Below are 72,089 nucleotides of genomic sequence, written 5' to 3' on the forward strand. Positions count from 1 at the left end.
ATGAAGTTTAGACATATAAGTGGGAGGCTTAACTGCTAGTCTTAGCTCTACGAATGAGTCAAGTGGTTTTAAGTATGTCATGGGAACATTGGGTAATCTATTAACAATAAAAACAAAAACAATATGCTCAAATGCTTTAAAAGAAAGACATGTTAAATTCAAGATATTATCATCATTTTTACTATAAGAAAATAAAACCCATTGCTATAGTCCTAAGATTTTTCCTCTAGTGCTCAATTTTTCCAATGTTCAGTGAATGTTTTGGTCCATTTCCTTGAAAGTGTGTGGGAGAGGCAGAGGAGAAACAGAAAGAAGTAAGTCCATGGGTCATCGAAGAACCGCCCCGATAAAAAGGAGGAAAATGAAAGATCATGTGTCTACTTCATTTATCTTATCCTTTATATTCAAAAACCTAAATTTTGCAGTCATACTACGTATATTATTCATAAATGTTATTTATTTTAGAAGTTGTCTACTGGTATCTGGGGAGCAAGAAAGACACAAATGAAAAACTATGATGGATCCTTTAATGTTGAAAATCTTGATATTAAAAAAATATATTCAGTATTTTTTAAATATAGATTCTTGTGGCTTCTGTAATTCCATTTTGTTTTGTTTTGCCTCTTGGAATATGCCAGGATACTGAAGGTTAGGAATCATATTGAGGAATTTAAGATTTTAGGAAGCATCATATACTAAGACTGTCATTTAGATAATCATAGCTTCTGTCTTTGAGGTAGAGATTTTCAGAGGGAGATGAGAAAAAAGTTCTCCCTGATAACTATTTCACATATTTTCTAGAAGCTGGGTTCAAATTCTTTGGTTATAAAAGTGAAGTATAATTATCAATTGGCCACAGGGGCCATCATGAGGATGGTGTGCTAATAAACTTTCTCAACTTTAATTTTTTGGCTTCATACTTACAAATGGTTCATTAGTGATGTGTAAACAAATTTAAATCAATCTTTCTTCAGAGTCTAGGATTCTCGGCTCTACTCTATTCGATTTAGTTAATCCAACGTTTCTTCCTGGATCACATTACTGCTTTCTAGGGTGGGGCTGGGTGTGTGGGAGGCGGAGTAATGAGGAAAATTAAGACTTTGTAGATCCTGTGGCTTGATAAACTTTGATATTCTACCAGGCTGGTCTGCTTCTGCCAGCACCCCTATGGAGGAGGACAGGCTACTGGCAAATGAGCTGATGTGAAACCTAGAAGCCTAAACAGTGTAATTTTAAATATTTCCTGATTAAACAAAATAAAAGGTCAGAATCTCAAAAATAGCAGGACTTGACATTAATCTACTGGTAAATAGGTACGGTACCAGGATTTAAATGAGGCTTGGATGGTATTCTTTTTTCCTGAAAGAAAACCATAAACCAGACATATACAGCAAGATTTTTTTCACTTCGAAAAAGTGTACATAGCATTGGTTTTTCTCACCATTTGAATTTTATACACCAAAGAGTTTCCTTTATAATTTGTAATAAAATATTAGCTGGAAACCAAATGGTCAAGTGGTTGTTTTATACCTTAATACCTCCCTCCCTCCCTCCCTCCTTCTCTCTCTCTCTCTCTCTCTCTCTCTCTTTCAGTTAGGAAGAATCAAAACACATTTTAAGGTCTTTTTTCCTGCAGGAAGAACAAAATATTTTTTCTAAAGTGATTTTATAAAAACTTTCTTTCAAGCTACTCCATAAATACTTGGAAAGCTCCCTCAAATAAAGTGATCTTATATTTAATGTGTTAGGGAAAAGGCAGTTAATGTAGTAGATAGAATGGAAAGAAGAAGGACCACCGTTCTTTTGGAAAAGCAGAGTGTGTGAAATAAGAGCTGAAGCAACTTCAGTTATGTGTGGATGCAGTTCTAGTAGTTAATCATTGCCTTTTTTTTCTGTTGAGACAAGTAGAAGTTTTTCCAAAACTGGTTCCTTTCCAGGATGGAAAGTCGAGTGGAGAAGCCATGCAAATATCTTCTAAGCACAGATTGCCAAGAAAGTCATTGACTGGCAGGATCAGGGAGAGTGGAGGGGCTAGGGAATGGAGTAGAAGGGCAAATTGTCAAGTTTGAAATGTGGCGTCCATTCAGTTTGTTTATTGTAGGTTTCTGGCTTGAACCCATTTCTAGTTCTCGGACGTGTTCTTAAAACTTTGCCAATTGTTGGTGTCAGGGTTCATACTCATATAAATAAGTAGTCCAAACATTAAGATATAATTTATCAGTGTTCTTTACATAGACTGGCTCTGGAGGAAATTGAAGTAAGTGAGGTTAGTTTCTAGAATAATTTTTGTCACTTTACTACTCTTTCCTCACCCACACCTGTCCTTCTTCTGTAGACAGAACTCTTTTCTTTCTTCCTTCCCTTTCTTTTAAGTTTATCTATTTATTTTTGAGAGGGAGAAAGAGAGAGAGAGACACACACACACACCGAGAGAGAGAGAGAGAGAGAGAGAGAGAGAGAGAGAGAGAACATGAGCTGTGAAGGGGCAGAGAGAGAGGGAGAGAGAATCCCAAGCAGTCTCTATGTTGTCAGCACAGAGCCCAATGCGGGGCTCGAACTCACTAATTGTGAGATTATGACCTGAGCCGAAATCAAGAGTCAGATGCTTAACTGACTGAGCCACCTAGGTGCCCCTGCAACTCTTTTCATTCATGTCTTTGCTCCATCTAATAAAATGTGTATTCCATTTCCTGAGGGTTCTTATTTCTGCTGGAGCTAATCTGATAAACTAATGCCTGGTGAGTTGTTTAATAATAAATGATTGCTCCTATCTGGCCCAACTAAAATTATAATTTTGCCTATTAAGATCTTTCAAAGCCTCTCTTGTAAGAATGACCAATTTGGGGTATTTTTTATAATTAGTAGAGAAAAATTTGTTTGGTAGAGAAAAATTTTATACAAAGCAAACTTCAAGCGGCTAACTCACCTTTTGGGGCATATTTTTCTAACAAGACTGAATCAACTACTACATATATACATTATTAAAAGAGTGTTTGGTCCTGATTAACTTTTAATTTTTTCTGTCTGATATTCATGAATCCACGAAATGCTTCAGTGAACAGGAATACATAGTCATTCATTTAAATTTTACTATATCCTAGCATTCATTTTCTAGATAAGTCTACTTTCCTAGATGCTTTAAAAAAATTTTTTTTTAACGTTTATTTATTTTGAGACAGAGAGAGACAGAGCATGAACGGGGGAGGGTCAGAGAGAGAGGGAGACACAGAATCTGAAACAGGCTCCAGGCTCTGAGCAGTCAGCACAGAGCCCGACGCGGGGCTCGAACTCACGGACCGCGAGATCGTGACCTGAGCCGAAGTCGGACGCTTAACCGACTGAGCCACCCAGGCGCCCCTAGATGCTTCATATATTAGTTGAGATGTTTTTGGTTGTAACAGAACTCCAACTCAAATTAGCATAAATGATAAACCAGATTTATTGGCCCTCATATCTGAAAAGTCCAGACATGTTTTGATTAAGGCAGTCTCTCAGTTTTCTGCGACTCTCTTGGCTGTGTCCTTCTCTGTATTCTGGCTACATACTCAGATTGGCTTCCATCATAGCCATAAAATGGCTGCCAATAGCAACCAGGGCAACATGTTATTTGATTCATATCCAAGGTGAGAGAGACTATCACTATAATCATTTAACAAAAGTCTGGAGATTTACTCTGATTGAGCCAATCACTGTGCCCAGGAAGAAATCAAACGCTGGTCAATCGGGCCTTGCCTGCTGAAACAATCTTTGTTTTAATTCGGACAAACTAATATAGCTTGGGGCTGGGATGGTGTTAATCCATCCAAAGTTCATGGCTATAGCAAAATGAGGGCAGGCCATTTCGAAAGAAAAATCTGAGTGCAGTTAATAAGGTGGAATAAATTCTAAGTACGTAACTAAATGTTATTCACCAAGTTCCTTTTAAGTGAAGTATATTCTTTCAACCTTTGAAAAATGTACAGAAAAACAGAGGCAGAGACCTCATTGCCAAACAGAAAAATTGTATATGACTCATATCTAGTTTGGCAGTTTCTTTTTACTCTATAGTAAGCAAAACTATACTCGTTTCTTAGAACTGGATATACACAGTTAGCCATGTGAGAGATTCTAAGTACCAAATAATTAAATAGCATGTCCAGCCCCCAGCCGTGTAAGGAAGTTCTGAGATACCACAGACAACTGATTTAAGAGGAAAAGGACCAAGAAGATACCTAGCCAAAGTTACACATTCCATGTGGTTTGGTGTAAGGGTTATAGGGCTTAACTTGAGACTGAAGAGAGGTGTGTATAAATATCCAAATTAATTTTTTTTAACGTTTGTTTATTTTTGAGACACAGAGAGACAGAGCATGAACGGGGGAGGGGCAGAGAGAGAGGGAGACACAGAATCGGAAGCAGGCTCCAGGCTCCGAGCCATCAGCCCAGAACCCGACGCGGGGCTCGAACTCACGGACCGAGAGATCGTGACCTGAGTTGAAGTCGGAGGCTTAACCGACTGAGCCACCCAGGTGCCCCTAAATATCCAAATAAAAAAAAAACCCACAGAATTCTGAGGAAAGAACCAACTTGGTGCTTGAAGAGTTATCCAGGGTTGTTTCCTTTGTTTTCATCTCTATTCTTGGTTCTATTGCTACCATGTTTTTTAATAAGCAATAATTAAGAATTTTAATCTGATGTTCTTTTATAGCTCCTGCTTCAGTACAGTGGTTTTCTTTAGGCATTTTCAATGTTTCACTTTCAGCTCATTATGTTTAAATATTTAGGGACAACCCAAGTGGCAGAAAGCAGAGAATAACTAGTTTTTTGCTTGGTATTGACATACGGGACTGTAGCAGGCCTGCTCCAACCTCCGCTGCTCTCAGAGTCTCTATATGCAAAAATATCTCTTTACCTGCGTCTGATGCCTAGAATTCTTCTCTATAGAATCATGCCTTATTTGCTTTTAGACATTGTCCCAGAAGGTTGCTTTTTGGAATGCTTAAAATGGCTTGCGTATAAGAACGCGCTGCTAATATGCAGATCGAACCTTTGTGTGAAGTTGGAATGTGAGATAGTTGGCCCTTGCCTTTCTGGCCCTGGCTGTGCGGGTTTTTTCACCTACACGCTGCAGAATTCCAGTTTTGAAAGAGGAGAATAGATGTGAAGCTCTTCCTGCTGCCTCCAAAGGACAGGCATGGCTGAGACATTGTGGGTAAAATGGGGATATGAAGATCTAAGACTGGCCCTTGAGTAGAAGTCCAGCAGGTAAGGAACTGGGAAGAGTGTTACTACGAAATCTTTCATGTTTAGAGCTGAGCATGCAAATATTTTTTGTTCACCAACTTAAATTAAGGCAATATAAACTTAATACCATGAGTTTTCATGCCTATGCATTACAAAATCTGGGGGATTGTCTGTCCAGCATCCCTCATTCTCATGAGTGCTATAGGACCTTCTCTATAATCCCTCCCTTGTATCACTGCTCTGTCTAGAGACAGACATGCTATCTGAACTGGATCAACTGGAATCCTTACAGGGATTTTAGATATGGAAACTAAGAAATGGAAATCAATATCTTTTAGTACTCAAGGAATGTAGGTATAAAGGTGGAAGTGTGGAAGCAATTAGTAGCCATGTTTTCTATTCTGTGAGTAGGTGAAGTCAGGGTGCACTCACTAGTGTGATATGTGAGTCAAACAAAGTTATGAAAAATATGCAAGCTCCAATAGATGTTATGTAAGTCTAAAAGGAAACATAAAAAAAGAGTGCAAAATCTAATTAAGTGGTTAAAAAACAACTTAGCTAGAGTCTCAGGCGGCAGAATTCCATTTATTCAACTCAGGTGGAAATATTCAATAAAAGAATGTCTTGAACCCTATTGTCAGTGGCAGGATTGATGTCAGTCTGTATGTCTACCTGTCCCAGGTCTTTCATTCTAGCCCCAAGGCAAGCCCCAAGGTCATTAGCAATTTTAACACATGGAAATGGCAATACCAATTCTTCTTTGAATAATAAAATCGTCCTCTTGTGCAACTTTAAAATGAAAAATAGAGAATGTTCAGTACGTCAAGTTAACGCTTAGGTATTAGGATAAGAATGATATATTCATATTTGGTATGAAATATTTATAATGTTATATATATTTATTTATGATCTATTGACACTATGGCGGTTGATTTGTGTCAACTTGGCTAGGCTATGGTGACCAGTTGTTTGGTCAAATACAGTCCAGATGTTGCTGTGAAGGTAATTTTTAGATGTGATTGGTATTTACCAGTAGATTTACCTTCTGTAAAGTTCATGGGCCTTATCCAAGCAGGTGAAGACCTTAAGAAAAAAGATAGAGGTCCCTCAAAGACAAACGAGTTCTGCCACCATACCACCACTGGCCCAGAATGCCTTTGGACTCAGGGTTGTAGCATCAACTCTTGTTGAAATTGACAGCCTTCCAGCTTGCTCAGCAGATTTTGGACTCTCCAGTTCCCATGCTCTCTCCTTCTGTACACACCCTACCCCCCCCCCCCCAACACACACACATACAGACATTGGTTTATTTTTCTGGAGAATCCTGTCTAATACATATTTCTGACAATTGACTCCAAAATTTAGTGACTTAAGGCAACAAAGATATTTTGCTTTGCTGAATGCTTGTGCCTTAATGTCTCTTCAAGGCTGTAATCAAGGTATTTGTTGGAACTGTAGTCTCCTCTCAAGGCCCAACCTGCTTCTAAATTCATTCACCTGATTATTGGCAAGATCCAGTTCCACAAGGTTTGTTGAACTGAATGCCCCATTTCCTCACTGGCTGTTACCTGAGGGCTTCCCTGGGTTCCTTGCTACATGGGTCCTCCATAGGGGCAGCTCACGACATGGAAGCTGGCTACATTAGAGCAAACAATCAAGGGAGGAAGAGAGGTCACCAAAGACGAAAGTCATTTGCTGTTGTTGTTGTTGTTGTTGTTGTTATTTATAACCAGATCTTGGAAATAAGATAGTGTCATTTCTTTGGAAATTCACCGTAAGTCACTACATACACACCAACCCTCCAAGGGGAAGGTGTTATATAAGAGAGTGACTATGAAGAGGTTCAGAATCACCGGGGCTTTCTTGGAGGTTGTCTACTCTATTCCGCTTATTGGAAAATCTGACAGTTGAGAATTTTTATTTCAATTTAAAAGTATAGTTGAATAACTGATTGACCTGTAATTTAGCTGAAGATCAGGAGACAATTTTTTTCTAAGATCGTAAACACTGCTGAGATGCTTGAGAGAACTTCAGATTGACCATGTTTATGAATTTATTAGGTTTACTAGAGCTGTTTAAATATCTAAGAAAGTACCTGAGAAAATTTCACTTGTTGGGTCAGGTCAGATCAGGCGACAAATGTGTTAATTTTAAATGTTGTCTAAAATTTTAAAGGCAATTAGATTAACTAATTTGTAAGAGGCCTGGTTGTTTAGTGATTTCTGCATCATGAGTTACTCAGATAGCAAAGACCAACCTGAAAGTGATCGTTAAGTTTTACTAAATCTGTAAATAGAATTCTGTGATATATACAAAAGAACAAAGTTTAAGGGAAACTAAATTTTAGAATTCCTTTACTTTAATAAACTGAATATTAATTTTTAAAAGTCCCAGTAGCTGAGATTTGTCCTTTGTAGGCAAAATGAAAACAAAACAAAACACAGTGAAACAAACAAAACAAAACAAAAAAAGATCCTCATCCAAAAATAAAATCTTACATTGGCAAAAGCCAGTCTGTGGGAAGAGAAAGAGAAAATTCAAATAGTAGGAAGAAAAGGACAATACTGATACCTTGGAGATCTTCCCTTCTAGCTGTTTCTGCCACTAGCTGAATCCCTGTCCTTGAGTTCTGAAAGACTCCCTGGTGTGCTTAGAATTTTTTTCACTTGAAACTAAGAGCCTGAACTCAAAGATGTTGTTTCCTAGAATCTCTTCTGCAGAAATGTAATTTGGGAAATACAAACTAGAGATAGTACCTTCTCTAATCATAGTAACTCTATGAGGTCCAGAAAAGCCCTCCAGCAGGGGGACGATGAGATCCAGAGTTTCTCTCTTGGGCTGCCATTTTTTTTTTTCAGACCAATTTCCCATTTATTTTTCTCAATGTTTATCTTTGAGAGAGAGCAATGTTTATTTTGAGAGAGCGAGCGAGCCTGAGTCGGGGAGGGTCAGAGTGAGAGGGGGGCAGAGGATCTGAAGCAGGCTCTGCGCTGACAGCACAGAGCCCAATGTGAGACTTGAACTCACCAACCGTGAGATCCTGACCTGAGCTGAAGTCCGACACTTAACCCACTGTGTCACCCAGGCACCCCTCCCACTGATGAAAACAAAGTGAATTTAATATCTGACCCCTGCCTCCTGAGGATATGGAGAAAATAAATAATCAACTTCAACATGTATTGAAAAGAATATTCAAGGTTACTGATAGTCTAGTTTACATTTCAATGCCCCCCCAAGGGTAGTTTAAACTGCATTTATTTTGTAGCATTGGGATAATAATGGTTATCTGTCTTAGAAGATTGTTAACAAGATTTGAAGCAAAGTGCTTGACAAGGCATTTGGCACAGAGTAAGCCCTAGATAAATGTCATTGAGGATGCTGATCTGTTTTTAATCTTTGCATGTGGCACAGAGAAAACCTGACAGTTGTCCCAGGGCTCTCCGTCCTTTTCACTGATCATTTCCCAAGTAGCACTGCTGATTCTGATCCTATCGTGCTTCTGTCTGTGCTTACCTCTTTACCTCCCTCTGTTAATTGCACGTATTAAGGCCTCTCTCATCTCTCTTATGGGATTTTGCAATATTTTCCCACTTAGTTATCTGGGCTTTCAGGACAGCTTTTATCGGTTCCATTCTGAACACACCCCAAGATTATCTTCTCAAACACAACCCTTTTCATAACACCCACAAAAGGTTTCCTACCGCCAACACAAAGTGCAAACCTCTTAGGATGCCACACAGGATGCTTTACACCAGCTTCCAAGTCTAAATTTTATGCTAAACTTATAGAAACCCGATTCTCATTTGCTAAACTAATTATGCAGTTTGCCTCTACCTGGAACATCTTTCTCCCAAAGTCTTAAAAATCTTTCAGGCTGGGGGCACCTGGGTGGCTCAGGGGGTTAAGCTTCTGACTTCGGCTCAGATCATGAGATCACGGTTCATGAGTTCTAGCCCCACATCAGGCTTCATGATGACAGTGCGGAGCCTGCTTGGGATTCTCTCTCTCCCGCTCTCTCTGCCCCTCCCCCCCCCAAATAAATAAACTTAAAAAGAAATAAATTTCACATGACAATTGTACTTAAAAAAAAAATCTTTCAGGCTCTGCTCAATATCTCCCTGTTTGTGAAGCTTCTTCCCTGACTCACTCAAGCAAAGTTTCCATTACAATCTTCCCACCAACCATAAAGCCACTAAAATCTTTAAAACATGGACTTTGTCCTTTATACGTTTGTTTCCCAAACACAATTGAAGGCAGGCATGTGACTGACTTACTCATCCTTGGCTCCTTGATGTCTAGTACTGTTCTTGAAGCAAGGTGGTGATTCAATAAACGTATGTAAAACTGAAAGGTTGATCTGTTGCTATTCTTGGAATGGACAGTATTAAATGTAATTTAAAATTAAAGTAAATTAAATTAAAAAACTCAATAAATTTAACTTGCCTCACAAATTTCTCTTCTCTTGGGGAAAAGGACTACTTTAGACTATGGAACACTAAATTAAAGTAAGTTTGTCTCTTTAGATAGTGAGATGGGGAAGAACAGAAAAACTTTTCCCATTACTTGCTTTCTGCATGTAGGTTAAAACATCGTTAAAGTAGGATTTGTCACAGATAAACTGCAATACAACAGAGTTGTTGTATTGGGAATTTTAAGAACAACTAGCTATTTATTTACTTTTTGTGTCCATGTTAAGGGTGAGAACACCAAAACCGATGAATCAGAGAAGCTCGTGGTTGAGAAATAGTATGGGGATACTCAGTCTTTTCTCTCTACTATAAAATGCTTACGCAGCCAAGACGAGGTAAATGAAAAAAGAAACAAGCATTTGCCTTAGAAACCTTTAAAAATAAGCAGACATTTTTTTAGTTTATTTGTTTATTTTGAGAGAGAGAGAGAGAGAGAGAGCGAGCACAAGCAGGGGAAGGTCAGAAAGAGGGAGAGAGAATCCCAAGCAGGGTCTGCTGTCGGTGCAGAGCCATGAGATCATGACCTGAGCTGAAATCAAGAGTCAGATGCCCAACCGACTGAACCACCGAAGCACCCCCGAAAATAAGCAACCTTTTAAAAGAGAAAGTTTTAGGGGCGTCTGGGTGGCTCAGTCGGTTAAGCCTCCAACTTTGGCTCAGGTTGTGATCTCAAGATTCGTGAGTTCGAGCCCCACCTGGGGCTCTGTGCTGACAGCCCAGAGCCTGGAGCCTGCTTTGGATTCTGTGTCTCCCTCTCTCTCTCTGCCCTTCCCCTGCTTGCACTCTGTCTCTCCCTCTCCCTCTCTCAAAAATAAATAAACATTAAAATTTTTTTTATGAAAGAGAAAGTCTTATTGGAGATTGCCATTTCTATCCTTTCTGGCTTTCTACTCATCAAGTTCTGTGTGTGTGTGTGTGTGTGTGTGTGTGTGTAAAGAGCTCTCCAAAAAGTGTTATTCTGCTTAGTTATTTATTTATTTTTTAAAATTTTGAATGTTTTATAGCAATGACAGGAAACAGGATTGTTTGGAGTGCAGCATTCCTCATTACTCACTCACCGTAACTTGTAATAAGATGAAAAAAGAGGGGCGCCTGGGTGGCGCAGTCGGTTAAGCGTCCGACTTCAGCCAGGTCACGATCTCGCAGCCCGTGAGTTCGAGCCCCGCGTCGGGCTCTGGGCTGATGGCTCGGAGCCTGGAGCCTGTTTCCGATTCTGTGTCTCCCTCTCTCTCTGCCCCTCCCCCGTTCATGCTCTGTCTCTCTCTGTCCCCAAAATAAATAAAAACGTTGAAAAAAAAAATTTAAAAAAAAAAAAAGATGAAAAAAGAGAGTGGGCAGCAGAGATCAGTCACTGCCCTGTTGTATTGTGCGTGAAGAGATACTGACAGGCAGCAACCCAGCAAGCCTGGGGACTGACTGGGGATCTTTCAGGACAAAAAAGAATGTTTGGGATAAAGTCCTGTGATGGGTGGGTCCATTTTGGATTACAACTGATAACTCTGGCCATTAAAGGGTTCAAATCAACTAGCAAGTAACAGGCACTTCCTGGGACCAGTGAGGTTTTGTGAACTGTGAAAGGCCTGCTTTTCTGTCTTAGGTGCTACGATTATAATATGAAAAACGTATTCATTGCTCAATTGAATCTGAATCAACGCTGATTACAAACATCTGTATGCAGACAATTAAATTCAGAAATCTATTCCTTATGCTTTTATGCCAGGCTAAATCTGAAAAACGTATTCCTCTGAAGTTTATCTACATCTCTTCCTAGTATCTTAAGCTTAACACTCCCTTCACCCCCAATACCCACCCCCTCAGTTTTAATTTTCTGCCATTTGCGGGAATTCTAACCATCCCCCTTTGCACATTCTCCTGTTCCCTTCAACATGAGAAAGACTTAGAGATGAGGATAAAAGGGAAATCCAATAAGCAAAAGCCAGAGGTGGGATTTGGGAAGGCCTGTAACTTGATAAGGATTAGCCCCAGATAAGGCAGGCCTGGCAAATTGTGGTCTGATTGCGAAAGACCTGGCATGTCTGGCCGGAGCTCCTGGACTTCATGCCTCTGGAAACAGGAGGCAGGAAGTTTTGAGCAGGGGAGTGACCTGATTAGATTCCACCAACACAATAGTTAGGGTTAATTGACCAGGACAGACACAGGAAGCTTGAGAGTAATTATGAGGAAAATCAAACTACATTAGCACCTGTAAGATATTATGTGAATCTGATCTTAGGTAGTGGATGCGGGTCAGAGAAAAAGCAAAGAGATAGGAAAAACAAGAGGCCCCAGGCTAGAAAGATCCAACTTTCTGTCTCAGTTTTATAAGAGGTAGCATGTTCACCACCATGAAGTCCTAGGTGTCCACTTGTGGAATCCCATAAATTTATAACATCTCTTCCCATCTAAGATATGGGAAGAGGAAACAACAACAAAAAGATAAATTTTATCATATCACTTTAGCAGCCATCAGATAAGGATGATGAACTTAAGAAAAGTGATGCTGAAATCATCCTCCTTGCCCAAGAAACTTCCTCACCCCCCCCTCCATGGGCAGAAAGAATGGAGCCGGTCATTAAGTAACATTTTGTAAGTCTTTTACCACAAAATTGAATAAAATAAGCATTGGAATTATACAAAATTAGGTGGTCACTGTGACTCATTTAAAAAGGTCCTCGCCAGAGCCTAGAAGAAGGCAGCCAGATTGCAGCTACACAAGCAGCAAAGTAGGACCCCGCAGTTCTGGAAAGCCTCCTACCACGATGCATAGAATCAGACATCAAGGGAAGTTTGAAAGGAAGCAGAATAATGCACAAATACCATAGTGACCCTTTACAATTAAGGAAAGTGTTGCCACAAATGGTTTTTACTTTGTGTAAACTTAATGGCGAAGACCATTATGTAGTACTGTAGAATGGAAATGGAGTTAAAAGAGATTTAAAGCTCTTTTGGCCAACTTCTCACTTGTGCAGAAATGCTGGGTACAGCATCCCTAATAGGTGCTAGTATTAGCTTCAATCATCTCAACGATCAACAAAATTTGTGCCTCCAGGACCAGCATATTTCATTTGGAGTATCCTCGTTCTTTTTTTTTTTTTTAACTTTTTTTTTTTTTTACATTTATTTATTTTTGAGAGACAGAGAGAGACAGCGTGAGCAGAGAAGGAGCTGAGAGAGAGGGAGACACAGAATCCGAAGCAGGCTCCAGGCTGTCAGCACAGAGCCCTGATGTGGGGCTCAAACTCACGAGCCGCGAGATCATGACCTGAGCCGAAGTCGGACGCTTAACCGACTGAGCCACCCAGGCGCCCCAGGAGTGTCCTCATTCTGATGGTAGCTTACACCACATCCCTTGTGCCTCTACTTATTCACAGTTCTGTTCCCTGGAGAAAACTATGTCTATTCTTCCTGAAAACAACTCCAAGTATTTGAAGTTTTGTATATTTCTCCCATTGCGCTTAAGATAAAAATCCAAACTCCAGATTTCCAAAGTCTTCTTAAAATGTGCTACTCCGACCCAATATCCTAGAAGTCATATGATGAATACAAAGAACACTGGAATAGTAACTTCTGGGGTTTGGGGAACGTATATTTTTAAAGACAGTCTGGGATGCTTTAGCCACTTAACAGACATTTCACTCATCGAATCAACAATCTTTACTCGATGCACATCATGTTCCCTGCACGGTTTTATATGCTGGGATTAGATGGAGACCAGACACAGATAAAGTCCTTGTTTCTATAGAGGTTGGATTAGAGTAGAAAAACCATCACGCAGTGAAAAAATAAATGACCAAGATAAATTCACAGAGAATCAATGCTATGAAGGCAAAAACTAAAACAACTGTGATGCGATAGCCTCGGGAAGGAGGACTACATGGTTGGATTAGAATGGTCGTCATGGGGGACTGTACTGAGGAGGGAACGTTAGAGCCCAGCCAGTCTTGGAAATCTATGGGAAGAGGGCCCTTAAGGCTGCAGAGTGAGTGCAAGGCCCCAAGGGGAAAGTTTGACACAAAGGTCAGAGAAGCCATAAGTCTAGAGGGAAGTCAGAAACAAAGGAAGTGAGAACAGGTGAGATCCCAGAAAGAGGATTTTATCTTAAAGGCAAGGGGAAGTCCTGGGGTTTGTAAAGAGAAGTGTGGGATGATTTAGTTTACAGTTTCATCAGTCATGCACTTACTTGTTTTCTGTTGGGTCTACCATTATATGCAATGTTCTTTCTCTCTTTGGACTCCTCAGCTAATTACTATTACAATTTCTTCTCGGGGTGCCTGGGTGACTCAGTCAGTTGAGCATCTGACTCTTGATTTTGGCTCAGGTCATGACCCCAGGGTCTTGGGATTGAGCCCCACAACAGGCTCCATGCTGAGGGCAGCGTCTGCTTGAGATTCTCTCTCTCTCTCTCTCTCTCTCTCTCTCTCTCCCCCACTCATGTGCCCTCTCTCTCTAAAATAAAGACATAAATAAAAAATAATAAAAATATAGAAATTCTCCTTTTTTATCTATAGAAGAAATTCTCAATTGGCTTATTAGTTATATATTATTTATCTTTTTTCCCATATTTTATTTAAATTCCAGTTGATTAACATACAGTGTAATATTAGTTTCATGTGTAGAATTTAGTGAACATTATTTATCATGATGAATTTATTAATACCTAATATTAATTTGTGGTTTTTACCAAATCCTAGAAAATATAAATACCCGAAAACCCTAACTCTATTTACTCCCTCTTGATGTCTATGCTTTCATATATTTTAAATTCTGTAAGTCATTATTTTTGTTGCTTAGTGAAATAAATATTTTTTTTATCTATCACAACTTTTTTTTTCTATTACTTTTCATACTTTCCTGAATTTTTCTTCCTCTATCTGGGGATCCTTTCTGGTGGCTTAAAGCCTCCTTGCTTTTACTTCTTTGAATGGGGATATGCTGTGAAAAATTCTCTCAGGTTCGCCCCCCCCTCCCCCCCGGAATATTATTGTGCCTTCAATTTTGAAAGATTTTTTTAAATGTTTTATTTATTTTTTAAATTTTTTTTTTTTCAACGTTTATTTATTTTTGGGACAGAGAGAGACAGAGCATGAACGGGGGAGGGGCAGAGAGAGAGGGAGACACAGAATCGGAAACAGGCTCCAGGCTCTGAGCCATCAGCCCAGAGCCTGACGCGGGGCTCGAACCCACGGACCGCGAGATCGTGACCTGGCTGAAGTCGGACGCTTAACCGACTACGCCACCCAGGCGCCCCAAATGTTTTATTTATTTTTGACAGAGAGAGAGTGTGCATGCATGCTAGTAGGGGAGGGGCAGAGAGAGAGGGACAGAGAGAATCCCAAGCAGGCTCCACACTGTCAGCACAGAGCCCAATGCAGGGCTCAGATTCACAAACCGTGAGATCATGACTTGGGGTGAAATCAAGAGTTGGCCGCTTAACCAACTGAGCCACCCAAGGTGCCCCCAATTTTGAAATATTTTTTTTTTAAATTTGTTTAATGTGTATGTATTTTTGAGAGAGAGAGAGAGAGACAGAGAGAGCAGGGGAGGGGCAGAGAGAGAGAGGGAGACACAGAATCCGGAGCAGGCTCTAGGCTCTGAGCTGTAAGCACAGAGCCTGACACAGGGCTTGAACTCACCAACGGTGAGGTCATGACCTGAGCCGAAGTCTGACACTCAACCGAATGAGCCACCCAGGTGACCCAAAGGTTTTTTTATTGCATATAGAACTCTAGGATTTTTGTTTGCTTTAGGACTTCGAAATATCATTTCATTGTTTTCTGACTTACATAGTTTCTGTAAGAAGTCAGTTGCCAATTTTTTTTTCTCCTTTGAAAATAATGTGACTTTTTCACCCCTCTGGCTGGTTTTAAGATTTCCTCTGGTCATTGGTTTTCAGTGGTTTTTTACTATCATTTAGCAAAGTGTGCTTTTGTCTTGTCATTTGTATTGTTTCTCGAATCAGCAGCTTGAATTACTTCGGAAAAATTCTTGAAAATTAGTTTCAAATATTGCTCCTGCCTCAGTTTCTCTTTTCTTCTTTTCTAGCCCTCTTTTCTAGGACATCTGGGATGCGTGGCTTGAACCCACGAACCATGGGAGCTGAAATCAACTATTGGGTGCTTAACCCACCGAGCCGCCCAGGCTCCCCCTTATGTTAGATAATTTTAAGTCCACATTTCTTTCTTTCTTTTTTTTTTTTTTAATTTTTATTTATTTTTCAGAGAGAGAGAGAGAGAGACAGAGCATGAGCAGGGGAGGAACAGAGAGAGGGAGACACAGAATCTGAAACAGTCTCCAGGCTCCAAGCTGTCAGCACAGAGCTCCACACAGGGATTGAACTCACAAACTGAGAGATCATGACCTGAGCCGAAAGTCAGATACTTAACCGACTGAACCACCCAGGCATCACAAGTCCACACTTCTTTCACCCCTATGTCTGGATTTGCCATCCCTCTTTATCTTTGGTTTCAGCCTAGAGATTTTCTGCTGGCCTAATTTCTGATTCACAGATCAAATTCACAAATCTCTTCAGTTTTGTCTAATCTTTTATTTCATCTATTGTTTTCTCAATTTCAGTAATTGTATTTTCAGTTCTAAAAGTCTTCTTTTATTTGTTTCTGGTTTTTCAGCAAAATTCCCAATCTTGGTCATCTAATTTTTGAACGTATAAGTTAGAATTATTATTTTAAAAATTTTTTTTAATGTTTATTCATTTTTGAGAGACAGAGACAGAGCATGAGTGGGGGAGGGGCAGAGAGAGCGAGAGACACAGAATCCGAAGCAGGCTCCAGGCTCTGAGCTGTCAGCACAGAGCCCGATCCGGGGCTCAAACTCACGGACTGGGAGATCATGACCAGAGCTAAAGTCAGACGCTTAACCAACTGAGCTACCCAGGTGCCCCAAATTACATTTTAAAGTCCACTCCTGATAACACCAATATCTAGTCCCTTGAGGCTGTCTTTTTTCAAACAAAATACTTTTCTACTGTTTCCCTGTATCTCTGCTACTTTTTAATTGCTAGGAATCGTATATGAACAATTATAGAAGCTGTGGCTGATTACTTTTTGCCAGAGAAGGTTTTCATTAGCTAAAGGTAGATGAGTAGAATAGTAGTGTATCAGCTAAATCTGAAAGGCACTCAGATGGCTCGAGTCTGGATTTTCGTCTGTGTAGAGCCTGGTCTCTATTTCTGGTTTGCCCTTATTTGTAGAGTATGGCCTTAGGGGCCCCACATGAGGCTACTTTCTATGACATCCCCACCAAAATTGGGACTCTTACTGTTTTCTCTCCCACATGTGATGCTGATGAGAACTATGCTTGGTTTTTCAGTCTCTTAGCAGCCACTTTATATGAACTTGTCTGCCTCTCAAACCCAGCTGTTTGTGAGTTGTTGACTGGCTTGTGTTGAAACTGGCTTCCAGAGCTTTAGGCTTTCTTCTCTGTACTTCTTTCTTTATAATGTTTCCCTCCGGCTCCTTGGTCATCCTAAAGTCCAGTAGTTTTCTTCCAACCATGTAACATGTTAAACTTTACTTGTTTATTTTGAGAGAGAGAGAGAAAGAGAGAGAGAGAGCGTGCACACACACACAGGCACGCGCACAAGTGGGGAAGGGACAGAGAACGAGAGGGAGACGGAATCCCAGTCCCAAACTGACAGTGTGGAGCCCAGTGTGGGGCTCGAACTCACAGAGTGTGAGATCATGACCTGAGCCAATGTCTGATGCGTAACAGAGTGAGCCACCCAGTCATGCTGTGCCGTCTGACATTTTAATTCTGGTCTATTCTGCTCCTCTGCAACTTGGTAGCCATTAGCCATGTTCTACTGTTGTCAGCATCTCTGAGCATTTAAAACTCAGCCAGTGTCTCCAAGGATTAGTAGTAAAAACACCAAGCTCATTTCACTGAGTTTCTCTTCTCTCCAGCATCTTGATCCCTCAAAATTCTGATTGCCTGGGTAGCTTTCCTTTGCCATCAGTCAGATGTGTTTTATTATTATTATTATTATTATTATTCAATCAAGCTTTTTCAGTTTTCCTTTTCTTTATCTCTCCTTTCTTCCTTCTTTCTTTTCTTCTCCCTTCCCCCCCCCTTTTTCTTTCTCTTTCTTTGTCTCTCTCTCCCTCCCTCTCTTCCTTGCTTCCTTGCAGCCCATCAAGGCCGGAGGCTACTTGTAATTTTTACGTTATGGTGCATTCTGCATTTTAAATAGTCTTTTTTTCTTTTTTTTAAGATTTTCACATATATATTTTTTTTATAACATCTTTGTTTTCAAAGCCTTCTTACATCAGGTAGCATTTGCCACATAACAAAGAACGCCTATATTAGTGGATTAAAACTATTTATCTCTTAAATTCTGTGGGTTGGCAATTTGGTCTGGGCTCAGCTGAATGGTTCTGCTGCATGAGTTAGGCTTGTCTAATCTCGAACGGGGCTCACTCGTGTAGCTGCTGCTGCCTCCTGGAGTGGCTGGGAATCGGCCAGTTAGCATGTTTTGGTGTTCTTCCACGTGGTCTCTCATCCACCAGCAGGTTAGCATCAGCCTTGTTCGTGAAGAGGCAGGATTCCACGCGTGAAAGTAGAAGCAAGCAAAAACCTCATGTTGGACATCATACCGTATTGATTTTCCTGCATTGTTTTGACGATGGAAGTCACGAGGCCAGCCCATACTCAAGGGTGCAGAAACAGACCCCATTTGTTGTTGAAGGAAGCTGAAACAATTGCAGCCATTTCTTTTTTTCTTTCTTTTTTTTTTTTTTACAGTCCACATGCTTGATACATCATTAATTCTAATAATTTAAGTTCCTTGGAACTTTGTAGATTGATAGTCACATCCAAAGCAAATAATGATAGTTTTTTTTGTTCTTTTCAATTTTTATATTGCCTTTTCATTGTCTGATTGCACTGGATAGATCATTTGATTTCAAATAAAAGCTGAGACAGTGGACATTCTTGATTTGTTCCCAATTACAGAGGGAAATTTTTTTTTAACTTTATTTATTTAGAGAGAGACAGAGACAGAGCGAGTGGGAGGGGGCAGAGAGAGGGAGACACAGAATCTGAAGCAGGCTCTGCAACTGTCATTGCAGAGCCCCATGTGGGGCTCAAACCCACGAATGAGATCATGATGTGAGCTAAAACTGAGAGTCAAACACTCAACCCAGGTGCCCTATGATTAAACATTTCACTGTTAATACGCTGTACTTTTTTGGTGGATACTTTTTGTAAGGCTAAGAAATCACACTTTTATCATTTTTATACATTTTGTTGCAATTAAGAGGTTAAATTTCATCAAATTTTTGCATATATTAAGACAATTATAGGATTTTCTTTTAATTTGGTTAATATGATAATTCTCACTGAATAAATTTGGATGTTGGACCAGATTCAATTACCGTAATAACCCACCTTGTTTTCTGTTATTTTTTGACACGGAAGAATTTTTTTGTGTGTTAACTTTTAGGATTTTTAGACATATGTTCACTATAGGAAAAGTGCGATTGGCCTACAATTTTTTTTTTTATAATGTCTTTAGCAGGTTTTCAAATCAAGGTTGTAAGTTGGGAATTGGCTTCTTTTTCTGTACTCTGGGATAGTTGATGTAAAGTTTGAATTGTTTCTTCCTTAAATCTTTGGGAGAATTAACCAGTGTGAAGCCATCTGGGCCAAAAAAAAGTTTCTTCTTGGTCTGTTATACTCCATTTTTGGGGGGATCGGGGTACCAAATCTTTGGGGAAGTTTTGCCATTTTCACATGTTCTACACTGTCAATGCAAGTTTCAAAACCCAAGGTTTAAGTCTAAACAGTTAAAGGCTTTTTCAGTCTGGTTTGTGATTTTTTTTTTAGGTGGACAATTCCTTAAAAAAAATTAGTAGACTACTAATTTGCTCCGGTCAGTTTTGTTTGCCTGAAAACAATCTTTGTCATAATAGTCACAATGATCAAGCTTTGATATGTTTCTTTGCACTTCCTCCCCCCATTCTTCTCTTCCTCCAACATGATGGCAGCTATGTTGAGATAGGCAGGCTTGGATGGAACTCTACACTTGCGATTTGTGACAGACCTATACTTTATTATTATTTTTTACATTTTTATTCAAATTCCAGTTAGTTAACATACAGTGTAATATTGGTTTCAGGTGTACAATCTAGTGATGCAACAGTTCCATGTCACCAGGTGCTCATCACAAGTACCCTCCTTCGTCCCCATCATCCGTTTTTTTTTTTTTTTCAACGTTTATTTATTTGTGGGACAGAGAGAGACAGAGCATGAACGGGGGAGGGGCAGAGAGAGAGGGAGACACAGAATCGGAAACAGGCTCCAGGCTCTGAGCCATCAGCCCAGAGCCTGACGCGGGGCTCGAACTCCCGGACCGCGAGATCGTGACCTGGCTGAAGTCGGACGCCTAACCGACTGCGCCACCCAGGCGCCCCCCCATCATCCGTTTAATCCATCCCCCCGCCCACCTCCCCTGTGGTAACCACCAGTTTATTCTCCATAGTTAAGAATCTGTTTCTTGGTTTGTCTCTCTCTCCCTTTTTTGGTCTCCTTGAACATTTGTTTTGTTTCTTAAATTCCGCATATGAGTCAATCATATGGTATTCGACTTTCTCTGACGGACGTATTTCGCTTAGCATAGTATTCTCCTAGCTCCATCCACATGGTTACAAATGGCAACCAACCAATTCCAGCCTGAGCTTACCTCTGGGTTCTATACCTTGCTAAATGTAACAAAAAGTACAAAACCACACCACCATCATTCTGTCTTCCAACCTCTTCACCTAGAAATCAGCCTCAGTAGGCATAGAAGACAATATAGTGATCAAATGTTTTATCCTTGCTTAACGTGGTCCTTCATTTTTCTAGCCTCACCACCTGCTCCCCACCTAGTAAGCCAATGTACTTATGTTGGATTTGGTTGTTGTTTGGCAACATTATACTTCTGTGTCACCTGTATTAGCTAAGGTAATATTCAGTGCTGTAGGAAAGAAATCCCAAAATAGCAGGAGCTTAACAAAATAGAATTTACCCCTCTCAGACACAAGAATTCAATGCAGATGTAGAGTGGGCAGCATTCCAAGAGGGTGATTTAAGGATTCAGGCTCCTTCCTTCCTACAGTCCCCTCCCCCCAACCATTCAGAGTCCCAGAGTTTACGTGGATAGTGGACAAGGAGATCCTCACTTCCAAAGCAGAGATTTCACAGTGCCTACTTGTAGGATTGTTATCGCTGCTATTGACCAGTGATCCTGTTCTTTCCTTTTCCAAGTGAAAGAATTTATTGTAGATTTTCTCCCTTTGGTCATCATTATGCAGTGTGTGTGTGCACAGGTCAAATTATCTTTTGAGTTCATAGGTCACTAGATCATGAAAAGCCACATGTACTAGTGGAGAGGACTGTGCATCTACTGGGACCTAGATTTGAGTTCCATGTAGTAACTGCATGGGAATTTTGGATGTTTCCCTTGAGTGGGGGTGTGTGTATTCAGTGTGAGGGACAGTGTGTATATTCAGTATTTACAGAGATATTTGGTGTGGCAAAAACATAAAAGATGTGTTTGCCCATCAAAAATGCATGCTCCCTTTCTACTGTATAGAGTTGGTTTGGGGAGGCTTGTGTCCACAGGTTCTGTATTTCCCAGCATTGTTTGCGTTTGAAGAGGGTCATGGGACTAGTTTTCCCCAATGGGCTATGTGTAAAAATAATTTATGTTATTTGTAGGCTGACATGTTTAAGAAGCAGGTATACCTTATCCATTTTTCTTCTCCAGACTACTGGCTGAAAGTGAATGATCCCAAAGACCTAGACAGTGGAGCTACAAGGCAGAAGGATCCTGAATCACCTCATAGAAAGCTGCTCGCTGAATACGAGGATTGGATTCCTGTGTGAGCAAAGAAAAAAGTTCTATTACTTTAAGTCATGAATTTCGAGGTTTATCTGAATCCTCTATTACTCTTACTCAATGATTACAAGTATACATAGTTCTAAAAATTCCTTTATGAGCACAGGAGCAAAACATTTGAAAGCCACTGATCTATTCCAGTTTCTTCCCTCCCCTTCCCTTCCCTTCCCTTCCCTTCCCTTCCCTTCCCTTCCCTTCCTTTCCCCTCCCTTCCCTTTCCTTCCTCCTTCTTCCTTCCCTCCTTCCTTCCTTCCTTCCTTCCTTCCTTCCTTCCTTCCTTCCTTTTTCTTTTTTCTTTCTTTCTTTCTTTCTTTCTTTCTTTCTTTCTTTCTTTATCTATCATCTATCCATCTGTCCATCCATCCATCTTATCTATGTATCTATCTATCTATCTATCATCTTCACTTCATATATATGTGTAATTTATACACACAAACATATATATACATGAATTTAAATGCAGATAAATAAAAAAATTATATTTATACATTTAGATTGTAGATAATAGTGTCTGATTAACATGCGACTACTTTAGGGCAACCTAAATCCAGGAATTTACCACTTCATTACAATTTAAATTCAGCAGGTTGAATCCAAAAATCTGATAGGATTTAGTAAGACAGGAAACATGTTTTAGTATCAATGAATCCTTTTTAGCATGTATACAGTGATGGTGAGACAGTATTTCTTAAGTACATGTCTAAAGTCACAGCATAATGGGGCGCCTGGGTGGCTCAGTCGCTTACGTGTCTGCCTTGGCTTCAGGTCATGATCTCGCGATTAGTGGGTTTGAGCCCCGTGTCAGGCTCTGTGCTGACAGCTTGCTCAGAGCCTGGAGGCTGCTTTGGATTCTGTCTCCCTCTTTCTCTACCCACCCCTGCTTGAGCTCCGTCTCTCTCTCTCTCTCTCGAAAATGAATAAACGTTAAGAAAAAACAATGTTAAGTACCAGCATAAGACAAATAAGACTAATGATCTTGGGGCGCCTGGGTGGCTCAGTCAGCTAAGCATCCGACTTCAGCTCAGGTCACGATCTCGCAGTTCGTGGGTTCGAGCCCCGCGTTGGGCCTGTGCTGACAGCTCAAAGCCTGGAGCCTGTTTCAGATTCTGTGTCTCCCTCTCTCTCTGACCCTCCCCCGTTCATGCTCTCTCTCTGTCTCAAAATAAATAAACGTTAAAAAAAAAAAAAAAGACTAACGATCTTAATGATTAGTGATAGGAATTGGTAAAAATCCATTCATCTCTATGCTCAAGTGCATAGGCTGTTACGTATATGCAAGGTGTCTGCAGGGTCATTAGCTATTGTGCAACTAGACCCCAGACCATTGCACCATTTTATTTTTATGGAGTTAGAGTTATCTTTACTCCTGAATCTTAAAAATAAGCTTTAGTGTGTGCTAAGTAGCAGGCTCAAATCTATGATTACAGTAGGAAAATCTCAAATGTATGTTGTGACTGTCACTTGACTATTTTCAAATCCATTCCCTTCCATCTTACTGCTCAGCCCTGTATCACAAGGGGCAGACCCTGCGAGCTACCTTTTCCCAACTCCCTCCTGAACTGGGAGACACTGACAGAATACTGAAGGGAAGGCCAGTAGGAGATTTCAGAGTTATTTCCTCCTTGTGCCCTCTCTTAGTGACATTTCTGGCAGTGGCTGCCTTCCCCCAGCATTCCAACTCAGGTAGTGCTTTCCTGCTGTTGCTGGTTGCTTTATCATCCCATCCTTTTTCTTCGGCTCTTCAGTTCTTCTAATACCTTTGTAACTAGCTCCCCATATTCGATTCCTTTAGACTTGAATGCTGTTTCCCAGACGACACCTTAATCAATGTACGTATGCAGTAATGTTTGTATAGAACATAATATATTGAAACCTGGATATATAAATTTACCAACAAAATAACCGTTCAAGAATTATTTGTTGAATGAGTGAATTTATGGGTGAAAGTGTTACTTAAAAACTGGGAGAGCGGCGCCTGGGTGGCTCAGTTGGTTGAGCGTCCGACTTCAGCTTAGGTCATGATCTCACAGTTCGTGAGTTTGAGCCCCAGGTCAGGCTCTGTGCTGACAGCTCAGAGCCTGGAGCCTGCCTCGGCTTCTGTGTCTCCCTCTCTCTCTCCCCGTCTCCCTGCTCACACTCTGTCTTTCAAAAGTAAATAAACATTAAAAAAAAAAAAAAAGTACATGTATCTAAAAACCAAAAAAAAAAAAAAAAACTGGAAGAAAAAAGATATTTTAATGGCTCAAAGTTAAACTTAAAAACTCTGTTAAGGGGCATCTGTGTGGACCAGTCAGTTGAGCGTTTGACTCTTGATTTGGCACAGGTCATGGTCTCATGGTTCATGAGCTCGAGCCCTATGTCCAGCTCAGTGCTAACAGCATGGAGCCTGCTTGGGATATTCTCTGTCCCCCCCCCCCTGAAAAATAAATCAACTTTAAAAAAGCATTTAAAAAACCTACTGAAATTTAGTGTAACTATACATTGATGATGAAATTTTAGTACCAAGAATTAGAAGTGGTGCTAAAACATTTGAATGGACCCATCGGATTAAAATGGTAGTATAGTTAGAAATTCAAAAACAGGGGCGCCTGGGTGGCGCAGTCGGTTAAGCGTCCGACTTCAGCCAGGTCACGATCTCGCGGTCCGTGAGTTCGAGCCCCGCGTCGGGCTCTGGGCTGATGGCTCAGAGCCTGGAGCCTGTTTCCGATTCTGTGTCTCCCTCTCTCTGCCCCTCCCCCGTTCATGCTCTGTCTCTCTCTGTCCCAAAAATAAATAAACGTTGAAAAAAAAAATTTAAAAAAAAAAATTCAAAAACAAAGTCTAGAGGTAATGATGACAGTCAATATTAAAGCAAGTAGTTATTGAAACTTTTTGAACCTTACTGTGCTTCACAGTGAGATCATATGTTAAGTACAATTACATATGCATGAGGAAACTGCTGTATTTTCTATTCACTTTCTTCTCTTTCATCACATCCTCTCCAATGTGATACTCAGAGTTGTGAAAACACGGTTCTACATATGTTATAGGAACCATAATAGTCTTTGCAAATTTATCCAAGCGATTAAGATGTAACTAATCCTTGTTCATTCTCTTCCTCTGTAGTGACGATTGCTTTTGTTAGCTCAGCATGATCACCCCCTTTCTGGTAATGTCAGCAAATTGGAAATGATTCCTCTCCTTGTCTTCATCCATTGGGTTCAGGTCAACTTCCTGCCCACCTCTCCTGTCCCCCCACCACTCTTTCTCTACCACCTTTGGGAGAGGCATGTCATCTGGTTCTGGCCAAGCAGAATGATCATCTCTCTGCCCACGAGGGCTGTCTCAGTACTCGGTACATAACCTAAGCAAGGCCAATGAGCTCTGTTGTCGATTCTTTTGCCAGACTGGTAGCTGGTAAGAATCAGGCTACACATCGTGAAGCCATCCTATGGACATTGCTGCCTAGGAGGGAAGCTAACAAGAGGAAAGAGGGGCACCTGGGTGGCTCAGTCGGTTAAGTATCTGACTCTTGTTCCCTTCACGTGATCTCGCAATCATGAGATTGAGCCCTGTGGGGAGCCTGCTTAAGAGTCTCTCTCTCCTTCTGCCTGTCCCCCCTCCCTCTCTCTCTCTCTCTCTCAGTAAAGAAAAAAAAGAGGAAAAGAGATGAAGACTGATTGATGCCACCATTTGTGACCCTGGGGCCAGTTACCTCGTCCCATGCACCGGGCACTAGTAAATTTGCCTACTGAAATTCAAATATAAAAAAGAAGCTACCCTTCAAATGATATTTAGTATGCAAAACGACTTGAATTTTATTAAAAATTTACACTTTCAGACCTCTTCAATATCCTAAATTTATGAAGATGGGGGGGGGGGAAAGACAGAAATCATCACATAATCACTTGTATTGTAAGTGGTACAAGTATCAAATTATTTTGATATGGGAAAATTAAGTTTGTTGGACATTTCAATGCCGTTTTCAAGTCTTAATCTTTTTCCAGCATCCACATACTTTTAGTTTTGTTGTTCTGGGAGCCCTGCCCTATTTATTAAGGCAAATACATTTCGAAAAAAATGCATATTATTTACATTAGGATTTTCATTGAAAAAAATATAATTAAAGAAACTAACGCTTCCCCTCCCCCAAATTTAATATTTTTTTTCCCAATTAGTATACAGAGATATCATATAACATTATAGGTTTATTTAAAGCTATTTATAGCAGATACATTTTAATGTAAAATAAACTTTTAAAACAGATAACTCATTTTTTTCAGTTCTACTCAGTATTTGATTTCCAATGTCTGCAGAGTTCATTGATTTGAGAAAAAAATTTCCAATCCAAAGCACAAAGTATATTGAGGGCTGCCAGTACAGAAAATTATCCATAAATGAAAAGTTTTAGCTATAGCATTGAACATTACAGTAGGAAAATCTGTTAAGATAAGTGACGTTCCACATGCCTATATTATTATTCAATGACGGCTTCCTGCCACAATGTATGAAGAAGTTTTTGCATTATTACAACATTTCTCTATCAGACATTCACTGATGTTTATTTCTTGCTGTTTTTCAAATACATTATATGAACCTCTAGATAAGTTATTCATATTCAAATTACTCCTTAAAAATGAAGGCAATAGTTCTCTGTGGTAGAATTAAAACAGAACAAGATAGGAAAACACTCCAGTGTCTCTAGAAAATATTCATCAATCTCAAATGGATGGAATTTGCTCCAAGCAGGGAGCTTTGGACTTCACAGGCAGAGTGAATCACTCATACAATATTCTATGGGAAAAAAAAAAAAAAAAAAAAAGATTGATTTGGAAATCTTGTGCTCTATTATTAGCATTAATTATTACTTGCAAATAATGTTACCCAACGCAGCTGCACTTACTGATCTGATCTTAAACCACCTGACAGGGAAAATAGCAAAATATCACCAGCTATCTTTACCTCTTGTTAATAGGACTTTGAGCACACAAAAACATTTACAATTGAAGCTGTGACAAAATCAGTTTCTTCAACAGCTATGCATAGAACACGAAGTAACTTCTGGAGATTAGAAAAAAAGTCATTTTGAAAAGTAGGCACTTTTGAGATTGGTACAGATAAAGAAGTTATCTGAAAAATATTGTATTTGTATTTTTTTTCTTAATGAGGCTATCTTAAGTAAAATATTTAAAGAGCATTAACTATCCTTTTTGCTGTAACTGTACAAGTTTATTCCTGAGATTTCTGGAGAAAATTATATTTTTTTATTCGCTTTTACATTGTTTATATAATTTTTTTAAAGCTTATTTATTTTGGGGGGGAGGGGCAGGGAGAGAGAGAGAGAGAGAGAGAGAGAGAGAGAGAGAAAGACAGACGGACAGACAGACAGAATCGAAGCAGGCTCCATGAAGTGCAGAGCCTGATGTGGGACTCAAACTCACGAACCGAACCGTGAGGTCATAACCTGAGTTGAAATCAAGAGTCAGCTGCTTAACTGACTGAGCCACCCACATGCCCCCCAAATTAAATTTCTTAAAACTAGCAAATAGGAAAGAAATGGTTTTCCTAGATGGGAGGCCGAACTGTGGGTCAAGATCTCAGCCAGTTATTTTCTGTCACTTTCCCATACATCAGATTTTTCATTTGGGATATATTCACACAGTAATTTATTCCTTATCTGGCCCTCAAATATGCCACGTCTTTAAAGAGCTGAAATGTTCAGCCGAAATGTGGTATGTAAGTTATTGTTCCTAAAAATTTGCCATTGTAGGTAGCTTCTCTCTTTTGAAGTGAGAACATAAAAACAAAATGAGATTTTTACATCTGGTTTGATTTAAATAACAATTCAAGTATCTCCTTTGAACTGATATTCTGAAAAACATTAATATTTATGTACCACAAATTTAAATACATTTTCTGAAAGGTAGAATATTCCCTGAATATCCTTTGTTTTAATCATTACTCAGACTATAAAGATCAAAAGTTAGCTTTGGTTCACGTCGTATTTCTGATAGTTCCTGATTTTTTTAAAAATTTCTTTTAATTTATTTCTGAGACAGAGAGAGACAGAGCATGAGTGGGGGAGGGACAGAGAGAGAAGGAAACACAGAATCAGAAGCAGGCTCCAGGCTGTGAGCTGTCAGCACAGAGCCTGACGCGGGGCTCGAACTCACAAACCGCATGACCTGAGCCGAAGTCGGTTGCTCAACCGACTGAGCCACCCAGGCGCCCCAGTTCCTGAATTTTTTTATTCAAATACTCCACTAATCATTTAGAAATAAAATTAGTATCAAATACATGAAGGAAAGCTTCAGACAATGACATTTCCTTTAAAAAGCTATATTCAAATGAAGATATGTTCTAACAGAAGTCATTAGCTCTTATTTTCAGCTATGGCTGATCTAGAAGATGTTCACTGAGTTTTTGCGTGAAATGGAGTTGTTTCATAGTCTTGAAAATGGATTCCCTTAGAAGTTGTGATCTTCATAATAGCTCCATTTAAAGCATCATCTTCAATGAGCGTTATTAATCCATTCGCAATCATTGATGGGCTAAAAAGAAAGGAAACATTGTTTTTTTTTAAATTTCAGTATGAGGCATAACTATCACTACATTTTGAATTGTTTTTGGAGAATCTACTAGCTTTAACAAGTATTAGGGAAATGCACGTCATGAAGCTATTGCTACCTCCATTATTTTATTCAATTTGATATGAACTAAATTATATGACAAACTTAGTCATACATTTCCTTGCCTACCCTGTCATTTTGACAGGAAGAACTTAGGGGCTTATTGTTTACATTGAGACAATGATTATTTTCTCCCCTCGAGCTTACAGATCTTAGACTTAATCAGATGAAAAGGGTCTTAAAATCGAATCACGAAGAATTAGAGATAACGCTTCTTGAACATCTCTTATTTATCTGGTGCTATTTTAAGTACCTTCCATGTATCAATGTATTCATGGCCTTTCAAAAGTCCCCTGTTTGTTTTCGTGTTGTCTCGATTTTATAGGTGAGAAAATTGAGGTACCCAGAGGTTGAGAGATAACGTTTCTGGTCAGAGATAGAACCAGGGTTTGATATCGGGGGGGGGGGGGGGGGCGGATTCCTTCAACCTGATAGTTACGACTCCACGCTGTGAAACCCAACTGCTCAAACACAGACACTATTCACCAACCATGTGTGTTGATTCTTATGAAAATGGTTGGAGTTAAGGGGCCATGTGAGATGTCACAGGAGGCAAATGTGAATATTTCTTGGTATTTAGTCAGATAAAGGTATCATTACTTCCAAAAGCCTCACATTAAAAAAAAAAAAAAAATCTCATCATGGCTGAAGGCAATTACGATGCACTGACTGTATCTCAAAATTCATAATGTGTAAACGTATTCTGTTCAGGAGCGCAGAAAAAAAAAAAATTCTCTTTTGAGAGTTTGCTGAACCAACACGTCAAAGCTGGCGTTAGCTTCTCAAATTTAAAAGGTTATTTTTCCCCTCTTTATCACTTAAGACTAGATAGTACTTTAACCACAGTACAAAGGAAAATAAGTACTTACTCCAAAATTCCATAGAATTTCATCATATCCTTGATGTGATCTTTATATTCTATATATTGTCCCATGTTTTCTTCTTTTTCAATGGATTCGAGGATGGGTGTATTAACAAAGCCTGGGCAAATGGCATTCAGTCTAACACCGCTGTTCATGAGATTAGCTGCCATCTGTTGATGAGAAGTAGAAGGTTGCAGGTTTCAAGCTTTGTAAATGTATACCATGGGGTACACTGATAATTAAAACCATTTCAAAGAGTCTGAAGTGAAAAATGCTAGTCAGATATCCTTCTAGCTACAGGACAATGACAGTGGTAAGGTTGACTGGTAGCAGAAAGCAAAAGAATACATACCTAAAATGCTGAATGAATTCCTGAAAGCCTCAGTTAATTAATTCTTCAAAAATTAGTTTCACTGGGAAACTCCTGAAAATACTTGATTATTTAAGCTGATCTTATCTACTGAATTCTGCAGGAACCCAAATGTAAAAAGCTAATGCTCAGAATTAATATCTCAGGTTTGCTTTCAAAGATCAGGGTTGTAGAACAGAGAACATTTCCTTAAAAAATACTGTTAGTGGAAAGTTTGCGACTTTGATGGATTCTAAAGATACTCTTGATAATATGTACTATCTGGAAAGTAATTTAAGTATTTTCAGACTAGCATTCTTTGGCTTAATTTTTCACCTACTGATTTTATTTAAAGTATCTGTAGAACAAAATGCAGTCGATTATTTTTCCATTCCATTTGCTTTCTTGTAACCTCCAAAATCAAGTCATAGAGCTTTTGGGGTCATTTATGGACAGGCACAGAGCAGTGGGAAATGTGAGTTGCTATACACAAATGTTTCAGCTAAGATCAAAAAAGATGCACTTCGTTCTTTTTCAGCTCTTATAAACAAAGGTCCTTTTGTGATATATTTAGTCCATGTTTTTCTCACTTTTGTGCCTTTTGTTGGTGACTTGGCTATTTAAAATGACTCCCAAGCCTAGTGGTGAAGTGCCGTTTGGTGTTCCGAAGTGTGGGAAGGCTGTGATGTGCCTTATAGAGAAACTACATGTGTTAGATAAGCCTGATGCAGGCATGAGGCATAAATGCTGTTGGTCATGTTACTATAATACATATTGAACACAATACACATTAAATAAGATGTGTTTAAATACAAATATCTTTAAACTAGGCTATGGATGGTTGATCAAAAATGCTGCGACCAGAGGCTCGAAAGAATGTAACCCTGTATTTCTCCTAGGAGCAACAGTTCAGTATTCTCTAATTCAGTGTTTGCGAGTGAACTGACTGTACAGGTGTCCATTCTTGTCCATTCTTGTCATTGTAAAGAGGGAGTTTCTGGCATTTCAGATTTGCTTTGTTTTGTAATAGCTTTATGCATTCACTGAAAGTTGAATTACAGAGTAAGTCTTTGCAAAGTAAATAAAAATTTCCAATCAATTTGAATTAAGAGGAGGAGAGCTGCTTGTCTTCCCTTTTGATTGCACATCTACTGTTCATGCATCTATTTCCTCTCTCACCATCTCTTATCTCTGTCTGCCTCCTCTCTTTGTCTCACCTCCTCTGCCCAGTGCAGAGACTTTCCCAACTGTCCTATTCTCTTCTATACTTGTCCTAATACATTCTCTAAACAGTAGCCAGAATGGTCTTCAGAAAATGGAAACCTGATCTTGTCCCTCCTCTGCATAAAAGACCCCCTGGTAGCTGCATTTAGAGTAAATCTAAGCTCATTACTGTGGCGCACAAGCTGCTTTTCATCTGGCTCCTACTTCCGACTCTCCCCTTCCTCCTCAGGTTCCATTCAAATGGCCTTTTTTCAGTTATTATAAAAAGGCAAGCATTCTCACTTCATGCCATCAATGCATGTGGTCAGTTAGGCCTAAAATATTCTTCTAAGCTCTGTGCACCTCTTACCCTAGGCCCCCATGGAAACATCCCCCTTGACTACTCTCTCTGGTAAATGCCTATTCCCCCCGCCACTCCCCCCCCGCCGGGCTCTCCTTTTTGTCATATTTCCAGTGATAAGTAATATCTGGGGCACACTGCATATTCTACTCAAGGAGGGCTAAAGTTAATAATTTTTAAATTTGGAGCCAATTTTAAAAATAAAGAGTACCTTCCCAGTTTTTGCCCTTAGGAGATTTTTCAATACCACATCTGTGTTTAGGACCGACTTCATTTGAAAAGGATCTAGTCGTCATTTGCCCCTTGATGTGACTTGAGAACCGTTTTCTTTTTATAATAAAGATTAAAGGATAGTTTGTTTTTCTATTTTTAATCCAGATGTATTGAATTCTGATTTTATTCCCCTCTACTTTCTAGAACTCATGTTTCATGCAGGTACAGAAAGAGAAAAGGAGACACTGTAGTTGTTACATCCTCACCGCTGCGGAGCGTGTGAATCCAATTATGCCATGCTTTGAAGCACAATAAACAGGCTGTTGTGCAACAGGCATGAGTCCTGAAACAAACAAAAAATTTCAACAACTTAACTAAAAATTAAGCAGACAAAAACCAAGAAATAGCTGCCATGCACATGGATAATTTGGGTCTGTTCTATTTTAAGCGTATTCTACAAAATACACTAAAATCATTATTGGACAACTTTCCTTCCTTCCACGATCTCTATTACACTGTCCAGAATTTATGGTATATAAGTGACAGCCTAGGAATGAAGTCAAGAGTGATATGTAAGCCCTTCTGTCTCCCTGACCTTCTGTCAAGAGAAGTCAGTGTTATCTAAAACACAAACAGGAGCGCCTGGGTGGCTCAGTCAGTTAAGCGTCAGACTTTAGCTCAGGTCATGATCTCATGGTTTGAGTTTGAGCCCCACGCCAGGCTCTGTGCTGACAGCTTAGAGCCTGGAGCCTGCTTCGGATTGTGTACCTCCCTCTCTTTCTGGCCCTCCCCTGCTCACGTTCTCTCTCTCTCTCTCTCTGTCTCTCAAGAATAAGTAAATAAACAAACAAATCACAAACGGAATCATCTTTAAATTCCAGTAAGTTACCATCAATTTTCAGTTTTTAAGGCTGGATCTTAAAAAGTATATATTCTATATTTGTAAGACTTGCAAATGGCTGAGGAAGTTTAAATTTCTTAAGCGAGATATGGAGATTAGCTGTCCTTGCTATAAATTAGTATGTATTTCCCCATCACCACTTGTACTGAATGATGCCTTTAAGTGTTTAAGAAAATTCAAAGTAACTTCATTTGATTTATATCTGTAGTAGATGCCTAGATCTTCTTGCCCATGACTTAGGAAAAGAAAACCAGAAGAAAGAAAGAAAGAAAGAAAGAAAGAAAGAAAGAAAGAAAGAAAGAAAGAAAGAAAGAAAGAAAGAAAACCAGAAGAAAGAAAGAAAGAAAGAAAGAAAGAAAGAAAGAAAGAAAGAGCAAGCCACAACCAAAAATGTATGATTCCATTTTATTTCATTTCATAATTACGCACTCTAATAGAATTCAAGCAATTTTAGAATTGGCTTAATTTTCCACATATGCGCAGTAGTAACTATTCGAATGCATGATTAAATTCATGGCCTGCAGAAATAGTATTGTAGCACGCACAGCATCTTTTGTCCCCCTACCTCTGGGCACAACCCCCCAAAAGAAACAAAACAACAGGAAAAACCTTTTCCTGAACAATCAAATTCTATTTCTAGTTGTACTACTACCAAGTTTATTTCTCAGAATTGTCAATTTTCTAATCAATAGTGAAACTTTCAACTAGAGCCATTTGTCTATTTCAGTTTTTAACAAATTTCTTCCATTAACTCATTTTAACATTTTTAACATTGTGACTTCTCTGAGTCAAGGGACAGGATCTCTGATTATTATAATGTTATTAATATCAAATGTCATGCTAATAATACTAAATTATTCTGCTGAGACATGTTCATCTCCACCCAGCTAACTAGTCCCAGAGCACCGCCAATCAGTCGAGTGTGTTGTGCCAAAGTTCAGCACTAAATGCAGACCTTAACCACTCCCTGGGTGCCTGCCAGGTCTCAATTTATAAAGTATGTTTGCTCAAGAGCACTTTAAATCCCTGAGGATGGTAGATCACACGTAGTGCGTCCACCCAGTGACCTCAAAGTATTATAACATGTGGTTCTCTTCTTGTTTTTTGTTTTTAGGCTTAGTAAAATGTGTCAGTTAATTAAGTTCATTAAGGTCAGCCACCAAGAATTCATGATGCCTCCACCGTGTACACAGGACTGTGTATCACCATGTATCAGGACTCTGGGATAAAGGGAGTAAGCAGGTGCAGCCAGGCATTGCTGCGTCTTGTTCTTCTGAGTTAGTCGTGGCTTTGACCCTCCTTAAAGGTCTAAGAGATAAAGGCAGTTGGTGGTAGGACCATGTCCACGGACTGTAGGAAATGCAGAAGGAGCCGTAGGCAGAGAAAAGCTGGCGCAGCCACAGAGACAAAAAGCACAAGGGCGCTGTTCATAAATGTTGTCAAAGATGAACTTGAAATGGACTTTTGTAACTTCTGTGAAGGTACGGAACTTCTGAACCCAAGCTGGTTCAAAGTATCACAGAAGTGAAATAAATCAAGTACTGTTAAGTGGGTTCCATTTAAACAGGCAAGCACAAAACATATACTTCTCTTTAAAGGCACAACTGTAAATGCAACCAGAATGGGAAAAATTTGCTTCCATTTTTAAAGCGGCACTTGGTTTTATGAATCTTGTACCATTATGACATTTTCACTGCGATCCTGCAAAATGTTGACTTGTGCTTTGCTTTCGCTTTTTGATATCAGATCAAAGGCTGTATAAATCAATAGCAGACACTCAGAAATTGTGTCCTTTTTTTATAACTTTATGAAGGCATAAATGACACACAATAAACTACATAAAGTGCACAGTTCAATAAGTTCCAAGATATGTAAACACCCATGAAACCATGACCACAATCAAGATAATGAACACATCCATCAATTAAGTCTCCTCTTGTGCCTTTGTCACCCCTTCCTTCTGCTTCCTGCCCCCCTTTCCCTGCTCTAGGCAACCACTGATCTGCTTTGTGTCACTACAGTCCTCCTTTTCTAGAAGTTTATATAAACGTAATCACATATTGTAAACTCTTTCAGCCTGACTTCTTTCACCCAGGATAATCATGAGCTTTACCTACGTCATAGTGTGTATCAATAGCTAATTTCTTTTCTTTTCTTTTTTTTCTGAATACTACGCCACTGTAAGAATATACCCATCAATTGCACATACTTTCACCTGTTGATAGATACCTGGATCGTTTCCAGTTTGGGGGTATTACAAGTTAAGAGAATTCTATTTTTCAGTTACTTAGGCAAGCCACAGTTAATTTGGAGACTTTTTTTTTTTTAATCTTCCCAGCATATATAGATCTTAACTGTTACTTCTTATGTTTCGAACAGGAAGGGTGGGTTAGAGATCTGTATCATGATCCCCAAATGACATCCCCAAATCTCATTTTACAGACTTATTTTTCCACATTGTATCTTTTTCTGAAAATGTAGATTTTTGAACTAGAACGCCACAAATCTGGTACAATGTCCTAACTTGGTTGGGTTTTTGAACCCTGGTGAACCGTGGGCTGCTGCTAATCCTAATTCAAGAGGATTTACAGAAGTACATTCATTTGAGATCTATGTGCTTAGTCTGTTTCAAGTACAAGGCACAGGGAAGCATATTTAAAATATACTCTATTGAAATGAGTCCCTCCAGTGCTGAAAGGCCAGATCACTGCCAGTCATCCAACTTCAAGGAAATATTGCCCGTATGTAACTAGCTGGCCAGCGGCTGGAATTAATGTGGGTTTTTAACATCTTGCAAATTAATACCGATATGCACAGGGTATTCATGTTAAAGGATTTAAGAACAACAACAAAACAAAGGATTATGACAATGAGATAGCAGTCTCTAAAGAAATGACGTTTTGTTTAATGTTGTGAGAGAGAAAGCTATTATTTGTGCTTAAAAATGGATACCTTATACTGGGGCACCTAGGTGGCTCAGTCGGTTAAACGTCCAACTTGTGATTTTGGCTCAAGTCATGATCTCACAGTTCATGAGTTCGAGCCCTACACTGGGCTCTGCACTGACAGTGTGGAACCTGCTTGGGATTCTCTCTCTCCCTCTCTCTTTGCCCCTCCTTCTCTCACTCTCTCTCTCTTTCTCTCTCTCAGAATGAACTTTATTTAAAAAGAATAGTTTTTTTAATCCTTAGTCTAGACCCAGCATGATGCAAGTTGACTTATAGAATTGCAAAATGAGTCTCTCCAAAACATAATAGGTCTAATTACTTACAGGTTTATGTCCACCCTAAGTATAGATTCATTTGGGAAAAAGATTCAATAGGGACGCCTGGGTGGCTTAGTCGGTTAAGCGTCCGACTTCGGCTCAGGTCATGATCTCACAGTTCGTAAATTTCAGCCCCCGAATCCGGCTCTGTGCTGACAGCTCAGAGCCTGGAGCCTGCCTCAGATTCTGTGTCTCCCTCTCTCTCTGCCCCTCCCCTGCTCGCTCTCTCTCTCTCTCAGAAATAAACATTAAAAAAGTTAAAAAAAAATCAATGGAAGGAGAAATTCTACCCACAAAATAAATGCTTTCTATAAACACTCAGGATAATAACACCAAATAGCGAATGACTGGATGAGATAATTACAAAAAAAATTTTAAATACCTGAAAATTACATATGCAATTACAGAACATAGAAGGAAGTCACTTAGAAAAATACATTTTCCATTTCCACATCAGTTCTTCTATCTTTAATATTCTTTCTGCCCATATTTACAACAGATAGCTGTAACCTCTACATCTCATAGAAGGTAAAAAACTGCAAATCTGCTCAGACAAGGCAATTGTACTGAATCACCAAACATACTTCCTTTCAAAGGGACAGAAACCATGTCAAATAGATTACACAGAAGTGCTGAAGAAATTCCACTTAGGAAAACAAACTGAGAATCCAAGGACACCAATCCTCACATGCGAAACTGTAGCTCAGCAGCTCAGCCAAAAAAGCAGGAGTCTGAACCCCTCACGTTTTCTTTACGATCAAAAAAGAAAACATCTACCCATCTTTCTGTTTTCAACCATCGCTCTTCTAAGAGGAGGGAGAAGGAAGAAGTGATGAGAATCTGTTTATCTATGTTGGTGGAGACAGCTGACCCAAGTAGTCGGTGCACCTCCTCATTATATGCGATCTTCCACATAACAGAACACCTTATCTGATGCTGCTTTTTTCCATCAGTATCATGTGCGCCATTAACAAGTCACGTTTGCAAGTGTGACAGGACACCAAAAGTGGTGTAAGCATTCATAAAGCTACTGCACCTTCTGTAATGAAAATCTTTCCAGAAAGGTAATTTTGTTTGTTAAGAATCAACTTTATTAGTTCTGGGGTGCCTGGATGGCCCCGTTGGCTAAGTGTCCGATTCCTGGTTTCAGCTCTGGTCATGATCTTCTGGTTTGTGAGTTCAAGGCTGCGTCAAGCTCTGCACTGGCAGCAGGGAGCCTTCCTGGGATTCTCTCTCTCTGCCTCTCTCTCTGCCCCTCCCCTGCTCATTCTATATATGCCTGTCTCTCAAAATAAATACTTATTCAAAAAAAAAAAAAGAATACTGCAGAGGGTGGTACCACCTGATTCTTTTTACTGTTGGCTTGGAGATGAAAGAAGGTGATCAGTAGTCTAAGTCACCCAATATTTCTGGTCTGTTGCGACATTCCAGTCCAACTACCACTCTTCAGGCCATGGGAATCCCAGCGCCTTGCAATTTGATATCACGTTTCTGCTTAAAAAGTCTAAGTCATTCTATTGACTTCTGCCATGCTGATTAGAGATACCGATATGCAGCTCTTCAGGCAGAAATTTTGCCTCGTTACTTTCACATCCCTATTTGCCTTTCTGTACATGCCCAAGGTATGTATGATTAAGTTGAATTTGTTACTTAAAGTGGTAACTTTGGCACATCCACCTTAACACAAATGGCAAGCTAATTACACTCCTTTAGATGAAACGTATGCCTCAAATAAGTATGTTACTGGGCTGGTATTTAAGACATGCTCACGTATTTCCTTGAGACTCTAAATGTTTTCAGAAAATAAGTTTTCTTATTTATTGTTTTCAATCTTCGCAAAAAAAAAAAAAAAAGACCCTAATAGGATCTCTCACAAAATGCTACTGAGTGACTGTCAGAGGCACAGAGAATGCCCCCAGTGAAAGACCTCAGCAGCTGAGTATGCAGGCGGGTGGAAGCAGGATTAGCAAGGGGACTGCTTTTCCTCTGACAACTGCTTTGTCCTTCCCTCTGTTTGAAGCAACTAACTACGTAAGAAGCAAACTTGACTCTTACAGGATGTCCTAGGCTCAGAGCACAGCTGGTTAATTACCTGCATGACACCAGACGTCACCCTGTTCTTCTCAAAAAAAATTTTTAATAGTTAATGATGAATGTGGCAAAATGAGCTCAGCTCTCTATATTACGTTTATAGACAAAAACTCCTACGGAAGAGTCTATGTGGTTAACAGTGATCAGAACAGCTTCTGGAGCTTCCAGATGGAGCACACCCTTCCCTCAGTACGCTGAGGGATCACTCTCCGCTTTACTCCTGTTTGTTAAACTAATTAATTGCATTTGATACTTGGGCTGCGTCAGTGGTCATTACTCATTAACTTCTCTGCCCAAACCAGTGTTTCAACTTAAGGTTTTACTGACAGTGAAGGACTCCACCGAATCTATGTAAGAGACCGTGAGGAAAGACTGGTTGAGTTCAACAGGACCCAAAGCTATTCCCTTCATAGAGTGAGCAGTAAGGGGGAAAAGAGGAAAAATCTGTGAGGAGAGAAAGCTCGGAAAGCACTTTTGGAAAACACAGAGGAAGCAAGCGTTAGAAATGCTTTCTTCTACATTTTGTGTACTATACCTCAATAAAACTGGAAAAAAAATTACTTTGACTCTGGTAACTCCTCAAAGACTCTTTTGGTCATCTGGCCTCTCCCATCATGCTGTGACTTCAAGGGCAGACAAGTTTTTATCACATTTCTGAGGAAAGTGTGACACCTGAGAGGTTCTGTTTTTCTACCATTACAAAATCCTGAATGTTTATCGAACTCTTCTTATTATGGGAAGAATAGAAGCGCTTGGTGAGTGGACAAAATACAAGATCGTACATCTTAATACTGTTTGTCAGATGAAAGTACCTTAATGACAAAGCCCGGGTGGGAGGAGAGGTGGCAGGGCCTGTCCAGACTGGCCAGCGACAAATAGCAGAAAGGCAACAGGTATGGTGGTCAGGCATTATGAACCTTTCTTCACAAGGATGGAGACACCGAGTCATACAGAATGGACAAAGATAAACTACTTAACCATTATAAATAGAGTTACCCTGCTGGCTGGGAGGAATATTAGGCAGAGATGCAGTTAGGAAGGTTAGGATATTCTTTAAATTATAAGAGTGCCAGAAAGGCAATTTAAAACCCAAATGATCTTATCACTGATTTTGGTATCTAATCACTGTCTTATCTGCATAATTAGAGAAAGACCCACACACGGTTCCAAATGTTGACCCTGAAGTAGGGAAGGAGAGAAAGAATACCCTGGGGTGGGTAGTGTGATAGAGCAAGCTCTTAGACAAGAGAGCCAAGTGGACGTCTAATTATAATCCTTAAATTGTTCTTCTCAGTGACGTGTTTTGACTTGCGACTTTGGTAAGCTCCTCAAACGTTTTCAGGGCTTTACTATGTGTGTCAAATGGGCAAAAGCTTAAGATATCACTGGGGTTTAGTCTTGTCGTCTTTAGATTAGAGCAGTGCCCAGGCCTCAAGAAGTTTCCCTGGCTTAATCAAGTTATAGGAATTCTGTTTCTTTTACTTCACAGTGAGGCCAAAATGGCGGTGGATGGAGAGACAAATTAACAAACTCCCAGAGAGAAGAGATAGATAATCTAGTGGTTAAAAAAGAAGAGGTCTTGTAGCAGGTTGCTTGCATGTGAATTCCAGCTTCCCTGCTTCCTTGCCATATACACTTGTGCAAGATCCTTAAATTCTCCTACCTTGATTTCCTCATCTACTAAATGGGGATTACGGAATCTACTTCACGTCTGTTGTATTCAATGAGGTAATGCTCACGCAGTGTTTAAAACAGTATCACATACACAGCAAGTGCTCAATGAATGTGAAGTGTTAACACATTTAAATGTCTTTATTGGATAAAAGACAGTGCTACATTGCATTTTGCTATTCACACTTACTTTGATGCAAGCAAGCCTCCCCTTATGGTATAGAATGTCTCCCACAGAGTCCTAATTTGATCCAGCCCTGGAGCCTTGCAGGCTTCCCGGGAATGACATAAGTACCTCTAGTGGCAGAAGGGCGAGGGGCTCTCTGTACAGTGCTTGTGGCTCAACAAGCTTTTCTAGCCTGTTGGCTTTAAGACACAATCCATGGAATTATCTCTTGATCACCACCCCAGGTGGTGAAAAAAAAGCCCACTTTTTTTTTTTTTTTTAACATTTCTATTTTTATTTAAAAAAATTTTTTTAATGTTTATTTATTTTTGAGAGAGAGAGAGAGAGACGGAGAGAGAGAGCACACGTGCAAGTGGGGGAGGGAGCACAGAAAGAGGGAGACACAGAATCCAAAGCAGGCTCCAGGCTGTCAGCACAGAGTCCTACGTGGGGCTTGAACTCATGAACTGTGAGATCATGACCTGAGCCGAAGTCAGGCGCTAAACTGACTCAGCCACCCTGGGGCCCCTAAGTTTCGATTCTTTTGTAACTAAAAAAAAATTTTTTTTACATTTATTTTTGAGAATTTCACATTTATTTACATTTTATTTATTTATTATTTATTTTACATTATTTTATTTTTGAGACAAAGCGTGAGCGGGGGAGGGGCAGAGAGAGAAGGAGACACAGCAACTGAAGCAGGCTCCAGGCTCTGAGCAAGCGGTCAGCACGGAGACCCACACGGGGCTCGAACCCACAAACTGTGAGATCATGACCTGATCCGAAGTCGCTCAACCGCCTGAGCCACCAAGGTGCCCCCCTCTAAGTTTCTGTTTTTAATAAAATATTAAATACTTCTTGTTACTTCTCCAGTCATTTGTGTATTTTTTCCTTATAATTTCATTTTAAAATAGTGCGTATGTGGCCTTGACAATTTGACTCCAGAGTTTCGGCCTCCCAGAATCTAAAACGTGGCCTTCCCTTAGGCCATATATCTCTTGTAAGTGTGGTCCGTGCTGTCACCTTTTACTGTATCCTCAGAGTTGCAGTGTTATTTATAAGGAGATGTTGCATTAGGAAAAATAACCCGGTTACCCTGAAAAATTTATAGCATCAGTTCTGCAATAACTTTAGAGATGTCATTTTGTCTTTCGGCAACCCAGAAAATGAGATGCTAGTCTGCTTTGGAGAAGTTGTAAGGAAGGAGGTTTCTAGGTCTCCACTGGGGGCACGGTTGCTGCAGCTTAAGGGCCATCTGACAATGATTCTCAGAGGAAGGAGAAGGTAAAGACGGAGAGAATCAGACTCCGGTGTGATCACAGGCATCGCCAAAACGGATTCCTGAAATACAACCGGAACTGGCAGGTGGGGCAGAAGGGGGAGAGATGGGGAACCCCTACAATTACCACACTCACTGAAACCAACCAGATAATTTAAGACAGTCTCACTGCTCCTGGACCCGAATAATTGAGACTTGCTCTCAATAACGGCAAGACTTCTAAGACTTCGTCCTCTCATTTGAACTACTCAAGAACCATTGATGATTTTTTCCCCCTAGAATTTTAAAAGTAAAGTCATCTGGTTAAGTGGCTCAAAAAGCTGCTGCCAAATATTCTAGCTACTGTTGAGTAATATGGTATCAGATGGTATTAGAGCCTCCTGCTCTGAATAAAACGTAGCTTGGGATTGCACGTTGTGGCAAAGATGATTAGCAGTCTACTGAAATCCATTCTTAGGCGCATAGCTACACCACATGCTCAGACTCCCCTGGAGTTAGGTGAGCCAGGAGATCAAATCCTGTACCGGGCCATGAACAGAGGTGAGGTGTGCCGTTACTGGGCTGGGGTTTTAGAAAAGAAGCTTTGCCTCCTCGGTGTTCTCTTTTTTTCTGCTGCAGAGAAAGGAGTCCCCCCCCCACCCCCCCCACCCCCGCCAGCCTAACTGTGGAAGCTCCATGCCAAAGCGTTTCTGCCAGCCTGACTTTCCAAGTGATTGCATATAGAAGAGGTTCCTGGCAACAACGATCTTGCCCCGGGCTGATATATAAGTGAGGAATAAGATTATACTATATTTAAGCCATTACATGTTTGGGTCTATTTACTATAGCAGTTTAGCACTGATGGGTGGTGGAACAGTTCACCCCAAACGGGGCACTTTGGCATAAGGGTTATTTTGACCTAAGGGCACTTGAAAAAACAGCAGGTACAAGAAGGGTACTCTGACCTCTCCTCCTCCTCCTGAAAGCAGGTGCTACAATTCCCATGTAAAATAGGGCCTTCCTAGGCAAGAGCATGTGGCAAAGAAACATGCTTATCACCAGAGATGGGGAGTTGAGGCCAACGGAAATCTGTACAGAGCTTGTTAAAATAACTCTTATCTTCCTTTAGGCCCCCCATATATTTTAGTCACTTTCCCACAATTACCTTTCTTCGTTCAACCTTCAACCTTGTTTATGAACGCTTAGGCCTAGCTATCCTTGGTCTCGGTTTTCCCATAGGGGTTCTCATGGACATATAAAAATCCACAAGCTTTTTTCCTGCAAATCTGTCTTAGGTCAATTTAATTCTCAGGCCCAGCCAGAGATCCTGAGAAACTACAAGTAAAATCTGGCTTCCCCCACAACAGATCCCAACAACTGTATGTGCCGTGTTTTTAAGTTCTATTCTCTTTCTAAAGTCACAGGGGAGTAGAGATACCTTAATGGTGTTTTAGCACTTTTGACTCTGTCAAAGATGCTTTCATGTGCCTTACTGCTTAGTGCCACAGTAAGAGAACTTGAAAAGTCAGTTTAAAATCATAGACATAAGGCGCCTGGGTGGCTCAGTTGTTAAGCATCTGACTTCGGCTCACGTCATGATCTCACAGTTTGTGAGTTCGAGTCCCACGTTGGGTATAACATGAGCCTCGAGTCAGGTGAATCCCGCTTCTCACTCACTCTCTCTCTCTCACTCTCTCTCCCTCCCTCTAGTGGGATTTTCTTTCCCTCTCTTTATCTCTCTGTTCCTCACTCACTTGCACCCTCTAATTAATTAATTAAAAGAAATAAACATTTACTTCAAACTTCTGACATTATGCAATAGAAAATCCCATAGAGCCAGTAACAACAAAACTATTAAGCACATTTTCAATTCTAAACCTGAACTGATAATGAATATCCTCTGAAGATTCACTTTTGTGGTCCAAATTACCAATAGGAAATTATTATTAATGTAGTAACTGTCCTTACCTGCTAAAGATGACATATTGATAATGATGCCGCCTTCACCTCCATTTTGCTTACTCATGTAATCCAAGCCAAGATATGTTCCACTGATAACAGAAACCTAATCCAGAGGCATAAATGGGAAAAGCTATTCATTATACTTCATTGCACAGTCACAGAGCAAAGTTTTTATTGCTATTGCAGATACCCAGGGAGATTTCCGCAAATACTACCCCTGAAAGCTTTTTCAAGTGACTGCTTGCCTTTTTTAAAAGCTAGTCGTTGACTGCATTCTCCTTTGTTTGCCTACTGTTGTGGAGCCCGTGACATCTCTGCAAATCTTCACTAACTGCCCCGCCTGATGTTTTATGAATAAAGTTGTATACCCGTGGTGTTTTGTCACTTGACCTCAACTCGCAGCACCTTCCAGTACACAGTTTACAGCATTCTTTCGTGTATACCGTACTGTGTATAGTATTCTTTTTCTTTTCTAAATATTGGACACAATGTATTTACCCTTCTTAGCGTAAGGTTTTCAGATCCAGGTATTTTATGTTCAGCTGCTGTGTTTAATTCTTTTGGATTTGGGAATCTGTAATAGTGGAAACCCTCGATTTCCTACCCAGTTTTCATCTTTTTTTTCCTAATGAAAAGCCTATTTTGCATTTGTATCCACTTCTTCCCCCATGTAATGCAGAGGAAGGTGATCTCCCCAGGTTTAGGGTAGATACTGATTAATTCAGTCACAGAAAGCCCATTCTCTATGCCAGTGACTGGCTTAGGAGCCTGTAGGTGACCCACTTCTAGGTGGTGACATCTGAAGAGCAGTCAGCTAAAAGGGGGCGGGGGGTCCAGGTAGGTGATGGAGTGGTGGGAGAGGAGGTCACCGAAAAAATGTTTGCTTTTAAGAAAACCAGAAAGTAATGATTCCATTTTTCCTTTTTCATCATTTCATAAAGGTGTGATGGCTGGGTTAAATCATTATATTACCAGTGTCTTGAAGATGAAACCTCCATGAAGGAAGACAGACCAGAGAGATGAAAAGAAACTAGGTTCTGATAACACTGTGTTGCAGTATTAAGCAATCCTGAAGCCTGTGTGGTGTGAGATCATGTAACTCTTTTACCCAATTTCAGCACCCCAACTTTTCCGTTAGCTGGACATAGATGATCTTCTGTCATGTCTGTCACGTAAGTTCGCTCCTCACTCTCGCTCCGTCTTTCTGAGAGTTCACTCTGATTTGTTACCTATCTCCACGCGTAGGCAACTCTTCTGTTGCAGGAGTCTGACATTTAAGAATTCACCACTACCCAGAGTGACTTGTGATACAAAACTTATATTTGAAACCTTATTTTCCCTTTTAGATGTCAGAACTGCTCTCCTTTCCGACTTAGACTTTTAGAAGGTGGATATTTTCTTTTGACATCTTTATTCCTACTTTTTTCATTCTTTACGAGACTGTAAAGATAATGATGAAATAGGTAATGAGCCTGAAACTGAGGGCATACGTTGGTGTTTACCCTTTTTTTTCCCTTAAAGTCCTTTTAGAGTTTTCTTAACAAGCTTTCAATGTTGCCTCTCTACCTAACAGTAGTCCTAGAACAAAAAAGTAAATTGAAGATTCTATTCACTTAAGCCACATGTCAGTTTGATATTAAGTAGGCTTAGGGAGAATGAGTAAAAATCTCCCCATGATTCCCTTTAAAAAGGAAAAAAAAAACCCAAAACATTGATGGTTTATATAAGAAGGAAAAAATGTATATGGCTGAAATTACTGAAGTCAGTCAGATTCTGGTAGTTTCTGCCTAAGTCTCTAGCATGTCTGGACAGAATTTCTATTTATGCATATTGGCGCTATGCTTTTATTCTCAGGTATTTACAGCTTTGCTGACACCCTGCTTTTGTGTTTTCAACATCTACAAGATGCAGCCAGTTAGACAGTTTGGGAATATTTAAGCTTTAATTTTTTAAAGAAGGAAGATTTATTTCCAGGTCTTTGGTGGTGGAGGACAAAGGATTATTTTCCCATCCAGTATCAGGTTAAAAATTGAGTAACTTTTCAAATGAAAGTGTTCTCAGAATAAATCTACAAAACAGGGTCTGATATGCTCTGGCTGGGGCATATAGGATATTTGACCTCTTTTCCTATAACAATCTCTGCCTTATACAGACAATATATTAAATGAAATATTAGGAAACCACAGAATAAAATGGTTTTTTTTTTTGTTAAATTCTAAATATCTTTCTTGTCCCTTGGCAATGTTTATATACCACATAGATCTGGTCATTATAATACCAAGCATCTAGGGGAAAATAAGAAAATGAAAACTACAGACATGCTCTAGCTACAAACACAAAGTAGCTGGAGTCTATAGTATGATTTCAGTCCATTATATAAAGGTACAATTTAAAAAAAAATTTTTTTTTAACGTTTATTCATTTTTGAGAGACAGAGAAAGACGGCACAAGCAGGGGAGGGGCAGAGAGAGGGAGACACAGAATCTGAAGTGAGTTCCAGGCTCTGAGCTGTCAGCACAGAGCCCGATGGGGGCTCAAACCCACAAAATGTGATATCGTGACCTGAGCTGATGTTGGACGCTTAACCAACTGAGCCACCCAGGCGCCCCAAGGTACCCTCAATTTTGTACTTGACCTTCAAAACATTTTGTACTTGACTCTCAAAAAAAAAAAAAAAGGAAAGAAAGAAAGTATATCCTGTGTCTAATTTCACATAATATGAATAAAAATTCAATTAGTGACCAAATGACCTAATTAACACATGCTTACTCCATACTTTTGGTTACAAGCAATTTTTATATGTAAAACCAAAATTATAATTGCACTGTATTCCAGATCTTAAATTAGTTTTTTCCATAGATTAAAGCACTCTATAAGTTAAAACCACTCGTAATTTCCCCTGTAACAAAGATAAATGGATAAATGGTAGTAGCTTACTTGTTTAACTCTTCTTATCAGACATTATGTCTTCTTAGTTTATAGATACATAATGTATTATATATAACATACAACGTTATGTATTACATATATATTTCTATAACATACATATAATACACGTATGCCTGTGTATTCGCTACTGAAATTTCCTAATCTATCATTTCCCTTCTCTTCCTCCGATCTGGGGTTCCTTTTAGTTTACGGTTCTTGTGCTACATTCTACCTCTAATTTAAAAAATTCTGTCATCTAAATCATGAAACATTGCCTTTCAGGTTTCTTGTCTTTTCACCAGCCCAATTCTCAAGAAATACTAGATGACCATTTTTTTTCCTGAAATCCTTTTTTATCTTTTGTTTCTCTGTGTCCAGTCTTTTCCCATTTTTACTCATTTATGCAGTAAATATTATATTTCCCCTTGTAGAACTACTTAAAATTTAGCAAGTTTTGCCTAACCATTAGTGCTCAACTAGACCTTTAGATATTATTGAGTGGCAATAACAGAAAGAAGTTACTAATTTAATTCGTAATTAACATCCTTGGGAACCAAGAAAAGGGAGTACATTTGACAACATTTCTATCTACCTCCTCAACTTTTCCTTAGAGGTAGAGAAGGGCAGAGAAATCAACCTCATATAGAAATCAGACTGTGCCGATGAAAACAATGTAAGTTTTTACAATCTGGAAGAGAAATAAAATTTAGTGAGTGAATACTATGTTCAGGCACTGTGCTGGATACTTCGTGCAAGTTCTGGTTTATTTAAGTGTAACCATCCTTCGTGGCAAGGAAATTATCCCCATCCTCTTACAACCGTGAAACCCAAGACCACAGAAATGAAATAAAAGCTCACACATTCTAAATTCAGGGCTGGAATCTACTTTTGACTGAATCCAGTCTTGACTGACCTTTCCAGTGCAAATCTTTAGTCAACCCGTGTACGTCTGACAAAAATAATCAATAGCAATAAGCTATCTATTTTGTTTAGTTTTTATTTGAGTACACTAAGGGATTCAATACACATTAGTCACGTGTCCAAATTAGGTTATGAAATCCCACCTGAACGGGAAGAAGTTAGTCAGGCATATTAAAGGGTCAAAGAGTAAAAGGATTACATCACAGAATGGCCTTACCAGTTCTCAAAGTCAAGGCTACCTCCACCCAATTGCCAGAGTAATCTTTGATAGTTATGAAAAGATTCATTCTTTCCTGAACATTCTTAGCTCTGAGCAGTTCGAAATAAAGATAGCACAGTTGGCTCCAGACGAAGGAGGAGGCACAGACTAGCCTTGTGGGAACAAAAGACTGGGAAGAGATTTAATGTACCTCTTGTGTGGGGAGAGTGGTGAGATCTGTGGAGTTAAGGATAAGGAAGGGGTAAGTCTGGTAAGGAGTGAAAAGTGGAAGGACAGATGATACAGCCTGGCAACGTGATATATCAGGAAATAATCCCAACAGTGTATTAAAACACAAAAATGAATACCCCTGTATGCAAAATATCATCGAATGACAGTTTATTTATCCAATAAGCATTCACTGAACACCTACTCGGTACACAAAACACAAATTTTGTGCCCTGAAAGAGCTCAGAGTATACTGGCATATAGTGCATGGGTATAAAAAATAATTCTAATGAAAATTTTAAATTTGTAAGCCTTTCTAAGAATGGTATAATAATGTTGTACAAGATTCCAGAAGAGGGAGTGATATGTGGTAAGGTTCTTTAACTAAGGGGTTCTTCTCTTGACAGGGACAGGAGCACAGAAAAATGCAAAAGCACACACAGGATCTTGTAAAAGGAGGCAAATTACATTCAGAGTCTAAAAAAAAATATATGTTATGTAAACCAAACACAAATATTTGCATTATACTAACAGAGATAATCAAGTTGGAAGGATAATGATTGGTCAGATTCTAATCTACTCTTGAAATGGGTGTTGAAGGTAGGAAGGGAAGTAACATGTTTTCGAGTTATATATAGGTAACAAAGGTTATATCTTGCTCTCTCGATGTAAAATTAAACAAATATTAGTTCCTGGAGTTAAACTAAGGAGTGGCCTATGTCAGCAGAGGCCAAAGAAAAATAAATGCCAGATAATTTCAATGAGCAAGGATCCAGGAGAGTGAGTTGTAGACAAAGGAGCCAAATAAAATTCTCCTGGTCTTCCAGAATTTTCTATTTGCAGATAATGTAAGAACTTTCTAGCATGCAGCAAGTGTTTATTCACCCAGGCTACATTAAAGCAAACATTCCCTCTCAGTCAGATGAAGATAGACAATTTGAATCCTATTATTTAAGATAATCTCTTCACTATTTTCATGTTCTTTATATTGGCTCTAATCATTGCACACTGCTTTCTGACAGCTGATTTCTCAGAGAGAGACACAGTAGCTGTCCATTATGAATACAACAAATATGGAATTTTATACCCTAGTGAACTTTATCTATAAAATATCTGTAGACAGCACTGATGAAATTATTAAAAATATCAGTAGTGATGCTTCAGGGAGAAAATGGCTGTGGGATTTGTGCTTTTTCACTAGCAGAACTCAGTTCAAAGAAATTCTTGCCACGTTATGTGGTTTTGGAAAGTGCCATCAAGTTTATAAAAATGTATTCTTAAGTATTCCTGCAGTTCTCAAATGGTTGTACATTCATTTTTTTTAAAAATCTGGCAACCAAAGTATATAATGAAGTATGGTTCATAGTAACTCAGGGGCAACCACCAAAGATTAATAAAATATTCTTAACAGCAAAAAAAAAAAAATTCAGAGGTACCCAGTGGAATTTAAGAAAGGAATGGAGGGGCGCCTGGGTGGCACAGTCGGTTAAGCGTCCGACTTCAGCCAGGTCACGATCTCGCGGTCCATGAGTTCGAGCCCTGCATCAGGCTCTGGGCTGATGGCTCAGAGCCTGGAGCCTGCTTCCGATTCTATGTCTCCCTCTCTCTCTGCCCCTCCCCCGTTCATGCTCTGTCTCTCTCTGTCCCAAAAATAAATAAACGTTGAAAAAAAAATTAAAAAAAAAAGAAAGGAATGGAAAAAGATCAAAAACAAAAAGAAAACTTAGTAAATTTAAAATATGAACTAAAGTGTAAGAAATAAGTTCCAGAAGAAGGGTAAAAAATAAAAGTGGCTTAAATTCACAAATATACAATGCAGATATGCTCACATATGGCTTTAAAAATAAGAGCTCACAGTATATTGTCAGCAAGAGACAAATATAACATAAAAGTTGACAGGTCTCTAAACATACACATATATCCCAGAAAGATATGGGGGAAACGTGACAAATAACATTTTAAAGTTCTTTTGAAATCTCATGATATCTAGGAACACCTGCAACAAATTTTAAAAAGAATTAGGAGAGTGTTTGTACTTTAGTTTTCTTTTTTTAGAGAGAGAGAGATTGAGAGAAAGTATATGGGGGAGGGGCAGAGAGAGAGATTGAGAGAAAGAGTATGGGGGAGGGGCAGGGAGGGGGAGAGAGAGAGAGAGAGAGAGAGAGAGAGAGAGAGAGAGAGAGAGAGAGAGAGAGAATCTTAAGTAGGCTCCACACCCAGCTTGGGGAGGAGGGTCTCGATCTTGAGATCATGAGATCATGACCCACGCTGAAGTCATGAGTCTGACATTCAACTGACTGAGCCACGAGGCACCCCTGTTTGTATCTTAAAACAGCACCTTTCACTCTTGGTTAAAGGACTTTAGGCATCTGTCAAGTTTGGGGAGCAACTCTGTATCCTTATCAGAGTGTTCGCCCATTCCTCTCTTTTGTGAGGTAGTATAATTCTCATTACTCCCACCAAGTTACTATTGTTAAGCAATCACTCCTGGGAATGTAGATTCAAGTCAAACATTTACTGACTAAGCACTATCTTCAAGATATTGTGTTGATTACTGAGAAAGAAAGAAGGAAAGGAAAGAGAGAAAGCAAAAACATAACTCAGTTCCTGTTTTTAAGGTGTTTATCATCTCCCGGGAGGGTATCATGAAGGAGGGGGCCACTCCTTGTATGTTTAAACACACTTAGTGGCCTCTCTGTACTTTCCACATCCCTGCTTTGCAAAACTAGTCGAATGGCCTTACCAAGGGCGGGATGACCCCCCCTACAGCTTAGCTCCGACAACTTGTTTGGCTAAGGTTTAAGTTTTACTAAATCCCAATACCTTATGTCAAGTGTGTTCATAAAATGAGATACCCAACAACCTTGTAATACAGTGGATAAAACAAATCTTATTTCTTTATTCGACATTTTTGTAATTTAAGCAAGACCTAAACGATCATCAAACATTGTAGAAATTACACGCACACGTACACACATACTGACTTTCAAGATAAAAATCTTAATAATTACAAAGTCTCACAGCCTTATTTTCTGTTAAATTTCTGGAATTAAATTAAGATTTAGTTTTCAGGGGCACCCTGGTGGCTCAGTCGGTTGGGCCTCCAACCTCGGCTCAGGTCATGATCTCCCAGTTTGTGGGTTCGAGCCCTGCGTCAGCTCTGTGCTGACAGCTCAGGGCCTGGAGCCTGCTCCCAATTCTGTGTCTCCCTCTCTCTGGACCCCTCCCCCGCTTGCACTTTCTCTCTCTCTCTCTCTCTTTAAAAAATAAATAAACATAAAACATTTTTAAAAATGATTTAGTTTTTAAGTAAGTTAAGCCACGGTTAACAGATTTTTTTTCTGTAATGGGCCAGATGGTAAATAGTTTAGTCAATGTGCACCACAAGGTCATTGTCACACTATTCAACTCTGCTGTTGTAGCAAAAAGTAGCCACAGACAATATGCAGATGGATGACTGTAGCTGTGTTCAAATAAAACTATATAGGTACTGATATCTGAATTTCGTATACTTATGTACTTCATATTCTTCTTTTTACATTTTTTCAACCATTAAAAAATATAAGACTCATTTTTAGCTTGCAGGTCATACAAAAACAGGTGACAGGCTAGGTGAGCCTGTGGGTCATAGTTTGCCAACTACTAAGTTACGCAATAAACTATGTGGGGTTTTTTTTTCTTATATTTCCTTCGAAGATTTTAAGACAGATTTATCTGCATAATTAGATGTCTCAAATATCTTCCTATTTGTAAAAGGAAATGCTTTTTTTCCTAGCTTTCTGTAACTTCCCTTTTTCTACGTTGTAGGTTTTTGTATTGATTTCATGAATGTAAGAACCTTTTTTTCCTTTAAAAGCATCATTTTTAAAAAATAAGTTCAGGCAGTAAAAACATGGCTAAGATAGCTTACCAAATTAATTTGCACAGTTTTTTCCCAGTTTTTCTCATTATTCACTCCAGCGTTATTGACCAAAATGTCCAATCTTCCAAAGTGATCTACAACTTTTCTGAAAGTATCTAATTAAAAAAAAGAAGATATTATAAACTTTTTTTTAATATTTATTTATTTTTGAGACAGAGAGAGACAGAGCATGAACGGGGGAGGGGCAGAGAGAGAGGGAGACACAGAATCGGAAGCAGGCTCCAGGCTCTGAGCCGTCAGCCCAGAGCCCGACGCGGGGCTCGAACTCACGGACCGCGAGATCGTGACCTGAGCTGAAGTCAGATGCTCAACTGACTGAGCCACCCAGGTGCCCCCCAAAAAGAAGACATTATATAGATATGTTCTTGTTTTCCATATATACATTTCAGTCCTACCCTGTGCCCTGAAATCAATTTTCATGTATTCACTCTTATAATGAAAATTACACTCTTAGATAGTGACTTAATGCCTTGCTTCTCAAAGTACGGTTCGTGAGCCAGGAACATCAATCAGCATTACCTGGGAACTTATTATAAATGCACAATCTGTGACCACCACAGACCTACTGAATCAGAATCTTAACTTTAATAAGGTCTGTAGGTGACCTGTACGTACACTGAAGTTCTTAATTTAATGAAGTAAATTTCAGACAACCGAGCATCCTAAACTAAGAGCTCTTACAAATGAATCTGGGCAGCCAGTATCAGTCTGTCTTTAAGACATTATTGAAGCTCTCTGGCTTAGACTATGACAAACATCCTTTCTCAATAAGCTGTATTATCTTTATAAAGTGTAATATTAAACGTAAGTCTTCTTGTGTATTCAGATCCATTATGGCCATTTCAGGGAGTTTTAATAGCCCAGGAAGTAAAAGCGTTTATACTTCATTCAGTTGATTTGGGTACTGCAACTTGAATTATGTACCATTCATTCTTTTCTCTTTCTCACTATTATTGCTGCTTTGTATTCCTAGTTTGTATAAAAGCTATGTTCAACCAGGGTAAAGCCCACATAGATGCTAAGGCATGAAAGTCATTCATGGCATTGTCAAACCACATATCCAGTCCTTGCAAACCCTCCTTAGCCAGTTCACACTTGGCTTTATCATCAAAGCAGTTTTTGACATACTTCTATAGATTTAAACTGTTTCCTTGGGCCTTTTAACATTGGTTCTAATTCTATTACTTGAGACTACAGATAACAATTGGGGTTGTTCTTCCACATGACAGAAATGTCTTCTCTGGTCTTGAGGTCAGTATATGAGTTCCTTGAAAAAAGTAAAGTCACAGAAACTTTATTTTGATTGAAATGAAATCTAGAATTACTAACAACCACGAGACATACTGAGGGGGACACGGGCTCATCAGTTCCCAAGTGGGTAAATCACCATGCAAGCTAATTGCCAAAAATATCACGAAGGCCATTATTTACAGTACTTTACCATACTGGAATAGAAAACAACAAAATAAAAGCTGTTTACTTTTTCATGGAATTTTTAAACTGCTTAAAATGTCAAATTGATTCTGGAAAAGGTCCTCCAGCAGAAAACATCTAAGGAATATCTATCTATCTATCTATCTATCTATCTATCTATCTATCTGTCTGTCTTTGCATCTATCCTAAGCATGTTCTACTCTTCAAAATCCCACATTCAGGGCACCTGGGTGGCTCAGTCTGTTGGGCGGCCAATTTCGGCTCAGGTCATGATCTCGCAGTCCGTGAGTTCGAGCCCCGCGTCGGGCTCTGTGCTGACAGCTCAGAGCCTGGAGCCTGTTTCAGATTCTGTGTCTCCCTCTCTCTGAACCTCCCACGTTCATGCTCTGTCTCTCTCTGTCTCAAAAATAAATAAACGTTAGGAAAAAAAATTCAAAACCCCACATTCATCTTATAGGATTTAGGTTGTTAAGTATGTAAGTCTAGCTGCTTCTTTAATTTTTCTTCCCTCATCCTGGTCTCTACTGCATACCTTACACTCTGCCCTATATCAGTATATAATACATCATTCTCTTTCTGATCTACCACTGAATTTGGGGCTCACGGGGCTTACGATTAAGCTCTTGCTGACATTCATAAGCTGAGGCATTCTGTAATTTACCTAAATTCTCCACACTATTTTTTTCATTGGCAAAATGAATTCTGTCTAGATCATCTCTAAGACAGTTTTAACCTCTGTATTTTTATGATTTTAATGAAGTCTCCCTCGGCCGCCACCTAAACAATTTCAAAACTCGTAGACAGAATTAAATCCCGAAATTGGAAGAGTCAAGGCCATGTGTTCCTTAAATGCAAATAAATGCTGATGTCCAGACAATGTGTGGATTTCTCACGATCAACATGCTTTCTCCTGGTCACTCCTGTATCTGAATTTCTTCCTCCACAATCCTTAAGGAATGTGTTTACAGCCAAGATACTAATTTTAAATACTGGGAAGCAAAACAATTAAGGTTAAATGTCACATGTGAAACTACATAAATTCAGGCAGAAATAGCTTTCAGATGATCTATACTGTTTCCTATTTCATCAGCATGGATGTTGGGATCTGGCACGACTTTATCCTTGATCCAAAATATCATGCACAATCAACAAAACTTTACCCTCTTGCAAAATATGTTCCACTAGCACTGTGTTCACAGATCTCTTCTACTCAAGCTTGTAAGTCATATTGTGAGTCTTAGCATTTTCAGATTTAATTACATAATTTCCTATAAAACAATTTCCTTTAACAGTAGGGGAAAACCCGCTTCTAATGTACCACTCCATCTTTACTCTCCTACAGAGTAGCCCAACACTTTCAAAGAAATTCACGTATCCAGTGTTCTTTAAGAACAGGAGAACTAGCATGACTTTTATGGAAAATTTCTGGCCCTTTCATTAAAGATGTGCCCCACATTTACTCAGTCTTCCAATAAAACTTTGTGAAATATGTATATTTTATTTTTCTGGTTTTTTTTCCAGAAAAAAATGTATATTTTCCATGCAGATCTACCAAACCTCCATATGACCAATTCTGTTTAGTCTCCGTGCCAATACTGTCCTTGATCTCTCACAAGTAGATGGGTCTATTTTAAGGGAGTAGACGGAAACAGGAAAGCATTGAGGAAAGTCTGATAGAAACTTTTCTTCTGTGATTCTAACACTGCAGTAGAGCTATTATTATTTTTAAAGTACCATTTCATAGGGGAAAACCCAGAGAGAACATTTGGTTGATTGCATCTAGCACGTCTGCGATGATGATCCTTGATCTTGCATTCTAGTATGTTTAAAAGGAAACATTGCCACATTTGGTTGTCATTGAACTCTGCATCTTCCAGCATTCTGGAAGAAGTTGTTTGCCACAGTCCCTTAGCCTACTTCAGCTTTCCAAGTTCCATCTGCAATTTCAATCATTAAATAATCCCTGTAGCAGCACGGTCTTTGAATACACAAAGGAATTTTGATTACATTACGTGCTGCCAAAATTAAAAAAATAAAATAAAAGATTTCTCAAACAGGCTTGGTTTTCCCCCTCTTAGTTTTCATGGCTATGGGGATGTCGGCAGGAAACATAACAGTCCAAGCTATCTTTCGGAGCTTATTAAATAGCTGCTCTCCAGGAGGTAGCCTTGGAGCTTATTAAATAGCTGCTCTCCAGGAGGTAGCCTTGCATATGCCTGCACCCAAGCTGGCGCTCTGGCCCGGGCTGCCTTCAGGTTGTTGCTTGTTCAAGGCATGTTCCGTGCTGATGGGACTGATTCCCCTCTCTTACCTCTCAATTGTTCCTGGTCAGCCACATCGCACTGGATGAACAGAGTCTTCTGCGGTTCAAACTGCTCATCCAGGGCAGCTTTACACTTTACACCTGCTTCAAGGTTCCAGTCGACCAGCGCTACCTATAAAGAGCAGAGGAATCGAGGTTCTGCGCAGCTTGTGAAACAAACAGCCGGACGAACAGTAAATACACACCGGGACGCTGCCCCTTCTTGGACCTCAAACTCTGCAATTAAAATTCGGGGTCTCTCCCCACCGCCTTCGAGGTCTGCCCCAGACCGTCAGCCTCAGCAGCTTTTGAAAGTGGCAAAGGTGGGCAACCTGGGGCGCAGCAACCCCACCCCCCCTCCCGCCCCGAGCTCGCCGGGAGTCCTCTGACCGGTGGGCGAGTCTCCGGGTGGAAAGACACGTTTCCCGGGGGAGGGGGGCGGGCGCCAACGCTTACCTTGGCGCCCTTGTGCAGGAGCGCCTCCGCAAAGGCCCTGCCGATGCCCTGCGCCGCGCCGGTCACCAGCGCCACCTTGCCGTTCACATGCATGACGCGGCCGCTGCTCCGGGCGGTGGGCGAGCTCGGCGTCTCCGCGCCGCCGCAGCTTTTATGGCCCCCTGCGCGCGCGCGTGCAGCCCGGCGGGGCGCTCTCCTGCGAGTGGGCGGGGATGAAACTGTCAAGCCCGCGCCGGGGAGCCCACGGCTGTGTCACCTGGCGCTGAGCGCTCCGGGGCGCCAGGCTTCGCGATCTTTGCCTTCCTGACTCGCTGCCCGGGTCAGAGCCTCCCCTCAGCCTGTGGCTGAGTGGCTGGCAGGGCGCTGACAGGGAAAACAGAGAAGTTGTTTCTAAAAAAGATTACCTTCATTCAGTGAGCCGAAGACCCCCCCCCCCCGGATAAAAGGAGAGCGGAGGAGGGAGGGGCTTGGGAGCTTGGTGTCCCCCTCCAACCCTCAGGGCCTCCTCTCTCTGCTACCCCCCCACTCCCCCGAATCAGAAACAAAAACAAGCGAACGAAGCGACATTTTAGGGGTGTTGCTGTTTGTCTCAATCCAAGTTTGTGTCTGAATTCCCATCTCATGGCGATTGGGGTGCGAATGGGGGTGGGGTGCAGAGGTAACTAGCACCATTGTTTTTTCTTTCTTTCTTTCTTTCTTTCTTTCTTTCTTTCTTTCTTTCTTTCTCTCTCTCTCTCTTTCTTTCTTTTTTTTACTTAGTTGTGCGGTTGACAGTCTTGTACAGACATTAGAGATAATCGAACTGTGCTCTGACCGAAGACCCCTGAATCATATCACTTCAAGCCTGGGACTTTAAGATTTGGCACTTCTGTTTCAGATCAGTGTCAACCGTGTGTCATCTTGAGAGGGCTCCACAAGAATGGTAATCATTTACTTGCCCAGGACTTCCAGAGTCGCTTTTAGCCTGGTGAACTGTTGGTTCAATGGAATGCTTACTCCTTGAATCATACTAGCTGTGGAGGCTCTGAGTTGCAAGTATGGGACAGAAAGTTTTCTTTCAGGAGCCTGAGTGCCGGCTGTGTATCCAAGATGGATTCAGCCATGGCTATTCTTCGCCATGGCTATTCTTCTGACCTAGTCACTTTTCCCCCCTTGTTATCACCTGCAGGTTTCAATTTTATTTAAAATTATTTTTGTAATGTTTATTTATTTTTGAGAGAGAGAGAGAAAGAGACAGAGCACAAGCCAGGGAGGAACAGAGAGAGAGGGAGACACAGAATCCAAAGCAGGTTCCAGGCTCTGAGCTGTCAGCACAGAGCCCGAAGCAGGGCTCAAACCCACAAACTGCGAGATCATGACCTCAGCTGAAGTTGGACACTTAATGACTGAGCCACCCAGGCGCCCCTTCAGTTTTAATCCTGTAAGCATAATACCAGGTTGGCATTGGTCTTTATGAACAAAGAAATCTAAGCACCAGGGAGATGAAAGTCAGGAAAAAGGTTTTAAACTAAGAGCAGAATGAATCCTTTGTGTACTTTGCTGCTTACAGGAGATATGGGGGAAGGTGACCCGGTCAGCAGTGAAGGTGTTTAGGGAAGCTGGGGAGGCCGTGTAAAATGCATTTCAGTAAGCCACAGAAGAAAGACCTCCAAGTTAGTTTGAAATTAGATCTTCAAAAAATATTGAGAAATTAAGGGAGAGAGAGAGACTGACATTCCATCACAATAATTAAAAGAGTCATAATATGAAGAGTAAGTTGAGGGATCATACTGAAAGAGAACAGCAGAGGACAAAAAAAAAAAAAGGAAATAAAAACCTCAAGTAGCATGCACAGAGGGATAGAAGAAGAACAAGTTCTTCAACAGAAAAGAACTGACAAAAGAAACAGAGAAGGAACCACAACAGTGACATGGGACCATGTTGGGAGAGCCAGCACATATGGGGGAAAAGAGCTTCAAGAAGAAAGGAGCAGTTAATTATACAAAGTACCCTAAAGAGCACAATGAAAAGGAGGATGGAGAAATGCTTTGAATTTTTCAAGACAATAATTAGTGTGAGTAAATTTACAAGGCACAGAAACCAAAGGGCTGAGATTTAAGGAGAAAATGGCTGGCAAGAAGATAGGTATTGCAGGAGTTCAAGACATGACATGGAAAGAAATAGATTGGACAGTAGTTGGAAAGATTAGAGGGAAAATAAGTTTGTCCTTTAAGGAGGGACAGGAGGACTGATTCAGCTTATGAGGCGAGGAGTCCATGAGAGTAAGAGGAACCGGAAAGTCTGGAGGTGGGTGGGTGAGACATAAGAGCGTCAGCTTTGGGTTCAGACAAAATGGGTTTGGATCTTGCCTCTGCTACTGACCAGCAGGGTGACGGTGGGCACGTTGCTTTACCTTCTGTGCCTCAGACTTTTTCTTAGTAAAGTAGCAGTTCCTATAAGACTTTGTTGAAAATTAAATTAGGTATTACTTATAAAGCACTATTCTAATGCCTGGTACACAGTAATACAATAAATATCTGTTTTAACTAATTCTGGATTGTTAATAAATAATATACAAGAGATAGAAAAAAATGTGAGAAACAGTTTTTTGTTTGTTTATAGCACATAGGAAGGACTGGGATCTAGAGCAAAGTTAGCACCTTTAACTACCTTTCTTCTCAGTTTCCATTGTCACTGTCTTTGTCCAGTGATCACATACTTTCTTATACTTTCTCCTGTGATCACAATAGCTGTTAACATCCTGAATTACTTTGCCCACAAATTTCTTAAATCCAATTCAGTTTCCACAGTCTTCCCAGTAAAAGTTCTAAAATATCGATCCAGTCACGTTTGGACATTCTCGCTTTTAATGTCCTTAAAATATCCAGACTCTAGGGGCGCCTGGGTGGCGCAGTCGGTTAAGCGTCCGACTTCAGCCAGGTCACGATCTCGCGGTCCGTGAGTTTGAGCCCCGCGTCGGGCTCTGGGCTGATGGCTCCGAGCCTGGAGCCTGTTTCCGATTCTGTGTCTCCCTCTCTCTCTGCCCCTCGCCCGTTCATGCTCTGTCTCTCTCTGTCCCAAAAATAAATAAACGTTGAAAAAAAAATTAAAAAAAAAAAATATCCAGACTCTAGGACACTGCATAGGAGGTGGGGCATTCCACGCCCACATCTTTCTTGGAGTTCCTCTTTATAGTCTAGGAAGCAAAATCATTTCAAACGTACTCCACTTTCCAAGCCCCAGGTCTTTGCCATTCTCTGTCTGCTTGCCTGAGGATACTTCCCCACCCACTTTCTTTTCTTGTCTTCCAATTCATCTATGAAAAGTCTACAGTGGAAACACCAATCATATCCTTCTGATGAGCTTGCCACCTGTGTGTCCAGCTCAGGGTCCTTTTCTCTGGATATCTCCAGCATCGAGCACAAGGCCACCCAAAGTGTGTGCTTGCACATGTGGGGTGAAGAAAAGTACAGATAAATATGAGAGATGTGTTTGACAGAAGATGGAAAATTTGAACTAGATGGTGAGATTTCCTGTATATTATGATTACCTTTTTGTATAATGTAAACGTAAGAATGGAAAAAAGTACATTGGTAGGGTAATTTTTGAAGCGGAGTGTTTTGATATTTTATACTAAGTGTACATTTTGACTCAAAACTATCTACAGGAGGGGTGCCCAGGTGGCTCAGTTGGTTAAGTGTCCAACTCTTGATTTCAGCTTGGTTCACGAGCTCGTGGTTTGTGAGTTCGAGCCCTGCATCGGACTCTGTGCTGACAATGCAGAGCCTGCTTGGGATTCTCTCTCTCTCTCTCTCTCTCTCTCTGTCTCCCCCTTTCTCTCTGCCCTTCCCCCACTCACTTTCTCCACCCCCCTTCAAAATAAACAAATAAACTTTAAAAAATATGTCTATAGGACATTATATATAGTATATTCTATACCCAGTAAGCACATCCCCTGTGGTTTCTAATATATATTTTTCAGCTTCTGTGTGATAGCAGTATTTAGTTTCATTTACATTAGCTATACAATTTTATCATCACTATAGTTTGTACACTTAAAAAAATAATTCCTAGGTAAAATTAAGTTAAGTCTGAAACAAACCATCACATAATTTTGTGAAGTATTCTTATTTATAGGTTATGTTTTATTTAATACTTTTTTAAGTTTATTTATTTTTTGAGAGACAGAGAGAGACAGAGCATGAATGGGGGAGGGTCAGAGAGAGGGAGACACAGAATCCGAAACAGGCTCCAGGCTCTGAGTTGTCAGCACAGAGCCCGACGCGGGGCTCGAACTTGTGAACCGCGAGATCATGACCTGAACCGAAGTCGGCCGCTTAACCGACTGAGCCACCCAGGAGCCCCTAAGTTTATTTATTTATTTTTTGAGAGACAGAGAGAGACAGAGCATGAGCAGGGGAGGGGCAGAGAGAGACAGGGAGTCACAGAATCCGAAGCAGGATCCAGGCTCTGAGCTAGCAGCAGAGCCCAACGTGGGGCTCGAACTTGTGAACCGCGAGATCATGACCCAAGCCAAAGTCGGATGCTTAACTGACTGAGCCACCCAGGTGCCCCTTATTTAGTAATTTTGAACAAAGTTCTGTTTAAATGAAAACAGATAAAATGCAAAATTCAATAACAGTCAAATTCAAAGGGGTGGCTTTTCTCAGTACTACGTACTAGCTTTGTGACCTTGAATAAGTTACTTCACTCTCTGAATCTCAGCTTCTTCATCCGTTAAATGAGGATGAAATAATACCTACTTCATAAGGTTGTTGTAAAGACTAAACTGAGTTAAATAAATTCAGGTAAAGTGCTCAGGCCAGTGACTGGCACATAGCAAATGCTGTGAAAATGCCTTTTTCTCGAAGCACTATATATATATATATATATATACACACACACACACACACACACACACACACACACACACACATAGCAAATGCTGTGAAAATGCCTTTTTCTCGAAGCACTATATATATATATATACACACACACACACACACACACGTGTGTGTGTGTGTGTGTATCACTGCATTTATCATTTACGACCAAACAATGAATCATTGTGGCCATTTTACAGATGAGGAAAATGAGTTTAAGGACATTAGGGAATTTGGCCAAGGTCATCTACCTAGAAAATTGAAGGAAGTGTTTTTGAGTCAAGGTGTGGTACTGAGTGGTACTTTTTTCTTTTTTCTTTTTGCTATTTATTTATTTATTATTTTAAAGCATTTTTTAATGTTTTATTTATTCTTGAGAGAGAGAGACAGAGCATGAGTGGGGGAGGGGCAGAGAACGATTGAGGGAGGCACAGAATCTGAAGCAGGCTCCAGGCTGAGCTGTCAGCACAGAGCCCGACGAGGGTCCTGAACTCACGAACTGTGAGATCATGACCTGAGCCAAAGTCGGACGCTTAACTGACTGAGCCACCCAGGCGTCCCTTTTGGTTTTTAATTAAACTTTTCATTTCGAGGTAATCACAGCAGAGCAGTAGTTTTAGCCGTGATTAAATCGTGATTTAAGAAATACAAGTTAAAAATAGATTTAAATTCAAGTCAGAATTCCCAATCAAATATATATATTTTCATACACACACTAGTCTTTGTTGGTTCAGTTCTGACCTGTTAAGACAAGCCAGTCTTAACTTGATTTTCCTACATCCCCTGCCTGGGGTGAACACAGACATCCCAAGATACAACTAGTCACAGGCCCAGCTTAAAGAGAGAGACAAATCAGTCACCTGATAGGTATCAGCTTATTAATTTTTAAATGCTCACATATAAATCAATATAGAAGTAGATTCTTTTCTTTACTAAAACCAAAAAGCACTGCTGAAATAAGGCAGTTTCTGCAAAGATTAGGGTCAAGGCTTCTCATTTTGGCTCCGCCTGCACGAGCTAGAAGAGGGGAGCTTTGAATATATACTATGTTCTTGTTCTTTTGTGTGTTCTCTCATTTCATCCTTTTGCCAAGCCTACAAGATAAATGTTATTATCGCCGTTTTACAGATGAAGAAACTGAGGCTCGTGGAGGACAAGTGACCTGTCCCACAGTTCACACTCTGACTTTTAGCAGCAAACCTGGGTTCAAACCGAGCCATGGAGCTCCAAAGCCTTTGCTCTCTCTACGACTCTGCTGTCTTAGGCAGGTGTACCTTCAAATGCGGTCTTTTCCTCTCTGCTAATTGTACGATCCGGAGCTGATCGCTCAACCTCTGTAGTCCTGCTTCCTGAGCTGTTCAGTGGAGAATAGGTTGACATACCATGGAGCACCTAGAACAGTGCCTGGCACATATTTGGTGACCCATGAATTATTAGTATTAAGTTCTTCCTTAATGTTCATATTTCTTCCTGGATTTAGATATAAAGACTTAGTTAAAAATAGAAAAAACGTGATGAGAAGGATAGGTTTTCAGCTCCAGAATACAGGTAATTAATTTCAAACTTTCACAGTGTATCCGTCTGCTGGGGCCACCATAACAAAATACCACAGGCGCTGTGGCTTAAACAACAGAAATTTATTTTTCACAGTTCTGGAAGCTGGAAGTCCAAGAACAAGGTGTTGGAAGGTCTGGTTTCTCCTGAGACCTCTCTCCTTGGCTCACAGATGGCTGCCTTCTCCCTGTGGCCTCACCTGATCTTTCCTCTGTGCACATGCCCTGGTGTCTCCCTGCCTATTCAAATTTCCTCTTCTTAATGTTTGTGTATTTTTGAGACAGAGACAGACAGAGCATGAGCATGGGAGGGTCAGAGAGAGAGGGAGACACAGAATCCGAAGCATATGCTCCAGGCTCTGAGCTGTCGGCACAGAGCCTGACGTGGGGCTCGAACCCATGAACCGTGAGATCATGACCCAAGCCAAAGTCAACAAATTGAGCCACCCAGGTGCCCCTCAAATTTCCTCTTCTTAGAAGGATACCAGTCAGATTGGATTTGGGACAACCCTAAAGGCCTTTTTTTTTTTTTTTTTTTTTTTTACATAATCACCTTTTTAAAGACCTCATCTCCAAATATACTCACATTCTGAGGTACCGAGGGCTTCAAGCAATGAATTTGCAGAAGTCGGCGGTGGACAATTCACCCCACAACAGATAGGTTTTCCAGTTTAGAACTGGAAGTCTGCTTATTGACTACACTGCATTGGGGAACCCTATACACGCATTAAGGATTGAGCCAGTTTTGTGACTTGTAATCGACACGTCCTGTGAATAGTAAGGGCTGGGAGGCAAAAATAATGGGAGAAGAATGGTCAAGGTTATACCTGCCAAATGCTCATGTGTTGGTAATCTGTGACAAGGAGGGAGAGGAAAAAGAAATTCCTTTCTTGCAGGAGATCTGAGGATTGAGGGAAAAGAATCTGAATAATTGCTGTACCTGATGCTGGTCAGCATCATTTGTAAACAACTGCTCTCAAGTAATGTCTAGTTAATATGTTTATATGACTTGTATGATTTATTCTTAGGCACCAAAGATATGTCCAGCACCACGATGTGAGAACATGCATTAAAATAAACACAGGGCCCTATTCCCATGGAGCTTAAAACCTCACCTGACTGGGGAGGCAGACAATAATTTGGACACAGGCAGGTGTGTGGGAGCACACACATGTCAGAGGGAGGTAACATAGTAAGGTGTGATTGGGGAGAGGATAGTCTCCTTGAGAAAGTGCTAGGTCTCCTGAAACCTGACAGATGTCTCTCCTCGAGGGAGCAGGAGAGAGGGTGGTGTAAACAGGGAGATCTGAAGATTCTGGGGTCTAACGGGAAGGGAGAGTGCTATGTATTCAAACAGTCAGAAGAAAGACGAGAGCTTGGGTGGGGGGTAGGAATGCAGAAGATGAGGCTGGAGAAAAAGGCGAGAACCAGACCACAAAGAACCCTTTAAGCCATGAAATGGGCTTCAGATTTCACTCTCAGATGGTAGGAAGTCGCTGGATGGTTTTAAAAACCAGAGACCTCTCAGATTTGGGCGTTTGAAAGATTAGCTTAGTTGTGCTTGGAGAATGAGTTGAAGTCAGGGGCAAGACTGTATTTATCCTGTTGTACTGTTACAGAATTTAGGGGCTTGGGAAGGACAAAGGGATTCGAACACTGGTAAGGACAGCAAGGGAGTTGAAGACTCCATCAGGATGCCAACCACAAGAATCAACCTCACAGGACAGAATCAAGCAGAAGAACATCAATGAAATCTCTGGTGACAATCGCCCATTCACGTTTGCATTGGATTGTTTTCTGTTTAGAGTTGGTAGCACCCTTTATAAAAGTGAAAAAAAATATATATAATTCTGGATATTAGGACTTTGCACATTTGGGTTCTAAATTTGGGGAAGGCAATTTTTTTTTGTACTGAGCTGAGCTGTTCATCTGTGGGAAGTTATTTATTCTTGCTGAAGTTTTGGGTAACATCCTAGAAAATCTTTTAGGACGGGCCTGTTTGTCTCTTTGGCGATTTAACCGTCTTGGTCAGAGAAGGGCAATCAGATGAGTCTTTTTGCATTTCCCAGTATGGTGAGTAGAAGGAAATGTAAATTTCCTGCAAGTAAGGGGATTCTTTATCATTTTCCGACCCTCCTACGCATCAGGGAGAGAACTACTGCATTCATTTTTGGGGAGAGGAGGCCTTATCAGACAGGAAGCCTTCCGGAAAGTATCAGGACAACTGATCTAAGCCTCAATACACTCAAATGTACAACCAAAATCCTCTGTAGAGGGAAGATTTAGAGTCTAGAATGTGTGAATGTTGCTGATATGCCATTGGTGATGGGAATTTTTTGAGCTGATGTCAATACGGGTCCTGGTCACAATAAAGGATAATGTTCAAAAGCCCATTGCCTAAACTTTGAAGAGACTCTTAATATGTGATTTTCCATGTTTCATAAATTCTTACAGTTTTTAAGGTAATAAATTTAACAAACTTCATAAATTAGGGCAAAAAAACCAGTCAGTGAATCTATTTTTGGTACAAAGAGTTAGAATACACAATAGAAATCCAGACTTGGAAACTTTTAGGATTTGTGACTTGCAAGTCAAGAGAATTTGCCCTGGTATGGGCCCATGTGAATAAGCCACATGTGAGCATTTGCAGACCAAATGCTCAGGTTTCTCAGCTGTAACATCACAGCTTGGGTAAAGTGGAGAGTCCCTCTAAGGATTCTGCTTCTCCTTGCTTCCCTAATCCCCTGCCTCTTTCCTCCTTTTTTCTGTCTTTCTCCTCCCTTTCTCCCCCCATACTCTTTCTAAGTCAGGCTTAGACATTTTTGCAAACAGGAAGCAAAGAATGATAATAGGACAGGGAAGAGATTGCTGTGGGTGATTCTTACAGGACCCGACTCTCAGAGCTTCTTGAACCCTGGATAATGTGGGAAAAGAGAGAAGGCAACATGGCTAGGAGGAGACAGGACGACAGGGTAAGACCACGGACTGCAACAGTTCACATCTATTCATTCCATTTATCACAGGCTCTCTGCCCCTGAAATATTGCGAAAGATCCATGCCGCTGTATAACAACATAATTACAATCTTTAGAAAGAAAACAATATGAAGGCTAGATATAATATTTGCTAATACTATGAAATTTACAGTGTAGGTCTCTGCTATATTGGATTTAATAACACAAGCTGCAACAAATAACATATATTACACTATAGAATTTGAACTGGCCATCTTTATGTCGGAAGCCTATGAATAGACAAATTTATTTCAAATGGGGACAAGTAGGTTAACTTTTGGATTGAGAAAAATTGTACTTAAGTTATTGTCATTGACCTGTAACTGTCCTATATTTATGAACTGACTTCTTTGAGAAGATCTAAAAATAACAAGTAGCAATAGTTAAGTGTGTTATAACTTATTGAGTGCATTTAATGAACATTCTCTCATTGATCAGGGAGTATGCTACAACTTTTAGAGCTATCGCTGATCAGAGCAGCCTTTCACCCTTTCATTTTCTCTATGAGTCACAAAAGAGCACAAATAATCAAGGCAGTTAGGACAAGTGTATTTTTCCAGATACTCCTTTTATTTTTTTTAAAACATTTTTTAGTTTATTTATTTTGAGAGAGAGAAAGTGCAAGTCAGGGAGGGTCAGAGAGAGAGAATCCCAAGCAGGATCCACACTGTCAATGCAGAGCCCAATGCGGGGCTCGAACCTACAAACCATGAGATCATGACCTGAGCCGAGGTCGGACGCTCAACTGACTGAGCCACCCAGGCGCCCCCAGATACTCCTTTTAAAAAATGTTACAGTTTGTTTCATTTTGATTTAAAATATGTTTGGACATATCTAGATAACTTGAACTATCAGTTTTTTAACTGAATCCTGACACTGAGGTCTTTACAAGATTTTTTACTTTTGTATAAATATGCTAGCTTGCTTTCACTCTGCTTTGGAATTTAGTTTTCCTAATTGCTGTCAACCTTTTGAAGCTAGAAGGTGAGATCTTATATTACACTGTGTAAATAACAGTACAAGCTAACTATAGAAAAAGTCCTTACTGATAGCCCCTTTGGGTTTTAATCGTAACTATTGCAAGCAGCCTAAGTATCCTGTGAAATTAGGGGAATAGTCTAGTTTAGAAAGAAAAGTATGAGAGAGAGGACAGAGACAGAGGCAAAAACTAAAAGAGGAAAGAAGGAAAGAAAGGAGGAAGGGGGGCGCCTGGGTGGCGCAGTCGGTTAAGCGTCCGACTTCAGCCAGGTCACCATCTCGCGGTCCGTGAGTTCGAGCCCCGCGTCGGGCTCTGGGCTGATGGCTGAGAGCCTGGAGCCTGTTTCCGACTCTGTGTCTCCCTCTCTCTCTGCCCCTCCCCCGTTCATGCTCTGTCTCTCTCTGTCCCAAAAATAACTAAACGTTGAAAAAAAAAATTAAAAAAAAAAAGGAGGAAGGAAGGAAGGTGGGAGGGACGAAGGAAAGAAGGAAAGAAGGAAGGGGAGAGGGAGGGAGGAAAGGAAGAAAGAAGGGAGGGAGTACACGAAAGGGAAGGAGGGAAACATTAGCACATCTCAACCCCCTTGCTTGGGAATCAAGGTCTGTCTGCTGTGAAGCACGGTGACTGTTCAGGAAGGGCAGCTCTCAATAACGGCGGCAATACACATGACTGGCTTAATGGTCAGATAAGATCAGTTGTCTTCCCAGTGACTCACTGTGAAGAAAAATACAGTTTTTGCACAGTTCCACTGTATGGAGAGAATACCACTATTAGTAAACTTCTTTTAGAAGATTGGACACTTTGGAAATTTGCCTGATCTGGGTTTTGGAGGCAGTCCAGGCTGGAGTAAAGGAAGGAAAAAGATCTCTCCTCTCCCTACACTTCTCATCTGTTTATTTCACAATGTCTCGTCTTCCTTAGGGACACTGGAATGGAAGCTCCCAAATTCAGTTTCTTCTTCCAGATTTCTCCTCAATGTTATGGGACAATTTAGGCAAAATCTGCAAATTCCTCATTTTACATACATTTTTTTTTCTCCTAAAACAAAAATATCTCTGCAACATACTGCTTAAGTGACTTATAGGGAATTTGTAAGAGTTAATGAGGTAATAGATCATGGCAGGTGACTATACTTATTCCAAAGAATGTACTACTATGTCTATTTGGCATTGCATTGATTGGAGGGGGGTGGATAAAATACTTTATTAATCTCTACTAGAGAGAAGTGCCTTTGTGTCTTGTTATTTCTGGAGTTAAAATGATGTAATAATTCTCTCCAAGAGCTAGAAATCAATGTAGTGAATTGGAGCTGGAGAGCAATTTATTCTTTGCTACCCCAGATGTTAATTATCATAAGATGGAGCTGGCCAATAGATAATCTCGGAACCTTGATCCGGATCGAGTCTTTGCTGTTTATGATTTGTCCCAAGTCCTTTATGTTATGCATGAGCAGAATAAAGCAATAAGGTGTCTTTTCTTCAGTCACACGGTTCTTGTTGACTGGTTCCTATCTGAAAACTAGATCAAATGATCCAGCGAGTACATTCTGTGCTCCATAACCGTCTTCCTAAAGAAAACAACAACAAGATTTACAGATACCGAAAATCACCCAGAACCTCACGTTAGACTACGAGGAGTGTATTTCTGTGTTTCGGATTACAGTGGCCAGTTTGGGTGAGATCAGATGTGCATTCTTTTCCTGGTGCATGTTTCCAAAATAGTGATGATGATGATGATGATGATGATGACGGTGAATATGATGATGGTGGTTAACATTCATTAAGTTAATAAATTAACTTTTCTCAGTGATGGCCTTAAACCTAGAGGTTTACACACATTCTTTCATTTCTTCCCTGAAATGATGCTGTGAGGTTGGAATGATTATTTCTTCTGATTTACAGAAGAGGAAAGTGAGATTCCGATATATTTAGTAAATTGTATGACTTCACACCATTAAAAATATTAGAAATGGCATAACTGACCAATGTGACACAGCCTATGCCTTGTCCCTCTATTGTTCTTTTTTTCTAATTTTAATTTTTTAATGTCTGTTTACTTTGAGAGAGAGGGAGAAAGGGAGGGGCAGAGAGAGAGGGGGAGAGAGAGAATCCCAAGCAGGCTCATTTGAAAGTCTGCCAAGTTTCATGACGCTCATTACATACTACCATTTTTTTCTGACTTGCATTGAAATGAATGATATTTCTAGAAGACACTGTTGTTATATTTGGGCAAATTTTAGAACTGTATGGTAGGAATAAGACACTGGGCATTGGGTAACTGTCTAGTTAGGTGGTGCTAAGTACCAAGCTCTTTCTGGATGAGTTTTAGAGAGAGTGGTAAGGGAAATCACCCAAAGTACAAAGAGCAGTAGACATCGATCCCGGCTTACTACTTTACCAACTGTGTAACCAGAAGCAAGATAGTTAATCTTTCTCAGGTCAGTTATATAAAATTTGAGATGAGGATGATAGTTTGTATAACGATATCAACAGGCAGGTCAAGTGATAAGACGGATGTGAAATTATCCAGCACAGTACTAGGAAGATCATTAGATGTTAATTTATCCTGGGGAGTTCCTGGCAAAGTTGGAATACATTTCAAGGGACTGGATTTTAGCAAAACATTTAGAGGAAGGGGGCAATAATTAGATAAAATTGAAAACCAGGTACTTTGGAATGGCTCCCTGGTACTTCTTAAATGGGAACAACAGGAAAAAGAATTAGGAGATGTAAGTGATTGTGAATAATGAATAAAATGAAATTTAAATTTAACCATAAATGGGTGAACATGATCTTAATTGTTACTGTGAACCAGTGAGATGTCAGAAATAGATCTGAGAGCAAGGACAAGGGAGTAGAAAGAATATGTACCATTGCAACTCCAAGACTCTAAAAGGGAAATTATTTGGGCCAAGAAAGAAGGAAAAAGAGAAGTGTGAAATTATTAATTTTATATAGCGCATACTGAAATCCAGCTTGGATAAATCAGAAGATAAATTCAACTCAATTTAACTTAAAGTTACTGCTCCCACTTATATTGGGTGTTGGATTTTAAAGAGATTTTAAAAAATGAGGAAATGAGTCTTGACCTAAACAATTTATTGCCTGGTGGATGTGAGGAGAGCAGGTGGGCAACACTCAATACAGAGTGAAGGCTCAATCCTGACAGGGCCTCGCGTATTTTTTCTACTTTCAACGGAAAGAGCAGAGCATGTGAAAAATACTTGACCTCCCTTATTGTCAGTTTTGAGTTGCTGAAGGTAGATGAAATGAAAAAAGGAAAATACAGTGGTGCTGAATTCGAATCCAAAAAGAAGAACTGATTGGTATACTGAGACTTTATATTCTACTTTATGTATGCCATCTATTAATATTGGCCAAAGGAAGACAGGCTGGAATTAGAATTCGTCTTTTCAAAAGCCAGATAATAGAAAAAATGAGAAAATACGAGCCATCCCATGACCACGGTTCATTATAAAATATTGCTGGAAATATTTGTGAGGCTTGCAGTAATAAAGTTCTGCTTTACAATTAAGAGACGTATAGTCACTGTTAACGGGTACGAATTCAGAAAGCGTTTTAAGGAAAGCAATAGGGAGAACGGTAATAAGTTCCTGGCCAGTAGGCCGATGACCTAAGCTTAGAGCCACTCACTCCTTTCACTGAGGCTAACATTCAGTCTGCACACTGGAGCAGGGTGACTCTAGTTGTTCACATCTGGCATCTGTTCTGATTGTTGTGTCTGTACCGGGCCAGTTAATGCTTCGAATATTAGCACTGTATTCAACAGCTTATTTAGTATTTACTGTGTGCTTGGGTCAGTAATCAGCCCCAGGATGACAGCAGTATTCCTGCCTTCACGGAGCTCCCCTTTTAGTTGAAGGACACAGAAAAAATTATTACAGGTAGTGATGGGTGATACAAAAAACAACGAAACAGGACCGGGGTAGAGTTACATGGGTGGGGGAGGAGGAGGATTCCAGGAGTTCCTGTAGCGAAAGGAGGCCTCTGAAGAAGCAACATTGGGGGCGCCTGGGTGGCTCAGTCCGCTCAGCATCCTACTTCCGCTTGGGTCATGATCTCACAGTTTGTGGGTTCAAGCCCTGCATCGGGCTGTGCGCTGACGGCCCAGAGCCTGGAGCCTGAACACTTTTAACGTGAGTTAATTAGTAATCCAAATGCTGATGTTCTTCAGTGTCTGAGCATTTTCTTTTGTGATTGAATAGCCACTGTGAACAAACATGGAGGAGCATGTGACAGGTGCTAGAAGACCGGAAATGCACATTGGTTATGGTTCCTCAAGACAAGTCAAGATGAGGGGTGGGGGATTGCGCTTGGGGAAGAGGCTAGCACAGATAAATTCCAGAATTTGTAGTGGGATCACTCTGACATCCATCTTCAGCATAATTTGATGCTTGGATATTGAACCAATTAGTTTTGGACTCTTAGTAAGGCAGGATGGTTACTACTAGGAGCCAGCCCGGCTCAAAAATTTCTTATGCCAAATGAACCTAATATATGTTGCAGACCAAAAAGGCAAATAGCAAAATAGTTCTAGATTTGAGAAAGGCATATGAGGAAAAAGTGTGGTTTAATAACTCACTTTTTCAAGTTAACATTTTACAAAGTCCATTCAGTTTCAAAAAATCACAACTACCTTATAAGTGGCAAATAGTAAAATGTCATTTCTCATTATTAGCAATTCTCTCTCAACCCATTTGTTTTTAAAAATTCTTTTAAATGTTTATTTATTTTTGAGAAAGAGAGAGAGAGAGACATAGCAAGAACGAATAGGGGCAAAGAGAAAGGGAGACACGGAATCTGAAGCAGGCTCCAGGCTCTGACCTTCAGCATAGAGCCTGATGTGGGGCTCGAACTCACGAACCATGAGATCATGATCTGAGCTAAAGTCAGACGCTTAACCAACTGAGCCACCCAGACCCCCAATCTTTTTTTTTCCTTTTTTTAGAAATTTGCATTCCAAGTAAAGTGCATAAAATAAATGCCAAACATAAGTGTTTTTAGTAAATAAAATATAAATTTTTAAAAAATAAACTAACAAATTCCAAATTTGCCTTTGGAGAGTATAAGATAGAATAAATCTATTTGTAATGAATATACAGTTATATTTGTATCTGGTAAAACAGTATGTGACCCTATGAAATACCAGTTTATTCATTCTTTGAAAGTGAAAACATAATGACAATATGTGGAGTTAAATAAGATATTTCAATCTGTTATAAATAAAACTATGTACAAAGGTATAATCTGTCAATTGTTCTAGTGAGCTAGAATGTTACTCATGCGATTTATAAATGAGTTCACTTGGTAAACTTTCAAAATTACATTTTATTTTGAAATAATTTCAAACTTAGAGAAATGTCCAAGATATAGTACAAGGATTTTTTCCCCTAGAATCATTTGAGAGTCGTCAACGTGATGCCCCCATCATCCCATATTTGGGGATGGAGCCAACAAGTAAAGACATTCTCCTACATAAGCACAGTACAACCATCGTGATTAAAATTTAACAAGGCTAAAGTATAATAGATCAGTTGCAGAATAATGCCAGAAAATGCTTTCCTGTGGCTCTATGTTACAAATACTATAGGATCTTCATGGTTGTTGTTGCTATTATTCTGATCAATATGGTTTTATATATGTTTTGGTACATATACATTTGTAATTTATTTTTTGATCATGTTTTTCTAAACATATATTATATTTACAATGTCTTTCTGTTCTGTTAAGTTCATGTGGTTCACAAAGAGGATGACTGAATATTGATTGTTTGAATTATGCTGCCATTGACAAAATATTGCCTACATGTGCATGACTTTGCTAATAATATGAAACAAATTGTTCACATTTAAACATGTAAATAATTAATCTTATTTACATAATGATCTGATCCATAATAAAATATACATATATTACTCATTTTATCATTTTTGTCCAAAGCAGGTAAAGTTATTGATAGGATTTGTAAAATTTGGCACATGAATTGGAAGGCATTTGCTACCCTATTAACAGCATTATTTTATTTTATTTTAATTTTTTTAAATATTTATTTTTTGAAAGAGAGAGAGAGATACAGAGCACGAGCAGGGTAGGGGCAGAGAGAGAGGGAGACAGAATCCGAAGCAGGCTCCAGGCTCTGACCTGTCAGCACAGAGCCTGATGTGGGGCTTGAACTCATGATCTGTGAGATCATGACCTGAGCCAAAGTCGGATACTTAACTGACTGAGCCACCCAGGCACCCCTAATTTTTAAAATGTTTATTTATTTATTTATTTATTTATTTGAGAGAGAGAGAGAGAGAGAATGAGTAGGGGAGGAGCCGAGAGAGAGGGAAACAGAATCTGAAGCAGGCTCCAGGCTATCGGTGCAAAGCCTGACGTGGGCCCGAATCCAGAAACTGTGAGATCGTGACCTGAACCAAAGTTAGATGCTCAACCGACTGAGCCACCCAGGAGCCCTCATAGCATTGTTTTGAATGATAAAATATTCTTCTGTGGAAGAAATACGGCAGAATTTATTTTAATTTTCTACTGTCTTGTAGTTGGCATTAACGTTATTTGCATTTTTCCTTTGTGTTTACTTTTTCAGTTATTTCCGTCGGTTAAGTTCCTAAGAGTGAAATTTCTAAATTAAAAGGCTATGCCAGATTAATCTGAGAGCTGTGATGCCAGTGTATATTTCCACCAACCGGGATGAGAGAGACCATTTCCCT

At 40.0% G+C, this 72,089-nt stretch overlaps 1 protein-coding gene across 1 annotated transcript; it reads right to left on the reverse strand.

The window, feature by feature from the left end:
* Positions 1–27,890: 27,890 nt before the first annotated feature.
* HPGD (15-hydroxyprostaglandin dehydrogenase) lies at positions 27,891–55,316 on the reverse strand. Its single transcript, XM_047091499.1, has 7 exons — positions 54,950–55,316; positions 54,503–54,626; positions 50,746–50,852; positions 42,566–42,662; positions 31,512–31,588; positions 29,126–29,289; positions 27,891–28,118 (listed from the first exon to the last, which is right to left on the reverse strand). The coding sequence occupies exons 1-7, from the start codon at positions 55,040–55,042 to the stop codon at positions 27,980–27,982; spliced, it is 801 nt and encodes a 266-aa protein (XP_046947455.1). The 5' UTR covers positions 55,043–55,316; the 3' UTR covers positions 27,891–27,979.
* Between the last annotated feature and the right edge of the window lie 16,773 nt (positions 55,317–72,089).

Source organism: Lynx rufus, unplaced genomic scaffold (genome assembly GCF_022079265.1).
Source record: "Lynx rufus isolate CCGP_SWC_20201006 ecotype Redwood Valley unplaced genomic scaffold, mLynRuf1.p SCAF_3, whole genome shotgun sequence".
Classification (NCBI taxonomy): domain Eukaryota; kingdom Metazoa; phylum Chordata; class Mammalia; order Carnivora; family Felidae; genus Lynx; species Lynx rufus.

Excerpts from the sequence above, each read along its gene's own strand:
- HPGD (XM_047091499.1), bottom strand. The coding sequence starts at position 55,042 with ATGCATGTGAACGGCAAGGTGGCGCTGGTGACCGGCGCGGCGCAGGGC. Across the intron at positions 54,627-54,949 it reads TCCTGCACAAGGGCGCCAAG|GTAGCGCTGGTCGACTGGAA; the intron begins GTAAGCGTTGGC and ends TGCTCTTTATAG. Across the intron at positions 28,119-29,125 it reads AAATTCTATGGAATTTTGGA|CCCATCAATGATTGCGAATG; the intron begins GTAAGTACTTAT and ends CTTTCTTTTTAG.